This window comes from Camelus dromedarius, chromosome 2 (assembly GCF_036321535.1).
Source record: "Camelus dromedarius isolate mCamDro1 chromosome 2, mCamDro1.pat, whole genome shotgun sequence".
NCBI lineage: Eukaryota > Metazoa > Chordata > Mammalia > Artiodactyla > Camelidae > Camelus > Camelus dromedarius.
This window is the reverse complement of record NC_087437.1, coordinates 59,540,651-59,612,146: the sequence shown is the minus strand read 5'-3', so window position 1 is coordinate 59,612,146 and position 71,496 is coordinate 59,540,651. Positions and strand designations below refer to the sequence as shown.

The 71,496-nt window shown below is 46.8% G+C and overlaps 3 long non-coding RNA genes across 5 annotated transcripts in view; 1 reads left to right on the top strand and 2 right to left on the bottom strand.

Moving 5' to 3' along the window:
* The window catches only part of LOC135322901 (uncharacterized), a 19,162-nt gene extending 15,593 nt beyond the window's left edge, over positions 1 to 3,569 (bottom strand). The window contains exon 1 of one of the 2 annotated variants that reach the window (XR_010383937.1): positions 2,821 to 3,569. This is a non-coding gene — a long non-coding RNA (uncharacterized LOC135322901). The remainder of the gene's footprint in view (positions 1 to 2,820) is intronic. The other variant, XR_010383935.1, reaches the window with a different exon arrangement.
* Positions 3,570 to 42,053: 38,484 nt separating this feature from the next.
* LOC116153537 (uncharacterized) lies at positions 42,054 to 49,255 on the bottom strand. Its single transcript, XR_004137351.2, has 3 exons — positions 48,971 to 49,255; positions 47,942 to 48,039; positions 42,054 to 43,034 (listed from the first exon to the last, which is right to left on the bottom strand). It is a non-coding gene; the product is annotated as an uncharacterized LOC116153537 (long non-coding RNA).
* Positions 49,256 to 51,177: 1,922 nt separating this feature from the next.
* LOC116153536 (uncharacterized) lies at positions 51,178 to 58,182 on the top strand. Of its 2 annotated transcripts, XR_004137348.2 has the most exons (5): positions 51,178 to 51,454; positions 51,914 to 52,005; positions 54,055 to 54,472; positions 54,827 to 54,957; positions 57,500 to 58,182. It is a non-coding gene; the product is annotated as an uncharacterized LOC116153536 (long non-coding RNA). The 2 variants fall into 2 exon arrangements; XR_010377358.1 differs by lacking the exon at positions 57,500 to 58,182 and having other exon boundaries at positions 54,827 to 54,972.
* Positions 58,183 to 71,496: the final 13,314 nt, after the last annotated feature.

Sequence of the window (71,496 nt, the reverse complement as noted above, 5' to 3'; positions counted from 1 at the left end):
AGACTTGGGTCTTAATGAATTCGGGCCTCAGGGAGCCTAGCCTAGTTCTGTTTGCAAATTCCCGGGTCTGGGGCAGGCAGGATGGAGGTAGAGGGCTCAGTAATCCCCCAGAGGAAGCCACTGAGCAGGTCGTCTTGGGGAGGAGAGGGAGGCTGGGTCCCTCTCACAGGCACTTTTATCAATCACCTTCAGTGTTTCTCTGGAAAGTTCTTGTGTTTCTCTTACCAACTGTCCATCTTCAGCTCAAGTCGCTTACGAATATTGAAACACATGCACACCCCCAAAGCAGAGGGAAGCAATTCGTTCACTGATTTTTTTCCAAGAGTTTTAACATGGGAACTTGGGACTGTAGGAAAATATTACTTAGGAGACAAGGAGACACAGAAGGGAACAGGTAGTAAATAGGCAAAAGCAAGGAAATCAAATCCAATCTCCTCAAAGACAGGGGTTAACTTTCTGCATTTTAGATTTTTCTGCTCCTCTCCGACTCAGGGGTGATGGAGGCAGAGAGGGGAAGATTGGCTCTATCGCTGGTTACTTGGATGTTTCTTGGATGGATTTTGGCCATCTGGGTTCTGTCAAGGTGAGAAATGTTTTCAGCAGCTGTAAAAGCCTTTGCATTCTCTGAATCAATAAGTGAGCAGAAGGGAGAAACCAGAGCTAGCTCTTTCCTTGCCGGCACCCCTGACCCTCCCACACTCACAACCCAGCCAGAAGGAGCTGGAAGTCGGAAGCTGGAGAAACAGCTGGTCCTGCTCAGCTGCAGTGGCCCCAGACCAGCTGATCCTTGCTCTCTGAGCTGCTGAACCTGTCTGGGCTGCGGGGTTGGGGACCGTGAGGTGGAGAAAGCTTTACACTGGGACAGGGTTTACTGGGTGCAGGAGAGAGTCAGGGTCCTGGCAATGCCAGCTCCCTCGTCCTGGCCTCTAGCATCTGTGGCTGCAATCAGAGCCCTGGAGGTGACTCCCTCGATCCTGGCTGTCCTGGGGGATGTGGTGTGGGAGGGGACAACGGAAGGGCATCAGGATGTTGCCTCTCATGGGACTGGCCAGTGAGGGTAAGAGGTCAAGGGCCAGGACAGGCCCACAGGCCTCAGGTTACTGCTGAGTTTTCCTCTAAAATCAGCTCTATTCCTAGAATGTTTAGAAAGAGATTCAGAGAGAAGGAAGAAAAGAGGTCCTGACTGGCGTGACCAGATGCCCTCCATGTCCCAGGCCCTGGGAATGCAAAGATGAATAGGATCTGGCTACCCCAAACTCTGTGCACTTTGTCAGCATTTTATCCACTCCCCTCACCGGGGCCCGTGGAAGCTGAGGGGAGCACCTCTCTCACCCAGCACGAGTGGCCGAGGCTGCCCAAATCCCAGCATCCTGACGTTCGGCATATCTCCCTGTGCTCCTCCCTGGACAACAGAACCTGAAGGTTTCCCATTTCACTAGAGCCCAGGAGTAGGACCGAAGTGGGAGAACACGTCTCCTGGGTGTGTCCTCATTTATCCACACCTGATGAACCAAAGGGCACATCTTAAATTACAGCTCTGCGGACACAAGTGTTTTACAACATGGGATTCGGTTCTCACGAAGTAATAACATAGATGCAGGGTTGTTAAAGTCTTACGTTTGCTCCTTAAACCTGTGATTTTCATTTACCTTGGTCACTGTCCCCACAATAAACTTTCTGATTCTCCTCTACTCTTCATGCTCCTCTCTCCCTCCCCTCTAGCAAATTACACCACTTCAAGTTCCCCTCCTCTTGTGCACTCCCCTCCCCCTGCCTGCAAAGATCTAGTTTTTGCCATAGTTTAGTCTCATGCATAGGCAAGGAAATATCATTAAAAGTATCCTGAGGCCACCACTTATTGTCGGGTGACCTTGGACAAGGCAATTAATGTCATTAGTTTCATGATCTGTAAACTAGAGATAATAATAGTACCTGCCTCTTCGGTGAGTAAAGAGTAAATGTGACAACATAAGTAAAGAGATGGTGCCTGGCACATAGTAAATGCTCAATAAAATGCTGGCTGAGCTGAGGCTGCTGAGATTTCTCTGACCTCAAATATTTCCCCACCAAAAATCAGCATCGGCAGCTCCCATTAGAAAGTCCATCCTTAGTTACTCAGAAATCAGTCCTTATTAAATTAAATTCTCCAGAAGTCCTTCTTAGTTTGGTTTATCAACAGAAACTAAACACTATGTGAGAGGAGATGAGAAGGTCTCAGTTTCCTCATCTGTGGAATGGGGGCCTCACAGGGACCCAATGAGCTATTGGATGTCAATGTGAGAGGTCACAGGCTGAGCAGTTTTGCAGGTTGCGGCTGTTTCTCTTCACCTGGGAGGGTGATGTCTACCCTCTCGTCCCTCCCAACTTCCCCTTCACTCCACCCACGGGACTCCAGCAGAAAAAGCAGGGAGATCTGACACTCAGAGTCCGAGTCCAGAGTGTGCAGGGCCTGGATTTTTTGGGGAAAGCATTCTTGGTTACCTTTCCTTCCACTGCCTGAGTCACCACCAACAGTGGCCCGTCCCATAGTGGGCCAGCACCTTGACTTGGGAAAGTGGACCCCACTCTGGAGTCCTCATCCTTTCCCCCTCTTCCTGAAACATCTGCTCGCACCCTAGTGCCTTGCTCTTGCCCTCCTGGTACCTCATATACCCTCTATTCCTGCACTCTCCCTGCTTCTCTTTGTCCAGCTCAGGACAGTGACACAGATCCCTGAGCGCCGGCCTGGATAATGAGAGGCCTGTGCTCTCGCCTGATGCTCACCCCTCCCTCCCCCTCTCCCTCCTTCCCTGCCATCCTTCCTTCATGCATCCTACTCACCTCATGGGCACCACACTCCTCCAGGCACCTTGGTGGGTGCTGGGGACAAACAGGGTCATGGAAGGACTCGGTTCCCGCTCCCACACTGTTCAGTCACCTGGTACGAGCTGTAACCTTGGGCAAATCCGTGGCTCTGCATGGGTTTCCTTCTTTCCACACCTTTCTTTGACACCCAGGCATTTTCCATTCTATGATTTCTTGTGGTTGAGCTGCTGGCCGAGGCCTGAACGCAACAGAGGCGAGACTGTGCAGTTTTAGTTGCTGCCCAAGGACAATCAGACTCAATGCTCGTTCCTCTTGTAACTATAAAATTCCACTCCCCCAAGACGAACTGATTTATTTTCTCAGTTTAAAGCACAACCAAAAGCAAGCCCCAAACATTTGCCTAATGGCCATGCAGTTGGCTGAAAACCCAAAGCTCCTCCCTCTATGGAAACCAGCCCTGCAGCGGAGTCTGACCCCATCCCTGCCGTGCCCAGGCAGGGGCTCTCCTGGGGCTGTGTCCTCAGTAGGACCCCTCACATAAGCTTGTCACTCATGGAGGAGTGAGGCTGAAGTCCGGGCTCTCCCACAGGCAGCCTCCCTCAGCAGAAAGAATTAGCAATCCCCTTCCACGCTGTGTCCCCGGTGGCTCAGTTTGGCCCATCATTCCAGGAGGTCCATCAGGAGTGGCTTAGCTGCTGGGAGGGGCTCTTCCAAGCTTATCTTGAACCTGTGTTTGCAGAGTAAACACTCTGCCTTTATTTATATTGTATATTGTGAATCATTAAAAATAGCAAAATCCTATACAGAGGTAGGTACTCACACTTCACATGAGAAGGAAACAAGTTGTCCATGTGAAAAATGACCACCTTAACATTTTGATGGTTGACCTGATGGGTTGGAGATTTGGCTGGTGACTCCCAAGACCACCATCCTGGATGGGCCTCCCTGGAAGCAACCCGGGGTGGGGGGCCTGGATGTGGGGGGCCCAAACAGACAGCTCAAAGAGCCTGAAGAAGGAGTGCCATCTCTGGCAAGTCCATCACCATTCTGGGCTTCAGTGTCCTCTGCAGAGCTGAGATCAAAGTTCCCTCCCAATCATGACTCTGGAGAATCAAATCAAATCAAATAACAGCCACAAATACCTTTTGTGAGGAGCCAAGTTCTGTGTAAATGGAGGATAGCGTCACTGTGGTTTTAATTGCCACCCGGTTACTCACAGGGAATGTGGCTGGACCCCTGGAAACATTGTGGGGCAGGTTCCCCCAAGTTCCCACCTGAAGCTCCTCCCCCTGGGCTCCTGTCCCTGCCCAGCAGGTAGCTCCTGGGTTTGGACTCAGCACACATTGGCTTAGTTCATGACTCAGATGTCCCTTGGAATCGGCCGTGCCAAATCCAGTTTGTTCTGACCTCTCTTTCAACAAGAATGTGAGTTTGCATGTGTCCCATGAATTAGGTGGCAAAGGGGGCTGGGCAGGACCTGGTTTGCTTATTAAAATTCCTAGCTGTGACTCACCCAGAGTTCAACCTCATTAAAGCCTAAGTCTGAACCCTCCTGGCAGCCTGGGGACTTCAGAAATCTTCACCAATGCCTTGATGTCCCAAGGGCATCTGCAGGGATAGCCTCAGACACCCCCTCACTGGAGGCAACATGAACCTTGAGGGTCTTGGCCCTCAGTCCTGTTCCTGCTGCCCCAGGTACTTACTCAAGAAGGTGCCAGGGCTGGAGGGGATTTCAGAATGCTACCACGTCCCCTTTCATTTGACAGCCCGGGGAGAGAAGTGACTGGACTTGGGCCAGAGATGAGTTTGTTGTGAGGATCAGAACTGCCAGGCTATGCTGGGTTGAATAATGTCCCCCACCCCCAATTTGTGCCCACCCAGTACCTGTGAATGTGACCTTGTATGAAAATTAGGTCCTTGCAGATGGCATTAGTCAAGTTGAGGTCATTTTGAATTAGAATGGGACCTAAATCCCCCCTGTAAGAAGGCTAAGTGAAGACAGACACAAAGAGGAGATGGCCGGGGATGGTGGAGCAGAGCAGGGGGAATGCAACTGCAAGCCAGGGATTTGGATGGGTGCTGGAAAAGGCAGGAAGGAGTCCCCCCTGGAGCCTTTAGGGGAGCGGAGCCCTGCTGATAGCTTGACTTTAGACTTCCGGCCCCTGGATCTAGGGGAGAATACATTTCTGTTGTTTTAAGCCACCCAGCTCGTGGTGCTTTGTTACGGTAGCCCTGGGACCACGCACCCAGGCTGAGGCTCTGTTTGTCGTTTCCTGTAGAAGCACAGCCAACCCTCCCTGTGCACAGGGCCGGGGGCTGAGCTGAGCAGTTTTCCTGCATCATCTCATTTGATCCTCATCCCAAATGCGTCAAGGAAAATTACTGTTCTCACAGACACTCTGCGAGGTAGGGCACTTTTCTTTCTTTTGAATTGCAATTTTGAGTAGTAATATTGTCACATAACACAAAAATGTAAAAGCAACTAAAGTGTGCGATCCCCGGTGAGAAATCTCCTTCCAGCCCACCCCACCCCATCCCATCTCTCGCCCTATTCTCCACTCTGGGAGCAGCCATGGTTACCAGGTCCTTCCAGAGCTATTTTATAGATAAACCTTCAGACCAGCTAAAACAGTCTCCCTGCTGCCCTCCACACCTTTCTAAAACACAAATTGTAATATACTGTATAGATGGTTCTGTGTCTGGCTTTTCACTGATCGCTACATCTTGTTTCCTCCATCCTCATCTCAGCAACATTGGACCCAGCTGAGCATCCTACCTTCTTGAAACACCCCTTTCTTTCCTGGTCTTCCTTTTGCCTAATGGCCGTCCTTAGCAGGGTCCTTTGCTGACCCCTCTTTGTCTTCCCTACTCTAAATGTTGGTGACCTCGCCATCTCCGAGTCCTCTCCTCACCCCTCCCCTTGCTCTCTCCTAAGCCACCTCTCTCCTAAAGCACTATCAGCATAAATGTTATAGACTGAATGTTGTGTCCCCCAAATTCATATATTCAAATCCTAACCCCATGTGATGGTATCAGGTGGTGAGGCCTTTGGGAGGTACTTAGATCACAAGACCAGAGCTCTCATGAATGGAATTAGTGCCTTTGTTAAAGGGACCCCAGAAAGCCCTCTCACCCCTCCCGCCATGTAAGGACACAGCGAGAAGACAGCCGTCTCTGACCAGGAAGTGGGTCCTCACTGATTATATTGACATAAATTTGATTTTTCACACTACCTCCCAAAAAGGTAAATGCCACAAGGACAGAGACCATGTCTATCTCATTTGTCATTGTACCCCGAGAGCCTGGCACCCTGCCTGACACATAGTAGGTCTATCAATGAAGGTCCATTAAACAAATAAACAACCCCCCCTTTCTTTTAACAGATGGAGAGAAACTGAGGGTTACAGTGGCTGAATTACTTGCCCAAGGCCATAGAACATTTGTGTAATAGGGCCAGGATTTGACACCAAAGCTGTCTGAGTCTAGAGATGGAGTTTATCTGCAAGAAGCTGTGATAGTGGTGATAAGGGGGGGGGGGTGAATTGTCACTGTGAACATTCAGATGTTATCCACCTACAGAGAAGTACAGAATCCCACACACTTTTTCTTCTCTTGCGGGCAACATGAAACAAGCTCTAGTTTTTAGTACAGGGAGGTACAGGTGAGGGGATGAGGTGGGGGAGATGGTAAAGCTTAAGGGCCTTAGGTCTCATCAGCCCTGCAGACGGGGCAGGGAGACACCAGTCCTCAAACTTCCCACACTCATTGCTGTGGGAACCAGACCTCTCCAACAGCTGTCTTCTCATCAGTGTGTCAGTTACACACACCAGGAGGATCAGGGGACTGGCAATGGCACCCTGATGGTAATTTACTGCCTGCTTTTAGAACCTGCTCTCTCGGCTATGGATAAGAGAGACAATTTCAGAACTGTGGGTTAACAGAGAAAAAGGTTTCATCACTCTTGCCGAAACCTTGAGCCTTTTAAACATTCAGCTCCTTCCTTCTGGTTGAAAAGAGTTCCACATTTGTTAAGCAATCTGACTGTAAGAGGGAGCCGCTGAAGGTGAGGAGCAGGGACTGGGCAAGCGTGTCTGTCCCCACAGCTGCACCTGCAGGATGTGCTTAGCTGCTGCTCCATTTCTTTGGTCGGGGTGGCTGAGCAGGAGGCTTTTTCTCTGGGCCCAGCAGACCGGAAGTGCATTGTGTACTAGGGAAGCGCCTGCTCTTCCTTCCTTTCCTCCCTGGGCTTGTATAGGAAATCTTCATAAGCACATCCCTCCTCCGTTAAGGGCCTGGAGGAGTGAGGAGTAAGGACGGGGCAATAGAGCTGTTCTGTTCCCACCCTTTTTTTTGGTTTCCTTTTAAAACTTTTTTTGAAACATGAAATTCACACAGAAAGCTGAACCCATCATAAATATCCTGAACTTGATTATTGTTCATTAAATACTCGCTCCTCACAATAACTTCATGAGATGAGCATATTTCCCTAGTGAACGGCTTGGCCACGTGACTCACTTTGCCCAGGGGAATGCGGGCAGAAGTCAAAGGCCACTAGTTCCCACTTCCCTCTTCCCTCTTAGGATCCTGCCTTTCACCTTAAAAGAACATTCCTCGGAGAGCTGCCAGTTAAAGGAGGAAGAGAGAGTGTGGAGCAGCCCTGCCCTCATGCCGCAGCTTAGCACCAAGGCCAGCCCAGCCCAAGCCAGAGCTCTACCCATAACCAGTCAGCAGGAAATAAATACTTCTTGTCTGCTGCTGGGTACGAGGGTGGTTTGTTATGGCAAGAGCCAGCCGATGGAATAAGTGCATAGCTCGATAAATTTTCACCACCTGAATACACCTTTGCAGCACACAGCTCAATAGAAAGAGCAGCACCACACCTGAGAAGTCCAGCCTCCCTTGTACCCACGTCCCGTACCTGGGGAAGGGGTCACCCCTAACCTGGCTTCTAATAGCAGAGAAGAGTTTAGTCTGTTTTCTTACTTTAAATAAAGGAAACCTGCAGAATGTACTCATTTGTGTCTGGCTGTCTTCATTCAATACCACGTTTGTAGGACTGATCCCTGTCTTGTTCCATGTGGTAGTAGTTCATATATCACCATGGTTAGGTTGTGAATATACTGTAATTTATTTTCCCATTTTATTGTTATGGGCATGTGGGTTGTTTTTTGTTCTCAGCTGTTACGAATACCATTGCTATGAATATTCTCGTACATGTATTTTGGTAAACATGTAAACATATTTCTGTTGGATCTATACTAGGAGTGAAGTTATATATAAATATATATATGTGTGTGTCTGTGTCTGTGTCTGTTTGTGTATTCAACAATACTAGATCCTACCAAACTGTTTTCCAAAGTTAATGTACCACTTTAACTACTGGCAGCTGATGAGAATTCCGGTTGCTCCACATCCTTGCCAATACGAGGTATTTCCCATCTTTTAAAATTTAGTCATTCTGATGGGTGTGTTGTCAGATTGCATATTGGTTTGAATTTACATCTTCCTGATGACTAATAACACTGTGTCATTTTTTCATAAGTTTCCTGGCCATTTGGGTGTTTTATCTTGTGAAGTGTCTGCTCAAGTCTTTTGTCTATTTTCTTCCGGGTTTTCTGTCTTTTTCTTATTGATGTACAAAACTTCTTTTTATTCTGGATATTAGTTCTATATGTAGCACAAATATCTTCTTCCACTCTGTGAGTTGCCTTTTTACTTTCTCAGTAGTGTCTTTTCATGAGCAGAAGTTCTTAATTTTAGTATGCAATTGGCCTTAGAACAACACAGGTTTGAACTACATGATCTACTTATATACAGATTTTTTTCAATACACGTACAAGTAGGACTAGGTTTACAATCTATGGCTGATTGAACTCTTGGAAGCAGAGTCCATGGAGGTGAATGGCGGACTGTGGGACCTCAGCATATGCAGATTTTGGTATCTATGTCAGATTCTGGAACCAATCCAGTGTGGGTACTGAGGGACAACTCTAATCCAATTTATCAATTTGATTATTTATGTTTAGTGACATTTTTGCCCTGTGTAAGGGATTGTTACCTACTCCAAGGGAATGAAGATGCTCTCCTGTGTTTTGTTCTAAAAGCATTATTCATCTATAAGTTCAACTAGGATTAATATATGTGTGTGGTGAGAGGTAGGGTTGGAAATACTTGAATATGCAGTTGACCCAGAACCATTTAATTGAAAAGGTCATCCTTTCCCCACTGCACTACAGAATCACTCTTTATTTTTCATTTGGGAATTGAAAAAAGTCATGGTTTTGAGAACATGCTTTCGAACTCCATGAATTAGATTCATGTGCTAACTTTCATACCCTAGCTGCAGATCTGGAGTGAGTTACTTCCCATCTCTGAGTCTCAGTTTCCTCACCTGTACTTGAGAGGAATGAAGCTTTTCATCTCAGAGTCTCACAGACATCAAACGGGAAAATGCATTAAAAAGCACTTAGTACAGCGCCTGGGAGTGAGGGCGCAGTCAGTATCTGCTGTTACTATGACCACAACAACTGCCTTATTCTTGGCAGCACAGCTAAATCAGGTGGGATTTTTCAGATCTGGGAAACAAATTTGTCATTTGTGCTCCATTGTTTCCAAGCCTCTGTGGGACCTGATTCGGACCGGTCACCGCTGCAGGTCAACTCTATATTCCTCCTTGCTCCCTAACCAGCATCAGGCACTCTCCACTCCGGGACCCTTACTGTTTCCTGTCTTCGCTTTCCTGGGCCTGCTATGAAATCAACAAACTCCCCACGATATTTACTACCATTTTTTTTTCCAGTTCACTGCTGCTCTGCCTTTGAAGCTGTAGACCCAGCTTCCCTAGTGAGCTGGCATCCTTGAACATACTTTTCTGGCTTGTTTGTGACACCCAGCCAGCTGCTGGCCTGTCCAGAAAAGAACCCAAAGATGCTTTTTTAGGACAACATCCTGTCTTTGTGAAATTGCTTTGTAGAGAAACAGCTGTGAAAGAAGGCTGCTTGGCCCAGGTCTCTAGCAGCAAAGTTTTAACTCAATGCAAAACACAGATAAAATAAACATCAGATATTTCACCCATCAACCTGGTTAGAGCTGCTGATTAAAATTTTTTCTTGGCACTTCCTGTCGGCAAGTAGAGTTAACACTCTTGCTGAAGCTGGAGAGACTAGATTGGAAATAAGTTCCCTGGGGTTTGGACTCTGTCTATGGAAATGTCAATGATTTTTTCACACTTTAGGAAGCTTCAAATGTTACCATTTTTTATTTTTGAGATGGGATTCAGTATTTTTTCAGGGGAGATGTAACTAAAATGGTCTGATCCTTCACAACCTGCACGGAAGACATTCCTTGAGCCGGGATGTGCATCTCCCTGGTGCACTGTATTTGGTCCACCCACAGGTTTGAAGCCCATATTGCACCAGGTCCTCTTCTGGGGCAGAGGGTAAAAGATACATTTGCCTTGGCCTGTCGACTTCGTGGCAACTCTCCCTGGGTGAAGCTTGCATAGCACATCCCTGCTGAGTAGGACTCCTCAATTTGGCTTGATTGCGGCTGTTTTCTACTTTGCATCCCAGCAGAGGGCATCTATTTAATCCTACGGTTATTTTTATTTTTAAGTTAAATCAAGTATATGTAAGTTGAGGTCCAAAATCTGCTTGGTCTAGTTACCTGAAATCTGAAGCAAGATGTGAACACCTTTTAGATTAACCCTGGAGATATTTAGATAGTACATCTCTTTCAGTGGAATGAACTTTTTATCAGATGTCAAAGCCAGTTCCTTCTGCTCTCTTCATTTCAGAATATATATATATATGTTTTTTTTTCCCACATTGTGAAAATTCTCATGCCATGTACTGGTTACATGTCTGTGATGTTAAATCATCTGTTAACTCATGAAACAGAATCTTATATTTTCAAAAATATTTTTGCCAAATCTGGTTCTTCATGTCACAAATTATCTTTTTGCTGTCCATCAACAGATGACTAGATGAACAAGATGTGGCATATTTATACAATGGAATACTATTTAGCTATAAAAACTGACAACATAACACCATTTGCAGCAACATGGATGTTCCTGAAGAATGTCACTCTAAGTGAAGTAAGCCAGAAAGAGAAAGAAAAGTACCATATGAGATCGTTCATATGTGGAGTCTAAAAAAAAAAAAAACCATAAATACAAAACAGAAACAGACTCATAGACATAGAATACAAACTTGTGGTTGCCAAGGGGGCAGGGGGTGGGAAGGGACAGACTGGGATTTCAAAATGTAGAATAGATAAACAAGATTATACTGTATAGCACAGGGAAAAATATACAATATCTTATGGTAGCTCACAGAGGAAAAAAATGTGACAATGAATATATATATGTTCATGTGTAACTAAAAAATTGTGCTCTACACTGGAATTTGACACAACATTGTAAAATGATTATAACTATAAAAAATGTTTAAAAAATTATCTTTTGCAACTTCTCTTGAGATCAGCAGTTTCTAAGCTTTTTTGAAAGGGCACCTATCATTTGAAAAAAAAAATACAGTATCCCTTCCCAACACATTTTGTTTGTTTACCAGTGATACACACAAAGAGACTGTGGAATAAAGACTCCCCCTCCCCCATTCTAAAGACAGCTGCTAACTAGCTCCAGGTGGGACTTGACAGTAAGACTCATCTAGCGTTCATTACCCCCGGCCCAGGTGAGTCAGGGCTAGGCATTTCAGAGAAGTTTATGGATGCCAGGAAAGTCACAAAAGCAGAGAGGTCTTCTGTTTTCTCCTCTGCTCGCTATGATGGGGGAGGGAAGCACTTACCTTACTCCAAGCCAAGTGAGGGGACTTTAAGAGAACTGCTGAAGAAAGATCAGGGGTGTCTGCAAGAAAGGGAATTAAGAAGCCCACTCTCTGGCCTGAGCCTTGCTGAGCTCCTGAGGGTCACCTTATCACAGGAAGGCATTGTGAGAGAAGTTTCTTGAAAGAAACTAAAGAGTGCATCTTGTGATGCACATAACACCAGAGCCTACGCCTACCCAGAGAAGCATGAAGACGGGAAGCTGGCTGAAACCACCCATGGTGCCGGACCAGGAAGAAGAGGCTGAGGTGGGAGCAGCCTGCACTGACGCTGACTGGCTGGGCAGTGGCACGTGGGTCCCCATGGGCCAGGGGGACGGGCCAAAGCACTGTCAGACGTGAAGTCTGTGGGGGGACCTCTTCCAAGAGAGTGGCCTGTGGAGCCGATGAGAGTCCAGTGCTTAAAAGCTGGAGATTTACGGAAGCTAAGAAGGGAGTGCTGCCAAAAATAATCAATAAACAATCAATGAGAAGAATAGAAAGGAGTTTTATTTGAGCTAAACTGAGGACTAGCCCAGTAGCCTGCTTCTCTGATTACTCTGAGAAACTGCTCTGGAGAAGCAAGATTTTCAGCACAGTTTTATATCTCATGAAAACAAAGAACATGAAACAAGTCAAGGATCTGTTTATTCAAGATTTCAAAAAAAAAAAAAAAAGCAGACCAGCACGTACACATACAGCATGTACAGTATGGTCTTGGCACCTGGGAAGGGAGTCTCGCCATCAAAGGAGGACCAGCATTGGTGCTCCAGGAAGAGGGGCGTTTCATTTTTATTTTTAACCATGGACATTCTTCACTTCTGGTCAATGTTCCCTTTTCTTTAATAACTAAAGCAGATGTACAATGTACGTTTGATAGGACACAAACAGGCCGTTTTAGCATGAAATCCAAATTAGCTCACATATAGAATGCCTTCCCTGTATCTCAATATGTGAACATTTCTTTTATCAGGAGTTTCATAAAAGGTCATTCGGAGAGCACATTGCCGGTGACAGGGACAGTGAGTGCGTGTGTGGGTCTCCACGGTCGGGGCGGGGGGCTGGACATCTCCAAATAACACGCAAACACACAAATATGTCCCACGAAACAGACAGGAGTTGGTGGACGGCTACCTCAACAGAAGGCCCCAGTAGCCAGATTAAAACAGCATAAACAATCATGCAGGACCGTGCCCCCTTCCCTCTGGTGTCCCCTGCCCAGTCCCCAGCCTGGAGGCGCCGCCGGTAGGGCGGGAGCAAGTGGAGAAGGAGTGCAAGAGCAGCCCCCTTCCCCCTGCGTTTCCTGTTGCAGGGCCTCAAGCCGTGAGTTTGCCTGAGATGAGGAGAGAAAGATTATTCAATTGGATGTGAATTTGAAGTTTTGATTTAGACGGGCCTGAACTTTTTAAGACATGAGCACGAGACCATTCACAGAGCTGAAAGTGACAGAAAGCTGGGGTTTCTGTCTGAGATGTCCTCAAGGATGCGAAAGGAGGTGGAAGAAGGCATGTCTGAGGGCAGCTGTGAGAGGAAAACAAATCTGTTTCCTGCTTTTCCCTACCGAGATTAGTCCACTCAGTAAACTGGCTACAGTTTATTGGAAAACCTGGAATTTCTTTCTTCATTTATTTTTATTCAGGTAAAAATATATGCAGAAAGAAGAGCTAATATTTTTTACTTGTGCCCTAATACATCTTCCCCTGAAGCCCCTGAGCTGAGCAGCTACACTGGAGGCCAGTGCCCCACACCTGGTCCACAGTCAGCCGGAACCCAGCCTGGCCCTCTGGAGGCCCCAGGCCACCTGCACAGCTCAGAGCAAAGCTCAGGTAATGCACCGTCCATTTCTAAGCCTACTGAGGTGGATCACCCACTCATGCAGTCATCTACCCATTCCACCCACCCATTCACCCATCTTCTCCCTGCTCCGAGGGTCTGGCTCTGTGTGCGGCTTGGAAATTCACTGGTGAATAAAACAGACAAGACCTCTACCCTTGAGAAGTTTATAATCTAATAATAGACAACACACCATATACACATAAATACGTATTTACAAGTTGTGCTTAATGTTATAACAGTGGCAGTAAAAAAAAAAAACAACCAAATAACAACAACAACAAAACCCCAGAGTACAGTAATAAAGAATTGTGTGAGTGTGTGTGTGTGTGAGTGTGTGTGTGTGTGTGTGTGTGTGTAGGGGGCAATCCACTGGCAAATCCCCACTTAACCACTCTAGGAGATGAAAATTACCCAAAGCAAACCCAGCAATTATTATGCAATAAATTGGGCGTTTTCATTTTAGAGGAGTGTGTTCCTGGAAGGGAAATGAGGGTGAAGAGAGTGTGTGTTTGTATGTATTTACCTAAAAGATAATTTTGTCTAATAAATATTTGCTGAGAATCTACTCTGAGTAAGGAAACATGAGAGGCAACGCCATGGAGAGAGATTTACCAGCTAAGTCTGGCCCAAGAGTCTCTGGGTATTTAGGAATACCTGAGCATCTCTGAGCCATTTATAACAGCAGGGCAGCGAGCCTGCCTTTGACTGCTTAGCCTTGACATATCTGGTCTAAGAGTAGATTTGGTGAAGAAGAAGAAATACCAAAGGATGTCATCAGGAATGATTTAGATTCCTCCTTGAGAGGAGCAACCTCCTGACCCCAAGCTTTAGCCCTAGACTCCTGTCTTCTTGGCTCTTTTGCTTTCCAACTCTTGGTCTAAGGCATGAATAATAATATTGCATCCCTACTACGTGCTGAGAGACCTCTTTGGTGACCTTATACATGATGTCATTAAATCCCAGCATCACTGCGTGAAGAGGGTGTTAATACCTTCCTGACAAGTGACAAAGCTGGGCTTGTGCTAGTCAAACCCTTCACCCACATTCCACACAGATCCAGGTTTCTAATGCATGTTTGTCCCTGTGCAGTCCCACACTTTTCCTCCACCCCCAATGCCTCCACCTAGACCTGCGATTTTGACCAGCCTCTTGAGGCTGAGACCATATCTTATTCATTCCTGTAGCCCCCAGGGCCCAGAATATGAGGAGTGCAGCCGTTCATTCATTTATCCATCCAAAACAAGTATTCATGGAGCACTAATTCAGTGCCAGGACCTGTGCGCTGTTGTCATTAAATATTTGAGAAATGAAAGAGGAAAGGGAGAGAAAAAGGAGGGAAAGGAGAATGTACAGCAGGGTCAGGAGGAACGGCCTCAGGACACGGGGTTGTGGCGGTGGAGCGGGGGGGGGGGGGGTGCTGGGCGGAGCCTTTGCCAGGAATCACCCCTTGGCTCTGGCACTAAAAATCTGCTTTGTGTCATTGCCTCTCTGGACTTCATGTTTCACAAAACTTTCCACTGATCCCCAGGTAACTTTTTGACAAGTAATTCTGAAAGTTTTGTAAATTAAGCAAACCACATGGCCTGACTGTTCCTTTTATTGATGTGGCCTTTCCATGATTTGAATGTGCAGTCAGGGTTAAGAACCACCTGCTTACATGGTTTTTCTTCCCATTAACGGTAGAGGCTGGAAGCCAGGTAGCCAAAGCTGCAAGGCTCCTAGCCAAGTGTCTGACCCATAGGAAATATGAGAAATGAGTTTTGTTGTTGTTGTCATTTCTAATGAAATAATTATGGATGAAAATAGAAAGTAAAGGGGAGATTTAGAAGAAGAAGGCGGAGAAGCAGCAGCAGCCCACAGTGAACATTTCAGTCTTGACGGATTATCCTATTATCTTCATCTAATCCCTCTGGACCTCAAGTTCCCAGCTGTAAAAATTGAAAATATGTATGTCCTGCTATACTAGCTCAATGAATAAATACTTGAACAAAAAGCCCTGATGCGTAATATTTCCCAATTTCTCTGGTGTAAATACTCCCACTGGGGTTGGTTTTAACTTATGAATGGTTTAACAACGGCTCAGAAAACTCCTGAATGTTTAACAATCGCCCTCCCAAGCCTGCTCCAGCGGTGCAGGGGAATGCACACAGGGGAATATACGCATTAAACAGCTACGAAGTGCTTGGGACCATGCCTGATTCATAGAAGGCACTCGATAAATATCAGCTGCTATCATAACCATGATGGTTATTAATATTGTTATTTTCTTGGGGGGAAGGTATAGCTCAGTGGTTGAGTGTGTGCTTAACATGCACGAGGTCTTGGGTTCGATCCCCAGTATCTCCATTAAAACAAATAAATAAACCTAATTACCTCCCCACTCCTCCCCCCAAAATTATTTTCTTTACCCTTCTTTTGCTCATAGAATTTTTTTTTTCTCTTCCAGGACTCAGAGTTGCTGAGGGATAGGATTTTTTTTTTCAGTCTTTAAAGCAGCAACCTGGTAGCACCCACCACCTACGCAGTGTTCTCAGGCAGTCTGCTTACAATCCAGAGGTCGTTGAACAGAAATGAATAACAATTTATGAGAGTTCACAGTTTTTGAAGGCCTTTCATGGATTCTTCTCATCTTTTGATACCCATTCCAACCCGATGAGGTAGATAGGGCTTCCCATTTTGCAGATGAAGAATTGAGGTTCAAGGAGAGTGTAACTCAGCAGAGTCACACAGCACTCAGTGGCGGAGTTGGCCCTCAGAAAAGGCCAGGGCTCTTTTCCTCTGTCCTAGCTGCCTCTTCATTTCCAGGAAGCACTTGTGTGGGACACATGGGTTCCCTGACCAGGGACCCAACTTGAACTGGGAGAGAGGGAGGGAGGGAAGCAGGAAGGTAGATGAGCTCATCGACTCAAAACAGAAGCCACGGCACTCCTGGGAGGCAGGAGCCTGAGATGAACGCAGTTCATTCAGCGTAGATACCTTCAGTGAGCATGTTCGAGGATGGCATCTCCAGAGGGAAAGATTACTAATTCATGATATGGATAAAATGGACCCATCTCTCACTTTTAATGTGAGCTTGAGTTACTGAGATAATTAAGTTTGGCAGTAAGAGTATTAGCCATGTAGTGCAAGAAGCCCTGGTATCTGGAAGACATCAAACACAGTTTAATGGGATGGATATGCGTGAGTGCGTATTAAGGACAGGCTGGGGGGATCTCCTGTGACATTATGGAGATTGGTGTCTGCTAAGTTGGGCAGCTAACCGTGCTCCCCAAATGCAGTTCTTGGGCTGAAAGCCCCTCCTTACTGAAGAGGCAATGGCTGTGCCTCTAGAGAATGGAAGGTACTCCATTCACTATTCTGGGGATTAGCAAAAAGTGGTGGCGTTTTGCATACCTCATTTGTCCTGCAGTGTGGCTTATGCTCAGAGTGGGTTCACCAAGTTGGAGGAGGGGTTGGAGGATGACTTGCCTGCATTTTCTCCCCCAGTTCTCTGGTGACTTGGGCACTTGCAAGAGGACTTGGCAAGAAGTGAGGCTCCCTGTGGCTGCGAATAGAGCAAAGGGGCCACATGGGGGCCTCTCAGTCCTCCCAGGGTGACCCATGGAGAGCTAGCCCTAGATGGTTATATTTCAAGGGAAAACCCCCCAAAAGTATGAACATACAGGAAGTATGTATTTGTTAAACAACAGTAGGAGAGTGCCTGCCAGGTTGGATGCAGAAAAATTTTTTTAAAGTATGGTTAATTTTCAAGGTTGTCTTAGTTTCAGGTGTATAGCAAACTGATCCAGATATACATATACATGTATATATATTCTTTTTCATTATAGGTTATTATAAGATATTGAATATAGTTCCCTGTGCTATACAATAAGACCTTGTTGTTTACTTATTTTATATATAGTCGTGTGTATGTTAATCCCAAACTCCTAATTTATCCAAATTTTTTTACTTTATAGAGTTTTATTAATATTATTAAATCAATAATCACAAATAACTTACTTCTAGACCTTTGTTATCCTGCCTCGAATTGCCAAGAAAAAGCCATGACAGTGCTCGGGAGGAAAGTGGGTTCCAGGAAGACTTTGGGTCACAGATGGCTTTGGAAATTGCTGCTGGACTCTGGGGATGTGGGGGAGTCTGTTTCCCAGCTCTGGTGCTGTGAGCTCCAAACACTTTCCAGGCCCAACATGTCTGGGTGACATTCTTTGGGTACCAGTGTTTGAGATGCTCCCCTCTTGGCACAAACATGTTCCACTTTGGTAAGTCCCTGCATGTCTGGAGCCCAGAGGCAAGGAAACCAGCCTTTGCTGAGCAGATCCCAAGTGCCAGACTCTGTGCTGATTGCTTCCCCTACATTATTTCATTCTATCGCTGGACCCACTGATATGAGAGATACACCATTACCCACCCTTCCTGGAGAAGCAAGGTGCCCAGGGTGGTTGACCTAGGAGGCAGCAGAAGGCAATGGCTGAGACTCTCACTCTGCTTGCCTGGCTCCTCTGAGCCCAGCGTTCCAGGCATGGGAGGCTCGGTTTGGACCAGCACAGGACTGGTCCTTCCTCAATCCAGGAAGAACGCTTCCACTAATGCGGTCCATGGGTAAATTAATCTTGGCATATCACAAGATTGACCCAGAATGAAGGGGACTAAAATTAAATACTTACTATGGGCCAAGCCCTCCGCTGGGCTCATGTGAAAGGCAGCATGACACAATGGAAGGAGAACCAGCTTTGGAAAGAGAAGGTCCTGGGTTCAAATCTTACTTGTTAGTTGTATAATTTGGGAGCAACTTAACCTTTCAGTTTGCTCATCTACAAAATGAATGCAATAATAACGCAAGCTCTTCTTCACAAAATTGTGAAAATTAAATGAGGTAAGTGATGTGAGAGCAGAAATGTTAGCCTCTTCATAAACTTCTGCTAAATGCCCTCACCCAGCCATTTAACAAGACAGCCTACAACTTTGTCCAAACGGACTTCAGACTTTCATATCAACAGGTTTCAGAGTACCTCTTCACCCTCTTTTGGAAAACAGGACTGCATTTGCCATTTCTGTATGCCAGCTCCTTTCATACTTCCTCTGAAATCAGCTCCAGCGCTTTAGTGAGCTTATTGAGTCATTGAGCAACCTAGGAATGCAGCCCATCCTCCCTGGTGGGAAGTAATAAAGCCTCCAACAACGGCAGAGAGGGGAAACTCTCACTTATCCTCTTGTCCTCTATCACTTAGCACCTGCCATGTATTATTTCATGGATCATGTAGCACCCACGTGAGGCACTGTGGAAGACACAGATGTGAAAGGCACTGTCTCTGTCCCCTTGGGGCACATATTCTAAGAAACAACTGGACAGTGAGGCAGAGAGCATTACACAGCTGAGAAGCACCGGAGCGGGGAGGAGAGACATCTTTAGGCTTCGGCATCACAGAGGAAGATGAATTTGGACAACTTACTTAAGCTTTCTGGGATGTGGACAATTGTGTTAACCTTTGGACCAGGCTTTGAAGAGAGGATATGGTTTTAGAAGATCTGGGAAGAGGAGAGGCAATTAGAGGTTCTTGGAGAAATACACAGGACATGACAAGTAGTCCTGTCTGATTGGAACTTGTAAGTTTTGTCAGAGAAAAACAAGAGATAATTTGGATGAGTGCCAGAGGTGTAGAAATCTTCAGCACCAGGCTATGTTAACTTCAGTGAGGAGCCACTGAGCCAGGGATTTCCAAAGAACAGTGACATGATCCCCACCGAGAGATGTTCTGTCAATTGGACAGACTACATGGAGACTGGGAAGAGAATGCTGATGCAAAAGTCATTGGCCAGGTCAGATGCTAGATAAAAAGGTGAGCATTAGAGTGGGGGCAGTGGTCCAGGAAGGGCAGGAAAGCTACGGGAGATGTTCAGGACAAACAGTTTGCAGTCAGAGCCCTCTGCCTCCCCATCCAAGATCTATCAGTCCCTACATGTGGAGCCTTGCTTAACCTCTCTGGGCCTTAGTTCCCATGGCTGGGAAGTAAACTCCTTGGATCAGAAGGTGATTTCTAAGTGTGCTGCCAGCCCTGGCCTCCTCTGACTCTCTGTCTTGACATTTTTGTCATTGCTCTTTGAGCTTGCTGGGTGACTATCACTGGACGGGGGAGGACTCACCACATTGTCAACAGCTGGTGACTTTTCTTTTGTCAAGCCTTGCAAAGACTCCCAATGAATTAAGTTAGTTCTGTTGGCTTTGACTTCACAAATCTTCCCAAACCAGATGATCCTAAAGCAAAAATCACATCCATGGAGCAAAATCGTAATGTCGAGAATACATAAGAATGTTCTTATATTACAAAGGTGACATTTCACATGAGTGAAGAAAGGCTGTATTCACCCAATGGCTGTTTAGAAAAAAAATAACATTTCAGCCCTACCTCACTCTTTGGGCCAATTTGACTTCCAAATGGTTTCAAGAGCAAAATAAAATGCTACCGAAAGATAAAGTTGAGTGTTACATAATCTTGAGACAGAGGAAGCCTCTCATAGCATGACACCAAGGCAGTTACAACAAAAGAGGAGACGAATAGATTTGACTGTAAACATAATTTAAATTCTGCATCCCCGAGGTACCAAAGCCATTCCGCCGTGTTGTCATCAGCCCTTCCGGGAAGGGTAGGAGAGCTGTTTCTGATCATCTCAACATGACATGGCAGAACCCGGTCCTGAAGGCAGTGAGGAAAAGCAGCTTCAGGAGACACTTGAGAAGGGAAGGAACAGGGGCTCTCAGGGACGGGACACCAGGAGCGGAGGCCAAGAGGATCTTGGGCTCCCACACCTGAGCCAGGGCCTCCCCTTACTCGTCTGCCCCAGGGAGGAGTCTGAGGGCCCTGCTGGTCTCCCCTGCACCCCTCACCTCCCACAGGATGTAAACAAAGCCCCTGCTGGGTTTGCTTTGCTCTTTGTAGGCCTTAGATGTCATGGCTGTCTGTGTGACAGAAATAAAGAGATTCGTCTCCCTCTAGTTGGTATCCTTGAGGGCCACAGGAGCTGGTCTTTCCTGTTCTGTCATTACTACCTGGGTATCACCAGGGAGGTGTTTGGTGTCACACTGCCTCCCCGGCCCATGGCTGTGTGCCAGGCCTCAGCGCCTCCAAGAAACATGATTCCGCCTGCTCTAAGGAGCAGCAGGACCATGTGTCTCATAGGCTCACCGATAAGTGGTTGGAAGACTCCAAGGATTGATCACTGCTCGTCAGAGCCAGCAGATTCCCTCTTCCCTGACTCTCCTCGGGGAGGTGGAGAAGGACCCCAGCACTCCCTGCAGAGAGCAAGCTCCCCTTCCAGTCTCCTCTCCCTCCCCAGACGGCTGGCCTCTGGTGAGCAGCGGCCTGGGATGGATTGCCTGTAACAGCCCTGCCCTCCGCAGTGAATTCATCTGTCATCGTGGTTCCCAGCCCAAGATTTTAGAAATGACAGGAGGCTAACATGGCTTCTGGGAAAAAAATTCAAGTTGTATCGACAGGTGCAATTCACACATGCCTGGGTTCATCTGGCAAACGGGGGAAGTGGGGCGCGAGGAGAGGCTAAGGACAGAGGGAGGTAAGGAGCCTCTGAGGAGAGCACTCATCCTAAGGGAAGAAGGAGCCCAGACTCCGGTCTCGAATGAGTGGCTAAATCTTATTGTTAGGAGGAGATGAGGCATTCTGCTCGGGAGCCGAGATTCTAATTTGGCTCCCTGCACAGGTCCTGATAGATTCCTGTTTGAGCTATATGGTGGGCTGAGCCCTAAGTGAAAACAAACTCTGGACCAGCTCAAGGTCATACACAGAGTGGATCAGTCAGGATCCCTCCTTGTAGGCAAGGAAAATTGATTCTGGTTGATTGAAGCCAAGAAGGAATATTGGAAAGGATACCACATAGCAAACAGCATGGCCAGAACAACTGGACAACGAATGGAAACACAAGGTTACTGTGCAGCCAGATCCATCGATGCAACCACAGACACAAAACCAGCCTGGAGAGAAGGCTGCTGTCCTCTTCATTCCCCAACCCAGACAGACTAGCAGACACCCATAATATTGCCGGGCTTGGAGGCTGGATGCTGCCGTCACCACCACCACCACCACCACCACCACTACCACCACCACCATCACCACCACCACCATGACACTCATCACTATCACCATTACCACCACCATCAGCAGTACCACCACCCCCATCACCACCACTTCCATCTCCACCACTGCAAGAAAGCAAGAAAGAATTTGTGCCTGCCTCTGCTTTAATGTGGTCACTGACTCCTAATTCAAAGATGGGTGAGACTGACTGGCCCACACCTTATTCTCAAGAAAGACTGGGAATGCTAGTATCTGTTGTCTTCAGCTTCGGGATTTATATATTAGGAATTCTCTCATCATAGGCTGTCAGGGGCAGGAGGCAGTCAGACACTGGCATCCCAGAAGGAGGAGGGAAAGAAGAAACAAGAAGCAAACACTAAGGCTTAAAATAGATATTGAAGAAGTCACTTCTATTCTCTGGGCTGCAGTTTTCTCTTCCACAGTGAGGGCTTAAATCACCAGAAGTTTGTGGAGGAAATGAATGTGATACTCCGCGGTCAGCTACAATGCGGACAAATGAAATCACCATTGTCATTGTCATTTTCATTACCATCACCATCATGATCCAAAAGATAGTAATCCTCTGGGTGGAACCCAGGTCCTCTGACTCCCAGCACAGTGCAGACAGAAGGGATTGGCAGAGATTCTCATCTCCACTGTAGAGTCTTTTCTTTTCCCCTAATTCGGAGTTCTCCCTCAATCTCTGTACTGCCAATGTTTCGGACCAGGTAACACTTTGTTCTCTAGACTGTCCTGCGCATTCTAGGAGGTTGTTTAGCAGCATCCTTGGCCTCTACCAACTAGATTCCCATATTGCCTCCTCCCCAGTTGTGATAACCAAAAGTGTCTCCATGTGGTGCCAAACATCCCCTTGGGGGGGTGGGGGGTGCACAGAATTGACCCTAGTTGGTGTAGGGGAGAAAAACTTGCCACCCCAAAATGTCTTTTTGGCATGCAGATTATTTCAGCTGCAAAAGTCAAGACCCAAGACTCAGGAAAAAACTTTGACCTTCCTCCTAACTGCCTAAAGAATGTTCCAGGAAGGGGGCTATCACCATAGATCACTGTAATATGAACTAGGCGTGTAGACAGGGAGGAGCCTCGCAAAGCCTGTCTGTTAAAATCCCTCTCTGTGTCCCATTGTCTCTGCATGGTCCAGCAAGCGTTTATTTACCAGACATTTGCTTTTCCATCTCCATGTCACTTGCATTCTCTCCCCACCCCCACTCCCCGCCTTTGAAGTCTCAAACCACTACTCCCAACATCGTCTTCTGTCTTTAAGGTGAGGGTTTCAGGCATTTTGGTGAGTTACTCAGGTCTCCTGAGTCTCTCCCATGTGTACATGTCATTAAACTTTGGCTTGATTGTTTCCTGGTGATCTGTCTCATGTCAGTTTAATTCTCAGACCAGCCAGAAGCATTTAGAAGGAAGAGGAAAGTTCCTTCCTCCTGGACACTGGCGATGAGGGTGGGATGCACTACTCTTGCCAAGGCTGCTGCAGTTAAGAGATCCTGGGATCCCTGATAAAAGCTGGCAGAAGGTGAGAATTCTTATCACGTCTCCCAGATCTCTGCCTGCAGGGTCTGTTGCAAATGAAAGAGGTTAAGAGTTTTTCTCTTTTCTAAAATTAGATTAAAAGAAGAGAGTATTTGTGGGGCTAGCTTCTTGGACTCAGCTATTCTTGGGAAATTTGGAAGAGTGCTCTTGTTTTGTTGATCCTTTTCCTCCCAGAGATGGTCACTGTTTGTTTGTTTTTTTGTTTATTTGTTTGTTTTCATCTCTGTCTTTTGTGTCATTTGCCATAAGGAGGAAAACCATCAGTCTGATTCAGTTTTCCATTCATCTTGTTCTATGTCTTGAGAGCTTGGTTTGGCGGCCAGAGAGAAAAGCTTGTCTGGTCTCTGTCTTCAGGAAGGTGCATGTACCAGTGCGCATTTGGCAGTTCGTCTAGTGCTTCCTTTTGTTAACAGACATTTACATTTATAAAGGGATTCTATTCATACGAGTGTCTCCCTCTCTGTACCAGAGGAGGAGGATGCCTATATCACAAGAAGCTCTAATCCATAGAGAAGGCATTGACTTAAATCTGCAGATTATACCTTACCCTTGTTTACCCTGCTTTTTCTGGTAACCACCCATAACTGGCCTTCTCCCCCACCACCTTTCTTTTGTCTTTAGCTGAAGATGGTATATGAACAAGTGGCTTAGGATCCCTCAGTTACTCAGTTTTCCTGGGTATCCCCCATGTGTAAAGGAAGTATACATATTAATAAACCTCTTTCATTATGGGGAGTCTCAACCAAGAACTAAGTAGGGTAAAGGGAAAATTATTTTTCCTCCTCTACACGTAGAGGAAGAGATTTTTGATTCCCTCACAGAATCTCCCTTTTCTTCTGACATTAGAGAGACTGCGTGGAAAACGTTCAGAAGCTCCAGGCTCGCTGAGTAAGAGTGAGCGGGCCGTGGTGGTGAGGGCTGCAGGGTGCCCTGGCATTGCCTCCAGATTAGGGTAGATGGGAACCTACCAGAGACAGGTTGTTTATCAGCATATTGGCAGGTTTGGGGTGGAGAAATGAACTGTGGGACCCTTCAAATCTCTTCTCACCTTGTCTTCAGGTAACTCTGTTTAAGTCTCTATCCGCTTGTACCTTAAGAAAATTTTCATAAAGTAACACTTTCAAGTAGTCAGAGAACTAAGATGCACCTTTCCTGGCCTCAGTGAACCTTGCCCAAGAGGTGTGGGAAGTGGACTCCACGTGGTTACTGGGCCATTTAGCACATTTCCTCTCCTCCAGTGGTTCTCAACCTTGGCTGCACCCCGGAATCATCTGAGGAGTTTCAACAAATGCCGATGCCTGGTCTCCACCCGCAAAGGCCTTGATGTACTGGGTTGGGGGCGTGGCCCGGCCACTGAACGTGTTAAAAGCCCCCGAGGTGATCAGATCCAGTGCGCAGCAGGGGTGAAAACCACTGTGTCTAGTTTAGGTAGACGGCCAGGAGCCCCGGCACTTTGAAGGATCAATTTGGACTTGAGCTGTAGAGCTGCTGTCACCTTAGCCCTGCTGATTAAGAAAATTCAGAGAAAAAGCTCCCTGCTGAAAGCTTGAGGTGAAAGGGTCCACTTTTGATGGATGAACATAAAACGGAAAGAGTTTGATTTGCTTACAAAGTGTTCTTCTTGCCAATAGGAGAAACTTCCAAAACCATCTGAAATGAATTGGATTCTAGCAGCAGAGGCTGATGAAATGCAGGGACTAGGGAAGAGCAGTTTACATGAAAGCCAGAGGGCCCACTGCTGGCTTCTTTCTCGAGCAGTTTCTATTTGTCACAGATATGACTTCAACAGACTCCATCTGTCCTGACTATTCTGTCTTTGCCTTGATCCAGACCTCATATCTCCCCGCTGCAAAATCACAGCCTCCTCACTGACCTCCCTGCCACCAGCCTTTTCCATCCCCAAGCACGCTGCCTCAAACAGATCTTTCTAGAGTGATCTTGCTTGCTGGAAAAGCCTGAAGTGTCTGCTTCCTTATTGGATTGAAATAAAACTTGAACTCCTTAGTACACCTAACTCATCAAGTCCTTCATGATCTAGCATGTGCGTACCTCTCTGGTTTCACCTCGAAATTTCTCCATAGTTCCCCACCCTCCATACCTTTCATGCCCCAGCAAAACAGAACGACTCAGTTTCCCAAATACATTGTGCCCTTTTATGTCCATGGGTCATTGTTCAGAGGAGTCTGTCTTTCTGGAACATCCTCTTCACCTCCTTATTCTCTTGGCCAAGTCCCACTGGTTTTTTGAGAAGCTTCCTTGAAGCCCCTGGCCCAGGGTAAGCGGCCCTCCTCTTTGTTTCCAAAGCACCCCAGGCACGGACCTCAGTCACTACTCATTACACTGTATTAGATCCCCTGTTTACTGGTCTTCGCTATGCTGTCCTCTCTTCAACATCCTCCCAGTACCCAGCCCACAGCCTAACAGATGTACTGGTGCTTAGTATGGTTTACAATAAAAGAGTCAAAGGAATTCCTAAAATGAGTTCATTTTTGCCCACTACCTTCCAGCAAAATGGGCAACTGAAGTAGTCAATTTGCATGGACACTAAGAAAAGAAATCCTTGTCCTAAGTGACACATAATTTCCCTCCGTGTAACAAAATCTCTTTGAAGAGTATCGAGCAATTACCGAATGACCAGCACCATGTGGGATAAACAGAGTATAAGTTGTGACTGGTTCTGCTCAGGCAAACGCCCTTCCTTCCCCTTTGCTTCCACCACACTCGTTGTGTCCCTTGGGTGAATCCCTTCGTTCTCCCAGAACTGTTGTCACCTGGGCTTGTGCCTTTCACGCCACCACACTCAAAGCAAGAATCCTGCTTCATGATCCCTCTACGACCCACCTTGCCTGGTGCAGGTGTTCAGAAAAAATGTTGTCCAATTCTGAACTACGATGAACTAAGGATATGAGGCCACATTCTGAAATGTTTGCTTTGGGGCACCCGATTAATATTTTCACCTCTGATGAAGATGCTTTAAATCCCTTCTGGAATAAAGCAAGCTATAAATAAATGAATACAGGAAAGTGAAAATATACATAAAATGCATAAATAAGGAAATGAAAAAAACATTTGGTGAAACCCACTCTCTATCACCTGATCATTTGTTCGTTCATTTATTCACCAACCCATCGTTCCATCCAACCAACCATCCTCTGGTTAACAAAAATAGCTGCGCCCGGGGCTCTGCCAAGGGCTTGGCTCAGAGTGATAAATAAGGCAGAAACAATCTTTGCACTCATGCATGGGTTTACAGTCTAACAGGGAGACATTTAACAGTTGCAGTGTCACCAGGAGAGTGAGAAAGGTGATGTGGCTATGTCCCCTCAACAGAGGGCGGTACACATTCATTCACCTGTCTGCTCACTCACTCCCTTGCTCATCTCAGATCCTAGCCCGGGGCCTGGACCTCTGGGAGCACCACTAAATGTTCGCTGAATGTAAGTATGAGGGCTGCTGCCCCCACTTCCTCCTACTCCCCCCCCCCCCCACAGTAAACAAGCCCATCTGCCCCTAAGATCAGGGGACAAGAGCAGAGACTTACCTGTGTGCTCAGAAAAAGTTGAAGAATGTGGTGATTTGGGATTCTGACCTTTGCTTGCCCAGAGAATCTCCCAAAAACCACTGGCAATTCACTTTTAGCATTGCCTCAGTTTCCTTTTCTACAAAATAATGTTCAGTTCTATCTAGCCTAGAGAAAACATTTAACTATTGAATATGGTTCAGGGAGACGCAGGTAGTGAAACCAGAATTACTACACATGGAAGGGGACCCACCGCACGTGTGCACTTTACACGCACATAGTCATCATCTCCTACGAGGTATGTTCCTGATTCCCTTAGCCCTCTCTTTGTGTCCTTTTTTTTTTGTCTTCAACAAGAGTAGGCATTTGGGGTATCAGGAGATGAGTTGCTAGGTTTAGAGCCTGAGACCTTTGAAAGCCTTCAAACATCATCGACCTCCCCCTCCTCCCAGGTGACACCAGAGAGCTCTGCCCAGTGTGGGTACTGATGCTCTGATTCCCTGATGCTCAAGGGGGGGACATGTAAGAGGGGCCCTGGACTTGGCGGACAGAGAAGGATGCTCTGATACGTGCCATCCAAACTCCCTCTCACGAAGCTAAAAATGACCCTTCAGAGCCAGAGTGAGAACCCAGGGACAAATGAGTAGATAAAGTTAGGCCATTACAATCAGGAATTCATCTCTTGGTGTGATATTTATAGGAGTTGCGCATAAAAAGTAGCTCAGCCACCATCACCATCATTGCCGTCATCACCATTACACTGAGAGAGGAGCACCTGCTCCAGGCCTTGGAATGTACAAAAACAGCCTTCACATCCATTATCTTCTTTGAGCTCATAATCACCCTGTAAAGCAGGCACAGCGGGGATTATTTCCTGCTCCTCATCCCTTTTAAGGATGAGAAAATTGAAATTCTTGAACGAAGAGTGACGTCCTGGGCCACCTGGCAGTTAGTAGCAGAGACAGAACTTGAACCCAGGCCTCCTGACTCTGGTCCAGAGTTCTTTCCCCTGCAAGATTTTGCCTTTCCCAAAGCACCTTAGGAAATGGAGGGGGGTTAGGAAGGTGCCCTCCTGGGTGGGCCAGGCCCTTGTTCATGCTGAGGACAAGGGAGCAGAGCCCTTGTGTCCTGCTGGAGGCCTGCAAACTTTCTGTCTCCTTTAGGGTCGCTGGTGGTCCTCATTCATCCAAGGCAAGCAAGTGATTTTCTGGTTGGCTTCCTTTTTTGATTGCAATTGAGTTGAATCTTCAAATGGAGTTTGTCAGGAAAATTGGTGCAAATTAGAGATGAGCCTTCTGCTCTCCACGGCTGGTTGAAATTGAGAGGCCTCAGGGAGGTGGTCAAGAGGGGTCTCTCCCTGTGCGGTCCTCTGGTTCCCGAGGCTCCTTCTCTGTAATCAGAGGGGCCTGTCTCACTGTGAGCATCCTTTGTCTTCCTCAGCAAAACCTCTGCGTACTTCCTCCTATTGTCTCTCTTTCTCTCCTTCCTCTCTCCTTTAAATCAGCCCAGCCTAGTCTCAGAAATGTGCTAAAAGCCCTGGAGGTCCAACTGTAAGCATGGAGGCTCCAGCTCCAGAAGGCCAGGCCTCCAGTTGCCCTCTCAGACACGGCGCTCCTGCATCCGCTCCTTGCTTCCCCAGGCCTCCCCCTGTAGCCTGGAGAGGCTCCTGTTCTGCAGACGCTGCGGCCCATGCCTCTCTCCCCCTCCCCCACCTCACAGGGCAGATTCCCACCCCTCTAGCTTGTACCCAGAAGCAGTTCCCTCTCGTAGCTATACCTCTCACCCTGGGAAAACATTCCCTCCCCTTGACTTTGAACCCTGTCAGCCACGTGCATCATGTACATCACGTACCCTTGACTGCAAGCGATCTCTTCATTTGCTAATCAAAGTTTTGAACAAGGCTGCCCCAGCTAATCCATGTTGGCTTTTCAGCCAAGGGGAATCATTCAGTGAATGACAGGTTCAGACTTTCCAGGGACTGCCTTCTAAGCAGGGATCTCTTTAGACAGGGGGCTGGGGGCAACTCCACCAGTGTGGGGCCACTCAGGAAATTTGAACTTGAAACTAAGGCTCACCATCAGCATTTTCAGAGGCCTCTTGGGATACCACTCATGACAGATATTTCATATTGGACTTTACAGGGTTCGGAAAAGAGGAGGAGTGAGGGAGTGTCCCAGGCCCCGCTACCCCTCCAAGTACGGGCCCAAGGCTGCTGCCCCACCTGAGGGAGAGACCTGTCTCTCAGTCCCGCTAAGGGGGAGCGGAGGCTCCTCCAGGATGGGTGGTCAGGCCAGAGCACCCTGGCTTCTCAGGAAAGAACTTGGGAGAGAGTGGACATGTTGCCGTAAGTCTTCCTTGACTCCCCTCCCCCATTTTTTCCTCAGACTCCCAGAGTCAGGAATTTGTACTTTTGACATGTAGTGAGTTGTTGAGATGAGCCATGCTTACCTCAAATCTTAAGCAGGTAACAAAACTGACTTCCTCCTTCAGATGATGTAAAACAGTGTAGGATGAGGCTGGGAAAGGGTTTGGTGCTACAATGTTTTAGGCAGGAAAGAGGATGTCCCCTTTTCAGTACTAGAAAGTCTTGTAGGTTGGTATGATGTAAGTACATGTTCCCGTCCCCTGCATGTCCCTAGGCTTAGAAGCAAGCAAAAATGAAGATGTGATCATCTGACAGTCATTGCCCTTTCAAAAGTTGTCACTGATTGGATTTAAGATAATGTAATGAAGCTTCTTAGACTTTAAAATTTTTTTCTTGCTTAGTGTTTTCATTAAAAAGATGATTGAGGGTCTTTAGATGGACATATCTACATGATACCTACATAAAATTCACTTTAAGGAAGGATTTTTGTACCAATTTAAAAAATCAGTAAAATAGAATAGTGGTTCATGTATGGGGTGGAATTAATCTCATGCTGTGATATTTAACTTGATTATAAATCAAAGTACCTCATTACTACAGGTTCAACTTTGGCCCAAACCCTTTATCACAGGAAGATGTTGAACTCCAGATACTAGCTAATTCATGTGAAGCAACAAGTGACTCAGCACTATTAAAAAACACAAAACACAAAAGTATTGAGGTGTTTGTTACATCTGTAACAACATCTGTCTATGACACAGGAAGAGGGACCTCACCAGACACAAAATCTGCTGGCGCCTTAATCTTGGATTTCCAGCCCCCAGAAGGGTGAGAAATAAATTTGTATTGTTTATAAACCACCCAGTCTACTAGATTCCATGAGAGCAGCCCGAATGGACTGAGACAGCTCCTGGTTCCTCTTTCTCTCTGTGAGATTCTAGATGGGTCAGCTCTTTTCCGGAGTTCACTGCAACACTCTGTAATGTTGTTTTTAGGAAACAGAATAAGATTGCCCTATACCAGTCTGTCCTTCCAATCTGGGGGTCACTCAGGGTTCATAGAAACTGCTTCACCACTCACATGCTGCCATTTTTAACCCTCCGTGGGTTTGGGGTTTCCTCTTTCCTTCCTTGTTTTCTTTAATTTGCACTCTCTCCTCTTTCTTCAGAGAAAGAGCAGATGCTCTCAGTGTATGCATATGTCACAGTTCCGGGGAACACAGAGAGAACAATTTGGATTTAGGTATTTATTCCTATTTTTATATGACCATTAAAATCTCTCCATGCAAATAAAACTGTTAATGTTATATAGTAACACAGCAATTACCACACACTGCTTTGAATAACGTCGTTCAAACTTCCATTTTTGCAATAAGAACAGATTCAGGCAATAGTATCAAATGACACTCTAAAGAGGGATTTTCTGACTTCTAATGTTCACAGGATTAAAGACATGCTATGAGTGAACAATCCAGACACCACTGCATGTAAAGCAGAAAGGATAGAAATCAAGGCAGGAGAACCAGTGTCACCACACTGCCCAGTTGTCAATTCTGCCTTTAACTGGCAAGCTAGGTGAAAGGCGTTTAAGCCTGGAACGTGAGGATTTCGTAACAGCTGTACTACGATTGTCTGGATTCCAGAGGGAAGAGTCATTTGTTCTGACTGAAGATCAGAAAAAGCTTTTTGGCAGAGGTGTCATCATACTTTGATGAGCAGGTCATTTGAAGAAACTGAAAAATGGTGATAGGGGAGGGAAGAGAAGTAAGAAGGGGAGGACAGCGCTCTCGGGGTGCTGCCCACCCATCTTGGCACTCACCATTCCCATGAAGCAGACTTGTGTGCTGCAGAGTCAGGCCCCCCTCCCTCCGCTGGACGCCACCACCAGTGACTGATGGGGGTTAGTGAAAAACACACCAGTTCCATCTACTCGCAGGTGGGGACAGCTCTGAAGTGGGTTCTACATGGTTTCCCAGAGTTCCCCAGTAGAAACAAACCTTGGTTACCCACCATGGGAATGCTCAATAATGTTCCCTTGATTAATTTCCTTCCCTCCCCACTATCCTACTGGTGTTTTCTTCCATTCTTTTTTTTTTTTAATTGACGCATAGCTGATCTACAATTTTGTGTTAATTTTTGGTGTACAGCATAGTGATTCAGTTAGAGATATACATTCCTTTTCTTATTCTTCTTCAATATAGGTTATTATAGATATTGAATATAGTTCCCTGGGCTCGACAGTAAGACCTTGTTGTTTATCTGTTTTATATATTGTAGTTAGTACTTGCAAATCCTGAACTCCCAGTTTATCCCTCCCCCTGTTGGTGTTTTCTTGATCATCTCTCCCACCTCCTACTCCCCAAAATAACTGCACTTGAATCCATGTCTCAGGGTCTGAGAATCCACCCTAAGACAAAGGATGCCTCAGTAGGTGGGACAAAGACCTGTAGGGGGGATGAGCTGGGCATTCTTGGGGCACACAATCGCTCCAAGGTGGCAGGCGGTTTGGAAGTCTAGCAGAAAATGAGACTAGTATGACTGGGGTCATGAAGCAAACTTTCTTCCTCGGTCTTCAAGCACGTGCTCCTCTGGCACAGAGTCTAGCGGCCATGGGCTTTTCTTCCAGCCCATCCATTCTGAATCGCCTGCTTACTTACACTTGAGACCCACTAAGCTGATGTCTCCTTTTGAGGAGAACGTTGGCTTTCCTTTTGAGCTTCCTGAACTTCTGTGTAGGAAGGGCTGGGATTTGGGGTAACGGCCAAGTTCTTAGAAGAGTCTAGGCTATTCTGACATGAACCGGATGCTTCCTGATAATCAGAAGAGTGTGAGTGGTTTCAGCTAGTAACTCTAGCTCTTATAACCTCCGAGGAAATGTTTGATGTGGAAGAGATGCCCCTAGCCTCAGACAGCACCATGAGAAGCCCAGCTCACAGCGTTTGGCACACCCACTAGCAAACAGGAAGAAACTATTTTTCTGGCAGTCCCTGGGGACATTGTGATGTCAGAGCTGTTCACAGGGCTTTGCAGGTGGAAGGGTGTCCATCAAATACCATCCTGTCTACTGAGGGCCTCTTGGGCTTCAGAAAATAGCCCCTACCCTGGGGAGTCTCTGAGACAGTGGTGAGTGGCCAGGAAGTTTCCCAACAAGGAGGCCCAGGGGTGGTTCCTGCTCACCCAAAAGCAGGGGGAAGTATAAAGGGAAAGACACGTCTGCTTTATTGGGAAGGCACAGGTGTTGGCCAACGAGGAAGCAGGATGGTCTTGTCATGCTGGTGAGGAAAGGAAAACTGTATCATTCATCCAACCCATGTTGGTCAAATGCTGCCTTTGAGTCAGGTCCGGGGCTGGGTGCCAAGGGGAGGAGGTGGGGAGAAGGAAACATATGAGCCTAAGGGTTTCCCGGTCCAGGGGCATCAAGAAGGCATATACACATCTAACCAAATTACAGCAGCTGTCTGGCCAGGGCCATGAAGTGGTGCAATGTTCCTGAGTGGACATGAGTTCACATCTGGGTTAGGGTGGGGATGATGGACGGGACGACGGGAGGAGGAGATGGCATCTGAGGTGGCCATGTAGGATGTACAGGTGTGACATATTGATATGGTCAATATGTCACTGGGGGTGGTTTTTTTCCCAAGGATGTTATTGGAAAGGGTCAGAAGAGCCACTTTCGGCATGACTCCTGCTCAGGCTCACTGCTGGCTGGAAGGCAGTGGTGCCACCTGGGAGCCACCTTCCAGCAATGTGAGCATTGCTTCCCTTTTGTCACTTCTGGCACTCAGCCCTTGAACAGGAGACCTGGGTCTAGTCCTGGACCATTCTGGCATCGAGGGAGGCCACGTTCCCTCTCGGGATGCGGTTTGCCGCTTAGACCCCAGGGGAGCTGGGATGGTCAAAGACATCAGTGTTAGGGAAGGGTGGGCCCACAGGGCTGTCTCCATCCACCCACCCCAAGCGAGAAGCCCTGCGGGGCTGAGCTAGTGGATTCTGCCAGGAGGAAGGATACTCCATCCCTCAGGTGTTTTCATTTGTGTTCAGGTGTGTGTGTGTGTGTGTGTGTGTGTGTGTGTGTGTTAGGAAATTCACTGGAATGGCCCTCCCTACCATTTGAGAATTCCTTCAACTGACATTTACCCCAGTCATGTCCCTCCCCCTCAACACCTTCCACCCCCAATCTAACCACACACACCAGTTTGCCCACAGTACACAATGTGCTAGTGCCCAGCCGACTCTCAGGGAACTGGCTGGTCTCCAGGTTCAGCTGGGTTGGCCGCACGAGGAGGGCTACTGGCCCTCCTCCTTTACTTGTGAGCTTGTGAATGCATGCTCCTGCGTGCCAAGGTGCAGCGGGAGTCTCATGGTGGAATTAAAAAGGTGCAAAGCTGAAATGCAAACAGACTAAGGCCCCTGCAAAACTCTCTCTCAGAAACCAACCAGAAGACTGATGTACTGCCATTTGAGGGGGGAGCTCATCCCTTTTCTCACTGGCTTATTCTAAGTCTGACTGTTCTCTTAGAGGAAGTTCTTCCTTGGATGGAGTTCGGGACATTCTTGTCATGACCTTGACTTCTAGTCCCAGGTGTGTCTTCTGACAAGACCAAAACCCTGTCCCTTGTTCAGTGTCCTAACTCCTGCTCTTCTGGGCTCTTTTCTAATGATTCCCATAAGCTGCTTCTTGGTGGCACAGACTTTCTGACTTGGTGCTCTCTAAAGGGTGTTTCATGGCTCTGTTGCAGTGTCTGCTTCTGCAGGCTTTGAATTGTTCAGCATTGACCTCCCCAGGTCAAGAGGACATCTAGTCTATGCTGGGCATTGTAGGGGGAGACACACAAGGACCCCATGTTCTGATGTCTCACAGTCCAAGAAAGGAGCTATCATCCACCTGCAAGTAAGTGCCTAAAAAGAGGCACAGAGAAGGCTCAGAGATTATAGGAAGGAATCCAGAGTCACATCCAGCTTGGTGAGGATAGTGGTAGTGGGGTGCGGGGGAGATGGGGATGAGAATCAGGAAAGACATCTGGGAGAAGGTGGCTCTGAATTGGGTTAAGAAGGATGTAGAGGATTTGGTCAGGTAAAGATGGGGGGATGATCCAGAGAATAATGAGCCGGAAATCGAAAAGGCCAAGGCAGGTACACGAAACTGTGAAGACCTCATTTTGGCAGTTGTGTGGGGTGTGGTTGGGGAATAAACAGAGTTGATGTTGTGAGGTAAGTGGGACCTACTCCCCAGGAACCTTAACAGTGTGTTGTAGAATTTGGACCTGGGAGCTGCGTATTCTCAATCTGTCTCTCCAGATCTGGTGTCCACTCCATGTGGTAGATTAATTACAAAGACTATCATCAATTATTCACTTCCCTGTATCCATGCCCCCTTGCCATGTACCTTTCACTGCTTCTGCTGCTCTGATTCTGAGCTCAGCCTTGTGACTTGCTTGCCCAATGGGATGTTAGCAGTTGTGCATAAACAGAGGCTTAAAAAATGATTATCCCTTGGGGTTTGTCCTCTCTTGCTGCTCTTGGACTCCTGCCACCATGTGGCTGAGCATGCAGGAGGACAAGAGGTCATGTGGGGGAGCACTGACCACAGATGCACAGGTGAGCCCTGATCTGCAGAACTCCCCAGCTGAGCCCAGGCCAAACTGCCGCTCTGCTGAATAGTGAGCTAAATAGTGGATATTGTCTTGAGGCACTAATTTTGTAGTGGTTTGTAGAAGTTCCTTGAAATGCCCCTCTTGCTCTGGGCCAGAAGCCTGACATATAAGGGTGGCATCAGAAGTCCTCAAGCTCCTTACCTTCTGCCAGCAAGAGGAGATCGAGGTGGAAGCATTTATCTCCCTAGTTCTCTCTCACCCTGCTGGGCTATATGATGTATCCACAGCCTTATCAATGGCCCTGCCCTACAGCATAGCTCATTTTCAGGGCTCTGGCAATCATTCCTTTGATGCTGCCAGCCCTGGGGTTCTTTAACCTTCCTTAGCCCTGCCCACACCTTTGTCTCTGCCCCATTACCCCATCTAAGTGGCCATCTGTTTCCCGGAAGGACACTTACTGGCATACCTGTCCTATGAACAGGTAAGATCTATTGACTGTTTTAGTAAATGGAAACTTCTAGATTGGGAAGAGTGGGATGGAACTCTTGCTGTAAGGAGTCCTGCTCTGAACCTCCCACAAATGCTACTTTGGGCTTGGACGTTTGGAAAGTCATGCTGGCGAAGGAAACTGCCAAGGAGCAACTTTCCCAGACTGGCTCTCGGGAGCTATCTGGAGCACTGCTCTCTACAGAGAATAGTCATCGCCCCTGTTCCTGCCAATTCCCCAAGTTAGAGGATGACAAATGAGCCCTTCCAGTGCCCCCTGGCACCCTTCCTCCTCTCAAGAGAATTTTTCTCAAGTATTTTAATCAAGCATTAAGCCACTCGTTAAGCAAATCAGAAAATCGGCTTCCTGAGGACCTTGGTTAGTGAGAGCATAGCCATCCCCCATTTTTGCTAACAATCATCCACGCAGTCAAGGCCCTCCAGTAGCATCACTCCCACCAGTCTGAGGCTCTATGCAATGCCTTGTACCACTAATAGTAATAATTGTTTTTTTTTCAATTCTTACTTTTATTTACTGAAGTATAGTCGGTTTATACTATTGTGTTAATTTCTGGTGCACAGCATAGTGATTCAGTTATATATAAAGTTATTCATATACTTTTTCATGATAGGCCATTACATTGTATTGAATACAGTTCCCTGTGCTATACAGTAGGACCTTGTTGTTTATCTATTTTATATAAAGTAGTTAATACCTGCAAATCCCGAACTATTGATGAAGATGATGATGATAAATGGCAGAGCGAACTGAGGATCTAAGCCAGGTGTCACCATTGCCTCCAATGGGGCAGCATTCGGACCTCTGTTGTCAGGTTCATATAAGAAGCTTGGTGATGTAGTCAGGCGTGATAAGGCTGGTGTTAGTAGAGGTGATAGCATTTCTCATCCAGAAGGGTGAAGTTTGGAAGGACATTTATCCTCTCAGCGGTGAGAAGCGTTTTATTTTGGAAACTCCAGAAAAAAACTAACCCCAACACAAGCCAGCCTGCAAGTCTGGCTGCCATTTTTCTCCGCTGGCCCAGGCACAGGATCAGAGCTGCCCCCTCCCCCTGGGGGAGCTGCCCTTCCTCTCTCAGGGCAGCAGCTGTGACTGCAGGCAGACAGAAAGCACTGGCATTCTACATGTGAGGCCATCACGTTTGTGAGACACACAGTGGGGGCTTTGGGAGACTGAGGTTTATTTCTGAAGAGACGATGACAGAATCCAGATAAGGAAGAAAGAGATTTGGTGACAGTTGAAGGGATATTGAGGGATTCATGTTTGCATTCACCTTTTAGTTCTTTATTGTGTGGGGTTCTTTATTCTGTGCATAATAGGATGATTAGCATCCCTGACCCCAGCCCACTAAATGCCAAAAGCACCTCCCAGTCATTGCAACCATCAAAATTGTCCCCCTCCCATTCTGACCACTTGTGAGGTTGGGGTGGAGAAGCAATGTGGCCCCCGGTCAAGAAACACTGAAAGGGAGAGAAAGGGAGAGAGTTAGGGAAGAAGGGAGATGTCTGTGGGCAATTTCCAAACTTCCAAACATCCAAGGTATATCCACATGGGACAGCCCCCTACCCCTACCCTCCAGAACTCTCACTCCTCTCTTTGACTCTGTGTGCACATGGCATGGTAACAATGACCCTTAAGTAAAGAAACACACCCTCCCTGCAGACCAGAGAAGGTGAGGCATTGAGGCAGGTGAGGCAGGATTTGGAACAGGTAGGGAAGTCTTCAGTTTTCCCTGATCAGTATTGCCCAATAGCCTCCACGGTTACGGATGGTGAGGACCGTCTCTCTGAAGGTGAAGGCCTGGTGGAGTGAAAGTCAGGTCCATCTCAAGTCCTCCTCTCTCAGAAGGCATGGTCTGCAGGGCAGAGGAAAGGAAGGAACTGGCCGCGGGGTTACAAGCGTCATTAGCTCAGACTTCTTCCTACTGGTCTCTGCCGGGGATGAGCTTCCCCTAGGGTCTCCCATGGCTGACTCCTCTTAATTCAGGTCTTTGCTAAACTACATCTCTCCTCCCTAGCCCAGCACTCTCTATCCCTCATCCTAGTTATTTTTTCTTTAAAAGTACTTGTCAGCATCTTAGGTTATTTATTCACTTACATGAGCTTTCATGGATGTAGGTTCACTGGAGCAGTAACTTAGTCTGTCTTATTCACTGTTGTACCCCCAGTACTTGGCATGCAAGAGGTTCTCAATAAATATTGACTAATCTAACAGGATTAGTGTTTAGGTTCCATGCTAAGTAACTTGCATGCATTGTCTCATATAAACCTCGAGGATTCTTTAAGATGAATACTATATTACCCCCATGATTTGTAGAAACCAAGATTTGGTGAGGTTAAATAACCTTGGAGAAAAATAATAGTAAAGTCTTGCAAGCTGGGCTATGTTGTGGTTAATTCTCCCCTGGAGTACCTGAAATCAAACACTTCTCACTGCTGAGAGGGTAAATGTCCTTCCAAGCTCCTCCCTTCTAGATAAGAAATATATGGTAACCCTACTACAAAGTCACATAGCTATTAGTTAAGTGGTGCAATCAGGGTTTGATTGACTCCAGTGCCCACAGTCTTGTAGGAAAATAAACCGAGATTCAAATTACCTACTTTAAGGGAGGAAATGCTCAGTGCCCCAAGAGAGCTGCGGCTGCAGGCAGGATTATGGGGCTGTAGTAGAGGGGCAATCCTTCCCAGCTGGAAGCGGGAATGGACCAGAGGAGAGGGCTGCACTAGCTGAGGCTGCAGGATGGGTAGTCTTTAGGTGTGTGGAGATGGAGCAGCGAATGGCGGTGTGAGCCAGAACGGAAGAGGCGTGTTTGGTTCTCCAGGGATTTGGTGGCTCTGGAGTGAAATCCACATGGGAGGGTGGTGAGAGATGGCCCTGGACAGGAAGTTGAGGGCCAGGCCGTGGAGAGTGGTGGAGACACCAGAGTGAGGGTTTTAGACTTTGTCTTGGGCAGTGGGAGGTCCTCGAGTGACAGTGACAATAAGTAAGACAACAGGACCACTCCCCACCAAAGGCCACCAAGGCTTCATTTTCAGCAGGAAGTCTCCGAAGTGAGACCCAGTGAGAAAGACGCACTGCCAGGACTTGCTGGAGGGAGTCCCTGAAAAGAAGGAGTGCCTGGGAATGTCAGGGGCTGTTTCTTGGACATTTGTGTCCCTGTTCCAAACCGCTTCCGTCAGTGTAGACAGCAGCGGCAGGCAGGGGCCGGAGAGCTTTCTGGGCTGATTGATTCAAAAATACAAACTGGGATTCAGTCTGACCCTGAACCATGCTTCCAGCCTCACCTCTGTGTTGCCCTTCCCACAGCAGGCCGGTGCACACCCACCATGGCCTCCCACCCTTGTCCACTCGATGATCTAGTGACCGCCTGCCGCTCTAGGGCGCCTCCCCCAGTAGCCCCACCCCACCTCCTCTGGGCTCCTGGCTGCAGGCAGATCCCTGTAAGAGCCCAGCACTGTTTCCTTGCTGCCTCCCGCACCCACCCCCCCTGCAATGGCCCTGGTACTTCTGGAGGGCACCTTACCCTCCACAATGTGACCCGTGCCCAGTTCAGCGTCTGGTGCTAAGGGGGTCTGGAAGTGCTGGTTGGATGAATGAAATTCTTCTCTCAAGGATGCCTTTAAAGTTGCTTTTCTTTCTGTAACCGGGGCAGTGGCTGGAACGGTTGGAATACGGCCTTAGTTTTCCTTCGATTTTACTCCTCTGCGTGTTGGCGACTCTCTTGCCATTTCTGGTCCTGGGGGACTCCACGTTGTAAATTCCCTCTGAGGTGTGATGCTTTCGGGGCTGCTGCGCTGTCTCCCATCTGTTCTCCCCATCCTGACCTGATCTCCTCTCCCTTCCTCTCCAGAACATTCCAGGACCACCAAGCACTGGTGAGTCAGACTTCTGACCATTCTCCCAATGGTCACTTGGCCGAATATGAGAGACACGGCAGCTCCCCTGAACCCCAATTAAACAAGAAAGATTTTCATCTCAGCAACTCCTCCTTAACGGGAGCCAAACCTCACAACATCACAACACCAGTGGGTCTCCTTGACCTTCAGCCTCCCATGCCCGTCACTTAAGATGAGGGCTTCTGAATCGTTCAACTAATTTATTACACAGGAAGGGAGTTGGCATTAAGGGGTCTTCACTGAGTAGCCTTTTCAAATGATGAGATCACTTTTTGTTTTTGTCTTAATCCAACTACAAACTCTTGGGCTTAAAGCCCTATATTTAGCATGCTCTTGCAAGCTCCCTAGTCAATTTCAAAACAACATGGCAGTTACTCTGTTGGCTGTGAGCAAGCTCACTTAGACTGAGGCTGGGCCACCTTAGCTGTGGCCCTGAGGGTTCTGGGAGTCCCTTTGGGCCCTAACTGAGGGTTTGGTCTTGGGCTGGGTGCTGGGAGCATGGCGGAGGCTGAAGAAGCCAGCATAACTCAGATGTCTCCTTGTCTCCTGAGGGCCCCCTGACATCCACTCTGTCACAATTTGACTTGGGTCCCCCACAGAGTGAGACTTAGGTTACCTGCCTCAGGATCTCAGCCAGAGCCCCATTTGGAAGCCCAGGAGATATGAACAAGTCGTACCGTAGACATTCACCAACATACCATGATTTGAACCTACTCACTCCACACAGAGATGAGCCCTAAAAACTCCTTTCCTACAGAACAGCCCAGACAACCCATTCTGGCCTCAAAAGCCCCAACCCACCTTTCCACCTCCCATCTCCTGGGACTCACCTCATAGATTTGTTTCTGTCACACAGAACAAGCAAAAATTTCCTAGTGTTCTCTAAGCCTTTCCATCTCCACGCCTTCACTTCTGCTCTTTTCTCTGCCAACAATGCCATACCAGTTATCTTCCTTTTTTTTTTTAATGAAGGTACTAGGGATTGAACCCAGGACCTCATGCATGCTAAGCATGTGCTCTACCATTGAGCTCTACCCATCCCCCTCCAGTTATCTACTAACATAACAATTTTACCACAAACTTAGGGGCTTAAAATAATACACATTTAATATCTCATCACTTCTTGGTCTCATCTCAAGATTCAATGGGAGAAGGATCCACTTCCCAGTTTACATGGTTGTTAGTAGGATTCAGGCCTTTGCAGGTGGTTGGACCAAGCCCCTCAGCTTCTTGCTGGCTGTCAGTCAAAGGTTGCCCTCATTCCTAGCTGGCTATTGGCCAGAACCTGCACTTGGTTCCTTGCCATATGGGCTTCCCCAAAAGAGCTGCTTGCTTCTTCCAAGCCAGCAAGGGAGAGGGTCTTCTAGCAAGACGAGCATTCCAATCTCATGTCATGTAATTGTGGAAGTGACCTCAGTTGTCTTTGTGTATTCTAGTGGTTAAGAAGCAAGTCACAAGTCCTGCCCACACTCAAGGGAGGGGTTTGCACGGAGCATGAACGTCAGGAGGAGGGCATCACGGGGCCACCTCAGCATCCATCTGCCACACATGCCCTTCTCCCAATCTCCCTATCACTCTGAGTCTGAAGAGAATTTCATGAAACTTCCTTTAACCATCCCAACCAGAATTTTCTCTCTTTTCTGAGTGCCCACACAGCTTTGCTTGAATTGTACTTTGGTATTTCATTCAGGCATTTAACAAATACATTTTGGGTATCGACTATATGCCTAGTGCTAGAGGTAGTGTGGTTAAGGCTGCAAGTTCTGGAATCAGAGGCTCTCAGTCCAAAGCCTGTATCCACTGCTTCATGCTGGGCCTCAGTTTACTCACCTGTGAATAATCTTAGCAGACGCATAGAGTTAGGAGTCAGGTTGAAATCACCATGTCAGAAGCTTACGTGGAACTGGACTCATAGTAAGAAATCAGTAATAATTAAACCTTCTTTTAGGTGCTATAAGTGATTCCATAGGATGTTGTCCTGCCTTATCTGAGCCCACGTAGCCTGACTTTTTCATGAGCGTGTATGTGTGTGCCTTACCTCCAGCAGGCTGTCTATGACTTCCCTGAGGACAGACCCCAGTATCAGTCCCACCTGTCACCTCAACTGCACTTAGCACAGGGTCTGGAACCCTCGAGGCTTCAGTGACTGGGGATGGGCGTCAGTGGTCTCTAACCAATGCCCATGGTTAGTGCATCATCGTCATCACAGCCAGTGTGACGCCAGTCCTCACTTTCCACAGTGTACCTGCATCTCCGGTCTGCCAGTCTCCCCGTCTGCAACGTGTAGCGTATCCAGATTCAGAATTATGAGACTGATGAGAAGTTACCACAGGCTGAGTGTTCCGCCTCCCTCCGCCCCTGCTAGCTGTGTGGCAAATGCAGGTGGCCAGAGCGTCTTGTGGCTGAATTTCTCAGCAGAACAGGGAGCTGGGGCTGGGAGCAGGTGGGCAGATGTGAAGGGTGGTGGCTGAGAGGCAAGAAGAGCCACGCCTCTGAAAACACACGGTGGACGTTGGCCTTTCATTTTTTTTTTTTTTTTTTTTTTTTTTTGCAGGCCCAGAATCTAACCTCTCCTTTCCTGTTTTGCAAGAACCCTCATTATGTGGGTCTTCCTGGGAGGCAGGGCCCTGGCTCACACAGAGAAAGCTCAAGGCCCAGCCTTCCCGTTCCACATCCTGGCCTTCAGGGCCTGGACACTGGGGCAGACTTTGCCTTTGGGCTGCCAGCTCAGATTAGTTCAGAACAACCCTGGTTACATCAGGTTATCTCAGGAGTCCTAGACGGATAAAGAGACCAACCCAGCAAGCATATCTCCACCCCATTTCAAGCCTCTGAAATGTCTGTCCGTCCTGGGGCCATGAAGGATGCGGTTCAGAGCAGAATCAAAGCAGGTGTGTCCTTTGCAGCGAGCTGGCCGGCCTTTCCTCAGCTCATGCTTTGATTCTCAGTCTCCTCTATTTTTTTTTCTTTTTTCTTTCTTTCTTTTTCTTTTTTCTTTTCTTTTCTTTTCTTTTTTCTTTCTCTTTTTCTTTCTTTCTTTCTTTTTTTTTTTTTTGCAGGGCAGTTGAGGGAGAGAAGAAAACAATTAACTGCTGCATTTACTGTCTGGGCCCACACCCAGCTCGTCAGGGCTGTGTTCACAGCCTTCCCGTGCCAAGTGTGTCACCAGGGCCTAACTGCAACCTCCAAGACAGGGAGTGGGGCAGGGAAACTGGGCCATAAGAAAGTCAGAAAAGCAATTAAAAAAAAAGAAGTGGCAACTTATAAAAACTAAGATTCTCAAACTGGAAAGAACTCTGGAAATAGAATCAAAGAGCTGGCATCCAGCTCAAGAGTTGTCTGGTCAAAAACCCCTGCTACGGCAGACTGTGTCCATGGCCTGCCCAGCGACACCCCCTTCTTCCTTGCTGACAGCACCCCAATTTTGTTCAGGTACTGAGTGCCCAGGTGTTTCATGGGTATTCCCCACACTCATTGACCAATTTAAGCTAATGAAGCTAATTCCTCTCTCTTTGCTGGTGACTGGAGGAGGCACACCAATGCGACTCCACTCTGGCCAGTGAGGTATAAAAGGAAGCCTGTGAGGGCTTCTGGGAATATTTCCTTCATTTGTAAAAAGAAACTCAGTACCTGCTCCTTCCTGTATTTGGGGGGGTGTGTATGAGGAGATGGTACTCCCAACTGTGGCTGGACCATGAGGGGAAACTCAAGAGTACCCCAGAGACGCTGTCCTAGAGCCCTGACATCCTTGATGTGCTACGTCATCTACCCAATTTTATTAGGTAACAGGACTTCTTATTACGATAGATAACAAATTCATTACTGTTAAAGCAACGTTTAGTCTGTGGTTCTGTCAGTTGCAGCCTTAAGCCTCCTAACTGACAAGCTTGCCCACACTCCCTTCACAGGTCTCTGCCAGAACACCTCCAGGAACCGAGCGCTCACTCCCTTCCTCCCTCAAGCAGAGACTGGTTATTAGGATGTCCTCGCTGATACCAGTCAGATCCTGGGAACTAAGCCCATGATGGAGGCCGATTTCTTCCCCCTGGAATCAGAAAGAACAAGTCATCATCCTCTTTCCCAAGACTTCTCTGTAGGCCTTAGAGGACAGCTTCCATGTGTATCTGTGTCTTGGTTTTTGCCATCTTTTCAGCTCACTGAGAGCCACTTTGCCCAAGGCTGGCTCGAATTCCTAAATCCGCCATCTTACTGATGAGAAAACCAAGGCTGAGAGAGGGGACAGGCCCTGCTAAAAGTCACCAGGCAGGCAGAGCCTCTCAGTAATGGTAGGTAGATGGTGATAATGCCGTGGGAATGGTACCGCAATAAGAGTTATCCATCATTTGTAACTGGGGAGGGATCAAGCAGCCTCATGGAAGGAGGGAGTATTTGAGCTTGACCTTAAACTCTAAGCAGTACTTTTAAAAAAAGAAGAGAAAGAGAGAGAAGAATCCAAAAGTAAATCCAAGAATGACTTCCACAACAATGTCAACATTACCTCCTTGAGTAATTTTCCTGGCAGAGAGCTAAGCACCTTGTTAGACAGCCCATCCCTTCTAACTCTTAAAAATTTCTTTCTTAAGCCAAACTGAGCCTGCTTCTGTGTGTCTCGACCATTGGTCCTAATTCTGCCTTCCAGGCCTTTAGAGAACAGGGCAACTGCCTCACCCCCACAGCATACCTTTGTCGTGGGGCAGGTCCCAGACTTTCCACTTCCCCAGGCTGAATACCCCAGTTCTTCCGGTCATTTGCCACAGGACGTTGCTTCAGAGTGCTCATCATTAACCTTGAGACAGGCCCTAATTTGTTGATGTTCCTTAAAAGTGGTTGCCCAGAACCGAGCATAACACTCCGGGGTGGTCTGCCAGTGAGAACCGAAGCCATGGCACCCAATCAGCTTACGGTCTCTATTAATCATTCTGCTATCTTCATCAACATAACTTTATGAGCCATTTCAGAAAACTCGTCATTAACCATTCTAGAAACCTCTTTCCCAGCAAGATAAAAGTTGCAGATAATTTATTGTTCATGGCAAGAGCTTCCTGAAACACTTACCAACTCATTAATAGAAAGCAACAAATGACAATTTCCACGTTTCTGAACCCATTGCCTCAAAGTCTTTGCCTTGCTGTGACCATCAGTCCTAAACGAGTATGTCACAAGCCTTACCCAGTCCTAATCAGGCGCTGCCTTTCCCCTGCAGTTGTAAGACTCATCTTAAACAAGATTTAGAAATCCCAGTAAGTATCTTGACTTTGTCCGACTTCCTCCAGGACACTCCTAAGACCCTGTTGAAGTAGAACCCTCCCTCACTGCAGTAGGAATAAACTCAGTGTTTTCTCATCAGCAGGTTGCTTCGGTGGTATCTTGGGGAGCCAGCATTCTACACCAGCAACCAATGGGAAAAGAAGGACCCTCGCCTCCCTGACCGATCCTAGCTCACTGGGGACCATCCCCTTCCAGTCCTCTGGCCTCCCAAGTCCCCTCAGCACGGACTGTGAGGAAGCTCCTCCCCTCAGGATTTCCAAAGGGCTCTGGGCCGTCTCTTCCCAGGCTCTCCCCTTGCAGCTTGGGGGTTTTTCTGGAGCTTGAGAAAGGAGAAGCCATTAAATTGCCTGATATGCCCCTCTAGTCACCCATCCCCCACTCCCCACCCTCATTTCACTCAATTGCCTTCTCTCTCTCTCCCAAGACACAGAAAAAAGGATATAGAAATATCAGTAGACATATAGACAGGGAGAGAGTGCTTTTTAGTCCCGGGGGCCTCCTTTATCATGTTCTCTTAGCATTTTCTCACTCCGTTCTGAGCTTTCACAAGCCTACCCCAGAATGGTCACACTCGGGTTTTTAGCACACTCCTAACTGCCTTTTATTTTTCTTGGGGAACTTTCAGGCCACACTTTTTGTAGCAGCCCACATTCCTTTGGATTAGCTATGGAACAATTGCTATATAAATAAATGAATCTGGGAAATGAACTCCAAAGGCATCCTGCCTGATGTATGACCTTGAGCTGGGTGACCTTGGGCAAGTGCCTCACCTTCTGGCCACCCCCCACCTCCCAACAAGGAGGGGGCTGGGCTAGATGATCTTCAAGGGTCCTCTGGCCCCTTGAGATCCTGCAGTTCTGATTCCATGCCTAAGGGAGAAGGCATTGGAAGGAAAATGTGCCTTTTGTTCTTAATTATAAAAACAAAACATACTTGCAGAACAAAAGCATGCAAAACCTAAAAGGTCGGTGATTCCTTCCTTCTCCCCTCAGTCCTCCTGGAGTGAGTCTTTTGGGGGCAGTTTTTTATTTGCCAGGCACACTCAATGCATGCTTTTTGATGTTGACCTCAGTGCCCCCAATTTGCTAGGATAACGAAGGACTGTTCTGAGAGGAAACAGTGTCTATTCTTATAGTTTCTCTTTTTCCTGGAGGAAAATTGCAGAATTTTTTGTGTTAAGAGTTGCGCAGCGCTGCTACCTGGGACCTCACCAATGTCTTTGTCAGAAAATAGGACACAGAATCCTGGCCTTAACCCAAGACTTGGATTCGCAGGGACTGAGACTTCAGGAGAATCAGTGACCAGGGTGCTGACTGTCCCTCAGTAGCCGTGGCTGGACAGTCAAGCCCAGAGCCTAAGACAGTAATACTGACCTCAACACCTTGCTCTTCCCACAAAACATGAACATGACCTTCTTGTGTGTTTAAATTTTTAATCACTGGCGTTGCACTCTGTAGCAGAGAACTTGGATAACGCAAATTGCTGGAGCATAACGCAGAGATATGCTTTGTTATCCTCCATTCTGGGGAAGCAGCCCATCAGAGAGAGAAGGACCAAGGGCACAGGCTACTGAAGTTCTCAGTCACAAGCTTAACTCCTTAGCTCACTGCTGGCCTCAAGGAAGGTCAGATCCGAGGCAGGAGGAGTAAACGGGACCCAGCATGGCCACAGGAGGGAAATTGCGACCAGGCCATGCAGATGTGGGTGTGAGGTGTGGCTTGGTGATGAGGAAGGGGCAGGTGCTGGGAGAGGCATGCAAGGGAGTGGGAGTAACTGGACTAACTGGAGGAGGGCTGGGCCACAGGACACTGCGGGCTGAATTTGGCCCATGACAGAGCCACATCACACCACCAGGCCTGGGCCTTGGTCCCTGAAGGACCTGGGGAAGCTCACTGGAGGTTTCAGAAGAGGAGGGCAAAAAAGCACAGGATGTTAAGACACTTGTGATAATATTGCTCACCCATTCATTCATCCATTCACTCTACAAATGTTTACTGAGCCTTTTCTATATACAAGGCACTATACTAGGCTCTGGGAGTATCATGGTAACTGAGAGATATGTGGTTCTTGTTCTTATAAAGTCTTCGGTTTAGTGAAGGAAGCAGACATTGAGTTAATTTCAAGGTGTGGTCAGGCAGAGGGGTAGGACTAGAGGGGGTGGGTATGGACAGGGTCAGAGAGTGACCCGCATTGCAAGCGAGAGGGTAGAGGGAGCAGGTGCCTGCAAAGAACTAACTCACGTGGGATGGGGTTGAGAAATGTTAGCCTGATCCTGGGGAGAGATGATGGCCGCAGGGTAGGAGTGGTAGCTTCTAGGAGAGTCTGGCCACTACATCTAGCTGGGTTGGTGCTGGATTGGACGTGTAGGGAGTGGAGAGTGGGGAGTCGTGGATGACCTCTGGGTTTATGGCTTGGGGGACTGGGTGAGGTTGGGGTAGGATTGGGGAGCAGGGGCCAGGGAGATGCCTCACACAGTCTCTTCAGCTCCAGATCACACAATCATGTGACCTCTGATTCCAAGATGGAGATCAGAGGCTTTTTGGAATGAGAGTGCTTCCTCTCTACAAAGCTACTAGGAAGGAGTTAGTAAATTTCCTGTGCTTCCAGAGCATTAATTCATTCTCCATGTTCTCTTCTCAACAATGATTTGAGATTAATTAGGAACTGGAATTTGGAAGGGGAGACTCAGGAGCACTTCCTTAAAAGGGAGTTGGGTGAAGTCCATGGGAAGCCAGGTCTCCAGGAGCGACAGGGAGTGGGCCAGTGCAAAGCATCTCAACAACCCTGTGGGAAAATCCATTCTTCCCATGACCTCACCTGGCAATGGCTGTTCTATACACTCAGTTTCCTCATCTGCCAAATGGAGGCAGTCATCTCACAGGATTGCGGAGAGAAATAAATCAGACAAGTCCTGTCATAGCCCCAAGCACCACCCTAAAGGGCAGCTGGTACTTGGTCAATATTAGCTTCCATCCTTCACCCTCGGCCTCAACCAGCCCCTGTGGGACAGGGGATATTATCGACTGCCCTGGCTCACCATGCGGAGTGAAGCAAGTATGTTAAAGCCCTTGACGATCTGCACAGTATTATGCAAACACAGGTGTAATTACCATCAAGATGATGGTGACTCATGGTAATAATTATAGTGAAATGTGACCAGGGGGTCAGTAGGCTGGTAAACAGTGGGGATAGATGGGAGTCCCTATGCAGCAAATGTGGGTGGGAACAGTATGGCTGGATAGAGAGAGCTTGGGACAAGGTCAGAAGGACTTGAGTTTGAATCTTGACGCTGCCACTACTAGCTGTGTGACCCTATGAAACTACTTGACCACTCTGGGTCTTAGCTTCTCACTTGAACAATATGGGTGTACCATCTAGCTCATAGGGTTGTCCCCAGCAAGCAACCCAACATGTAGAGCTCCTGGTACCCACCAGGCGGAAGAACACAGTGTCCACTCCAGGTAAAGGAGTAATTTAACCTCATGCTGCCTCAGGTTCCTCATCGTTGGAAAGTGGATATTAACAGTACCTGCTTCCTAGGTTTTGATGACTAAATCATATACTATGAAGAAACTATATACAATACCTGAGCTAGTCAATGTTAATTATTACCAAAATAGATGCTCTAGGGAGTTGACCCTGCCCCGACTCCAGGCCTCCTCTGACTTTACCTGTGGTACTTACCTACAGGAAAAATGCTCCTTTAGAGCAGGAAGGTCTTGGATTCCAGAGAGAGTTCTGTACCATCTCATAGTCCCTGTAGGGAGCAGCCTGGAAGTCATCTGGAAAGTATAGCTGGACTCAGGATCTTTTGGTAACCTTGGCAGAGCTTGTAATGCTTTTACAATTTAAGGCCTATTCATCTGCTCTAGGTAGTAGAGCTAGCTCCTGTGTAAGTCAGGGTTCCCCTGAGAAGCAGAAACAAGATATGTATACGTATTTATTTATTTTAAGGAATTGACCTCCCCTACCTCTGATTTTGGAAGCTTAGTAAATCCAAAATCTGCAGTGTAGTCCAGCAGGCGAGAGACCCTGGGAAGAGTCGCAGTTTGAGTTTAAAGAATTCCTATTGCTCAGAGGAGGTCAGTCTTTGTTCTAGTCAGGCCTTCAACTGATTGGATGAGGCCCACCCACATTATGTAGGGTAATTTGCTTTACTTAAAATCTACCAGTGTAAACTTTAATCTCATCCAGAAAAAAGAAAGATAAAGAGAAAGAAAGAAAGAGAGAAAGAAAGAGAGAAAGAAAGAGAGAAAGAGAGAAAGAGAGAAAGAGAGAAGGAAAGAAAGAAAGAAAGAAAGAAAGAAAGAAAGAAAGAAAGAAAGAAAGAAAGAAAGAAAGAAAGAAAGAAAGAAAGAAAGAAAGAAAGAAAGAAAGAAAAAGAAAAGAAACAAACAAATGAAAAAACACCTTCACAGGAAGCAGTCACAATAATGTTTGAAGATTTGGGCACCATGGCCTAGCCAAGTTTACAGACACATAAAATCAACCATCGCAGCTCCTTTCTTCCACTTTTCTTCTTTGTTAAAACTTCTGGATTCTAACTAAGACTTTGGGAGAAACAGGAACCTCCTTAACTTCCCATGGACCCAGGACAGATCCTAAGATCCTGTAAGGCTCACCCACTTCCTTTGAGATGACTTAGTATCAGCCTAGAGATCATCAGTTGCAACTAGAGTTGGAGAAGCAGACCAGACAAGTGGAGTAACTTACCACAGGTCATACAGCAGAGGCAACCCCACAGCCTGGGGCTCCTGACCAGCTCCACATTCTCAGAGTGGGTGTTGACTCCACTCGCCTAACCCCGAAAAGAAGAGCTCTTTGATGTCTACAGAGGCCTCTGGGTGTTCACTGCCATGTCTCTGAAAGATCAGCTGTTCCCAAAGGGAATCTTTCCAACCTTTTATTTCCAGCACACTCTTTTTCTTCCCAGAGGTATTTCTTCCTGCTGAACTGGACTGGATTCAGTTCAATGACTTTAATTTGCACTGAGGAGACGTTAGTGATTTTCCTCCTTCAGATGGCAGGAGGCTTCCTGAAGCTTATGGTCAGATATGCTTTTCCTCTGCAGAAGTTTCCTCAGAAGAATCACAGAATCTTAGAATAGGCAAGAGTTTCTAGAAGAGTTTAGTTTATCCAATGCCTTTACTTTGTAGATGAAGGCTCAAAAGACCCAGGGTAGGGAAATAATGTGCCCCAGACACCAGGAAACACAGCTAATCAGTAGCTCTCACCGTGTTTTTCTCCCTTATCTGGACTTGGTCTCAAGAAGGAGGAGCCTGGGTCTGTCTGCGGTAAGGGAGTGGAGAGGGTGGGTCCACTGGAAGCCGTCTCATAGTCTAGGTAAGATGCAGTGTGGGCTGGACTCTGCAGCTGCAGGATGAGTGGGAAGGATGAAGGCTGAGCATTGTATTCAGAGACAATTCTGAGAGAGAACTGAAGGGCATAGTGACTGGTTAGATGTGATAAGGGATGGATGGAGCTCAGGGTTCCTGTCTTGGTTGTTGGATGGATAGAGATCACTACCCAGGACCAGGGAAATGGGTTGGAGGTGGGAGTTACAGAGGATGGGCAATGAACTTTGGATGCTTTAGGGGAGGTATTCATGGGATGTCCAGAGGAGACTGTCTGGTAGGCTGTGGGATGTGTGGGCCTGAAGCTTAGAGCACAGGACTGAGCATAAGATGTGGGATTCCACCAGCATGTTCTGGAACTGAACCCATGAGACAAAGTCTCCACCTGGAGAGCTCATGTCCAGGTAAAAGCAGAACCAGAGCAACTCCCAGGTCAGAGCTCATTCCACGAAGCCATATTTCCAAAGAGATACCTCCTTAAAAAGGGTTTCTGGGTTTATGGCCCACGTTCTCAGGCATCTCCTCCTTTAACCAACATCCTATATGTCTGTAGATGGGACATTTCCCTCCCTATGCAAGAGGCAAATGTCCCTGGGTTTTTAGGAGCAGCAAGTCTGTTTGCTGCTTTCTGACTTGGTAAAGAGTTTCCTTGGAGTGTTGAGAGCTTGGATGTGGAGGGTACAGGTGCGACTGACACCTCAGTCTCCCTATCACCCATGGTGCTCCAGGCTGGGCAGAGCGTCCACTGAGGCCTTTGATCCCTCCCCACCCCAGGAGGCCCAGAGCCTCACCTAAGGTATAGAGCAGCCACTGAGAGGCTAAGTGGCTTTCTCCGGGGCCCTGAGTGCAGCCTAAAGAGACAATGTCAGTAATTTGTCACCTTGAGTTCTTTCCAGCTGCTTGGCAATTCATGTAAGATCCCCAGTGAGTATGTGTCCTGCTTTCTGGTAGGTTTCAAAAAAAAATGGAGGTCAAGAGAAAATGAAGGCATTGGTGAGATTTCTTAGATCAGTTGGCTTAACCATTTAAAAGAATTTTTTAAAAATAACTCACCCTGAGTTAGCAGAAATTCCATTCAGAAGGACTTTGGCATAGTAGCACGAGGTAACAACTCTTCTTCTGAATTGTACAGTTTATTCAGTGCCAACAATGAACCGGACAGGTGATGAGCTAAAGTAAACTTCCTGGAGCCCACACACATACAAACACACACACACACACACACACACACACACACACACAGCTCAGACATTAGGGAGTGACAGCAGCCTCATTTCAGAGTGGCCCCTTCAACAAGGAAGACTAAGAATGTTGGATCTAAGTCTCCAATTTGAAACCCAGAGCTCCTTTCAACATTGCATTAGAAGAAGCTGATGGCTACTGTGGTAGCTGGTCTCGAGGATGGCCCCAGTGACCCCTCTCTGTGGTTGACACCCTTGAGTAGGTACCTCCTGTGTTGAATCAGGGCTGACCCTGTGGAACCAAATGAGTGTGGCAGAGAAGTGATGCTGCCGCATGATTTCTGAAGTTAGGTCATAAGACTTCCAGCTTCTTGGTCTCCTAGGATGTTTGCTCTGGAAGAAACCAGCTGCCATGTAAGAAGTCTGACTTCTCTGAGCCTGCCATGCTGTGAGGAAGCCCAATCTGCCCACTTGAAGAGGCTACATGGAGAAAGAGATGCCCAGCCAGCCCCCAGATGTTCAAGCCATCTCAGCTGAGGACAAAACATGCAAGTAAAGAAGCCACTTGGAACAGTCCCATGCAGTCAAGTCTTCAGATGACTTCAGGACTATTTTATCTATTACTGTCATTACGACCAACTTTTATGAACCACCATATTACGGTATGTCAGGCAATATACTAACCATTCTACATTTATTATTCCAATTGATTTTCACAAGAATCCTATGAGACAGTGCTTATTCTTATTCACTTTACCTATTTTACATATTAGAAAGGTTCAGGGACATTAAGTAATAAGCCCAACATCACACAGCTTGTAAGTAAAAAGATTAGGATTCAAACCTCAACAATCCAACTCCAAACCTCATGCCATCACACATTGCTCTGCTCTGTGACTAGATACAGGTGACTCAGGGGACTGACTGCTAACGGATGGGCTCAGATGGGGGGATTTGCCTTGGAAAGTCTCACTTTGCCCAAAGAGCTTGTTCTGGAAGGTTTGAAGCAGCCATCTGGGTTCGTGCTGAGTCTTCCAAGGATGAGAAACCAGGGCTTTCTGAATTCATTCACATGCAGAAACAAATGGTTCTGACCTTTTCTTTTTAAAATGTTTTTCAAGGGAAGTCGGTGCTGCCAGCCGGGTCTAGATTGATGGCATCGGATGCTGAGAAGTGGAGCCTCCACTCAGCATTACTTCATTTGGCACCTTGGGTAAGATCAGCCAGAGACTCAGTGGAGCTTGCAAATGCCAGGTCGATTGCTTATTCAGAACACAGCCTCCACCCCTTTTCTCCCCACTTTTATTGCTTTTCTCATCTGTGGGACATTGAGGGCTGCTTTAGATTTCCTGTCCTCAGAGCAGAAGAGAGGGAAAGAGCAGGAATACAGTCCTATGAAATCAGAGGGCAGAAATGAGGACAGGAAATAAAGGGTAGGGGTGGAGGACCAGGTCTCTGAGTGAAGATGCGTGAACCAACTCTGCTGGACACTCCAGGCTGGGCCCAGGGCAGATACCAGGTGGGAGCGACACAGTCCCATGTCCCCAATGACATGGCCCTTGGTGGGTAACTGGGAGACACAACGCTGGGCACCAGGGGCTGCGGCTCTGATTTGTGGTGGCAGGTCTTGTTCTGGGCTGAGTACTGAAAAGTGTTGCTTTTCTGTGAGTGCTGCTGGTTCTCCTCTCTCTTTCCTCCGGCTGGGCCTTTCCGTGGTGCCTGCTCCCCATGTACGCATGCTGTCCTCAGCGCACCCTGACACAGGCACGGGGTGAGAGACATGGACCAGGAATGACACTGGGACACAATGAGAGGCACAATATCTCCTCTACTGATGGGAGGAGATGTTAGCCTGGTGGGAAAGTTCTCCCCATTCCAGCCTGTGCCCTGCCCCCCAGCTCTCCATCCCCCTCCGGGTTCTCCCCTGCTTCCCCCAGCCCTCTGCCTGCCCAGCTTTCATCACAATAGGGAAAGCCTCTCTTCTCCACTCCCACTGTCATTGTATTCCCCAAACTTCAGTCCTTTAAGTACATTTTCCCCATTTTTCCCTCATAGCCACATACCATCTGTACTATTATTTACTTATTAGTTTTCTTTAAATTGACTCTTCCTTTATACTTTATTTATTTTATTTTATTTTATTTTATTTTTAATTGATTTTTAGAGGGGGAGGTATTTGGTTTATTTATTTGTTTTTAGAAGAGGTACAGGGGATTGAACCAAGGACCTCGTGCATACTAAGCATGCACTCTACCACTTGAGCTATACCCTCCCCCCTTAATTGATTTTAAAAGTAAAAATATATGATGGAAAACCATCATCAGGTAACATAAATGAAAAATGCCTGTACAAATGAATACAATAAAAAGCAAAACAGTGCCATCAAATTTTAGCTAAATATTGTCGTCTACCAGGATCAAGGCTTGAGACTTATCCCATGTTTATTAAAAGGAATGTTACTATCTGTTAAAAATGTGCCAATGAAAATTCTCCTTAAGGTAAACTTAAAAAGCCGAAGGGAATGAAACAGGAGAACTTCTTGCTATGCAATTTAATGCTATTCAGTCTCGGGCCTGTGTCTCCCTAAAATCATTTCTCCTCCCACCCGTGGCCTGTATTTCATGCTTTGATTGTCACTATTTTGCTCAGTCCTGCTGTGCTTTTAAAGACCAGTTCAGAGGCTCTTCTTGCCACTCCTGCTTATATCTTTCCCTCCTTTCTCTAAATATTTATAGTAATGGATATCATTTGATAGTGAACAGGTACCATTTATTATGACACATTATAACCTAATTGTCACCTAACTGTTCTAGGGCTCCATGTTCTATTTTTACAGGGTCTCACCATCCTAGAATACAGTAACTGTGAAGTTTATTTGGTGAGGGGTGTTGTCTGTCAGGGAGAAGGGGTGGGTGTGAAGGAAGAATGATGGGGATTTCACACAGTGTATTTCACGGTGCTGAGCACAAAGGTGATGTTTGATCTAACCCTGATGAATAAAATGTAATTCCTTGTTACTGCTAATTATAATTGTGTTGCTTTTAAGTTGATTTTTTTTACCACTGTGTCAAATAATATTTCAGCTTGGCATGTCTATTTCATACAATGCACCATACCACACAGTTTGGGCGTAACAAAAGGAACTTGTAAGTTCACCTCCATCTTATACGAAGGCTGAGTTTTCTGGAGTTAGATATGCTAGAGAGGGATAGCTTTGGAGATTTATTAACTAACTTGATCCTTTACTCTTTTATCGATTCAGCAAAACTTGACAGAGCACAGACCACCTGACAAACACTAGAGGAATAAAAATAAAGAGTAAGTTGTGTTTCTGAGTCAGAGAAGCTCATATTTTAAAAAGAGAGAAGACGTGAAAAGCAATCATTACAATCCAATGCAAACGCAGTAATGTGGGGTATCCACTAAGGTCTACCGGAACCAAGAGACAGATTTCGATTCAGAGGAGGAGAGCTGGGAAAGTTGACACAAGAGAGATGACCTTTGAATTAAGCTTTGAAAATGAGCCAGACCTGTCAGAGAAAGGGCATGCCAGGCCAAAGAGTGAGCAGGAGCAAGGGCATGACAGCCTGCATCTGGGCATCGTAGAGGTGGCGGTGACTAGAGGTGGTGAGAGTATGGAGTGTCTGGAGAGGGGACAGGAGATAGAACTGGAGCGAGAGGTAGGGGCCAAACTGTGAGGGTCTTTATGTGCCTGGCAGTGGGGAGTTGTTCAAGGTCCTTAAGTAGGAACTTAAAACAGAGATGGTTAGTTACCTACTGCGATATTTATTCTCCCCTTTCTTCTTTCTTTTTTACAGAACATGCTGTTTAGCTTGGCCTATTAATTTCCAAACCAAAAGACAATATTCCTCAGCTTCCTATGCAGTGGGGGGCAGCCACATGAATAAATTTTGACAGGAAGGAAATAAGCAGAGTATTGTGTAGAACTTCTAGGAAGGCTGCCAAAAAGGTGATGAGTTAGCCAGGTGAGATCCCATCTCCCCTTACTCATTTTGTCTTCTTTTGATCTGCAGCTTGGACTTGATGGTTGGAGTTCCAGCAACCCTTTTGGACTTACAAAGTCACCTTGATGATGAAAACCAAAACTGAAAATGACAGAGGAGACAGAAGAGCCACCAAACCTGTGTATCACCTTTTCTTTTAGGTGAGAAATAAAGAAGGTCTCATGTTTAAATTATTGTTATTTGGGGGTTTTATAATATTCAGCCAAACCTAGTCTTAATAAATACAGGGAGTCATGACCTCTGATTGAAAGACTGTGTCTGATGACTCCAGTATCTGGATATGTTTTGAATCTGTTTATGTATATTTTTTTCCTCTTGGTTTTCATCGTTTGATTTTGCCTCATGGTATCCCTTGAAATTTTTGATCAAAAACCAAACATTGTATAGAACTTTACCACTGTTTTAAAAAGCAGTTACTAATCACATGTAGCTATTTGAATTAATGTTAAAAATTCAGTTCTTCAGCTGCACTAATCACATTGCAAGTGCCCACAGCCACATATGGCCAGTGGTTGCTCTTTTGGTCACTGCATATTCTAGAGCACTTCCATCACTGCAGGAAACAGACAGTGTGGGTACAGAGATTATCTGATGCCCCAGCAGATATTATTTTCCTCCAGAGAGGAAACTCTTGCTTCTGACCAACAGTTAGGCTACCCCTTTGCTTTGATAGACCATCCACTCCAGCTTTGGTTTCTTTGGCCCCATGAGATTGTTGAATGCTCTGCTCAGCTTCTCAAATTCTAGCCTGCCACTCACAAAAGGGCAAATGCCTCAAGGAGGCCTCTGTCAGCTTACCTCCAAGTACTTCCCTCCTTTCCAGGATCTTGGCCCTTCACATTTTTGGTCTTGATAGCTCTTCAATGACTTCAAATGGATTTTTTAAAACAATATGTTTTGTCTAATTTTCTAGTTATTATTGGCAGGAAGTCTGGTCTGATACAAGCTAGTCCACTGTCACTAGAAGCAGAAGTCACACCTCTGTTTCAGGCATATGGCTCTGGGGCCAGTGCAGGGAAAGTCCAGCAGGATATTCTAGATGAGAGGCAGTGAGGGCTTGAACTAAGGACAAGCAGGGAAGGAGGGGACAGATTTGAGAAATCTGGCCAATTTAGGAAAGTAGAGTTAGCTGAAATCAGTCTCAGATTAGATGTGGGATATGAGAGAGAGGAAAAGGAAAAGGAATTCAAGGATGGCTTTTGGGACATGGCCCACAAATGTCTTGAGCAACAGGGTGGGTGCACCCTTCTAAGGGTAACCTCAAGATGTAGGGCCTGGGGAGAATTTGTTCTGGTGCCTTGGAGTGGCCAGATCAAGTGTGCTGTGTACAGTGCCCTGTGCCAGTGATGCTGGAGATGCCACCTGTTACGTCTGGTGGTCAGTGTCAGGGCAGAGCCTGCCCAAGCTGGTTCTGTAGCATGAGTTTAGTGTGATTCTGGCTGCTTAACCTTCTTCCTCTTCCTCACCCCCCTTTTTTTCTCCTCCTCCTTCTCCTCCTCTTCCTCTTCTTCCTTCTTCTTATTCTTTCTCCATACTCCTCCTTCTTTCTAGCTTTTCCAGCCTTTAGGGCTAGTCTCATACCCTTTGAATGACTCTGTTTTCTGTTTTTGGAGCCCATTTCTGTGGCTTGCAACCCAGAACTCATAAAGATGTGTACACTCATAACATCCAATTTGTACGTGACAGACGGCTTTCTCCCCATGGATTAAATTTCTCAATATAACTTATAAGCACATTTGTCCTATTTTTCATATATTCTCAGAAGTAATGGGAAAGGCCAGAACAGAGAGATGAAGAGTGGGGCAGAACAGCTATTTCAAGCCGTGGTAGTATAATGAATACCTATCGCTCAGTTGAAACTATGAGAATGTCTAATATTTCCCAGACATTATGTAGCCTGAGAAAGAAAGACAGCTTATGAGTTTTTATTAATCTAACCCCTTCATCAATCAAGGTGAGATGCTCCCCGCTGGAGATGCTGAGCTAATTCTAGGGACTCGGAATGTATGACTTCCTCCCAGCCTGCTGCCGTGCTGATCAAGCAGAGGCCAGCCCAGCATCTGCCCTTCAGCTGGGGGCAGCAGGCCCTCCACTGGGCCTACACAGGGCAGGTCTGACCTGAGTGCCAGCACTCTGCTCCCTGCAGGTCCTGGAGGCTGCCCGGGGAGCCAACCATTCAATCTCGCTGAGACAGGTGGTCTAAAGTCGAAGCCCAGGGGCTAGATTTAGAGGCCAGATTTAGGGTGTTTTTTTGCCAGTTGCAGCCTATCCATAGTCGAGCTATTGGCTAGAAATCCCTGGGAGGCACTCAGCCGGGCCTGGGTTCCCCTTTCGGAACCAATGCTGTGGCTGGGCTGGCCCTTGTGGTTCTTGTTATGACTGCAAGTTGTCATCAGCAATAACTGTCTGTGGGGCAGACCATGAGCCTAAGGATTAAGGGCAAGTTCTAGGGAAGAGATTTGGATTTTGGAGTCCTTGGTCAGAGCTGACATCCATCTGATCACCCGTACCCCAGACTCCCTGGTGATGGCCTGGCGTCGGCATGTGGGCTGCACCTGACCACCTCAGATCGGATTCCTGTTCATACTTACTCACCATCTTCTGCCAGGACCCCACCCCCCAGATGACCTACCCTGCCCTGTGGGCCCCTGTCCTCACAATCTGTCTCCCCCTGCCTCCTAGGAGCTGGAGTGCTGCCAGGGGCAATCCCGGCCATCTCAGTCCTCTAGCCGGGAGAAGACAAGGGCTCACAGTCTAAGGGGACTTCTATCTTCTCAGAGATGACTGTGTGGGCGAACTCACAGCCTTGTGAGGGCCACCCAAGAAGGCTACCAAAGCACATGTAAGGAAGGAGCGATTGTCAGAGGAAGTCCGTGTGTGCTGGAAGAACCCTGAAGAAGGTTGCATTAACTTAGGCCATGGCCCAGAACCTGGCTCCCACCAGTGCTTAATTCACAACTTACCCACCTCCTCCCCTGCCCTGATCATGCTTTACTCATGCAGCCTTTTCCCCCTGGGATGGGAATCCCCCACGTCTCCTTCCCAGTGAACCAGGACACAGCCTTCAGCCAGTTCCACCATCACCTCCTCTGAAGTTTTCCCCAAGCCAGGATTGGTCCCCCTTCACTGGGCTCCCATGACCTCCTGGGCAGCCTTAAATCTGGGACCACTTAAGACATCCCCTGGAATCACGTGTTTGCTGGTCTGTCTCACCTGTCAGGCTGTAAACTTTGAAGGCCTTTTTCATATTTCTATGTCTGGTACCTAGTCCAGGGCTTGGCAAATAGGAACTTAATAACTATTTGTTAAATATGTACATGAATAAAAGAATTACAATAAAAGAATTAGGAAAATGCCTTGGTCACATCAACAGCAGACCTGAGTCCAGTCTCTCACTCCCTGAATCACCTTGGGCACCTCGCTCTCTCCTCTTCAGCATCCTCATCTATGAAATGAAGAAGGTGGAGCCAGTTCTTGGGGGTTGTGCCCTATGAACTGACCTCACCCTACTGCTTGCAGTCTGCAAATAGAGGGATCCCAAAGACACGAAGCTTTAATAAGAACTCAAAGGCTTGAAGACTTTAAAATCTTGCTAAACCAATACACACAGGGAAGAGAGGTTGGGAGTAGCAGAGGGGAGAGGGAGGCATTGCAGGTGCGGGAAGCAAATGTACTCTCATGGTATGTATTGAGGTGCGGTGGGGGACTGGCTTTGTCCCCTTTGACCTCCCATCATGCACTAGGGTTACTTGTCGCATGTTCTGTGGAGACTTTCAGAAATTGGAAAATCTGTAGGGATGAATGACCAAGTCCCTTTGTGTCTCAGCTGGAGGAATGGAGGACAACAGGGCTGGCCCAGGACCTTGTGAAGGGTCTCCTGACTCTGAGTCCGGGACTTGTTCTGTGTCCCTGGTTTATTTGTGAGGCTTTAGAGGATGGACACGCCTGTCTTCCATATCTTCCAGGTGCTTCCTGCAGGGTTCTGTACCCAGAAGGTATTTCACAAACACTCAGCAGGAAAACACCATCAGCCAAAGAACCTTGAAGGATTCTGTTCAGCGTACCGAGCAGTAGCAGCCACTTTGGGGAGACTTGGGGAATTTTGCAAAGCTTTGGAGGCCTGGTACGGTTCATGGTGAACCCATAGGAGTAAATTGCTTGCCTCTGTGAAATGAATTAACTCTCCCAGGGCACTAAGCGGTTAGAGAAAGGAGTCATTCACTAAATGGCCCCTTCCTGCCACCCAGGAACAAATGTGCTTCACGTGGGCACAGAAATCACATCTCACAGGAACATTTCTAAAGAGAATCGTTTCAGCAGGGCTGTTAGAGTCGTGACTAGAGCCAGCACTGTGCCACCACAGCCAGCCAGCTCTTGAAAGAAGCGGCACCCCTTTATTTTCATTACAGGGACCTTAGGCCAGGGTGGAGAGAGACTGTGCCTGTGACAATTCAATGTTGTCTTTTCCCACCCAGTCATTCTCAGGACTGGGAAACTGAGGCCCAGAGAAGAGAGGGGACCCCTATAGCCATTCAGGGGTGGAGATGGGACAAAAGGACCCCTGCCTTCCAGGGCAGGCTCTGTCCTCAGCTAACCTCTGAGAGTCCTGGTGTGTCCTCCCTCTGGGTCACTAGGCTGTGATTGGATGCTCTTTGATTGCCCCTCATTATTTTTCTCTTAACGCTTAAAAAAACTTTGGCTTGTTTGTTTTACTGAAGTATAGTTGATTTACAATGTTGTGTTAGTTTCAGGTGTACAGCAAAGTGATTGAGATATATATATAGTCTTTTTCAGATTCTTTTCCGTTGCAGGTTATTACAAGCTATTGAATATAGTTCCCTGTGCTCTACAGTAGGTACTTGTTGTTTATCTATTTTGTATACAGTAGTCATATCTGTTAATTCCAAGTTCCTAATTTATCCCTCCCTTCCCCACCTCTTCCTCTTTGGTGACCATAAATTTGTTTTCTATGTCTGCGAGTCTGTTTCTGTTTTGTAAATACGTTCCTTTGTATCATTTTTTTAGATTTCACATGTAAGTGATATCATATAATATTTGTCTTCATTTCCCCTCACTTTTCATCACAGACGCTTTCCCTTCGCCAGCAGGGCCCGGGCAGGGAGCCCGGGAGCGCGAGGAACCCTCCCTGCCCCTCACGGGTGAAGTAAGCCTGCTTCTCTTTGTTTCTGAGCCACCAAAGCTCATCTTCTGTTGAAAAGACTTAGAACTTATTCTTTGGGAATGAGAATTTTGAACAAAGAACCAGGCAAGTGAGGCAGTAGAAAAGAGACTGGTGCGTGTCCTGAGCGGGAGCCCTTCTCTCAGGCCACCTCGCTGTGTATATGTATGTAATACGTATGTCTCAATAACCCTGCTGAGGTGGACATTGAAAATATCAATTTATAGATGAGGCATGTGAGACCTAGAAACATTTAAAAATTGCCCATGTTTACTATCTACCAAGTAAGACCCCCATCAGGAAATCCTAGGACCTCATAGTTGAAACTCTCCTTAAAGTCCATCTGGTCCAGTTCCTCCCCATCCTCTCAGCGTTTAATTTGTGCTTCCACTTCATCTTTTGGCTGATTTTTTTCTATCAGCAACAATTGTGCTTTGCTCAGACTTCTTGGGCTACAAATCTCCACCTTAGAGAAGCTGGTTTCTAACTATCCCAAGACACCTGCTTCTTCCCCAGCAGAAGCCTCTTCATACTCAGCGCCCATAGGGGCATTTTCAGGGACCCCTAAGGAAAGAGGTTCTATCTGCTATGCTTCCTGTACAGTAGGTCACTGTAAAATGGGCTGAACTATGCTTCTTGCCACATCCTAGCTGAAGTGCCGACCTGCCAGTGTGTCGCTGAGCAGTCACTGTGTGCTGGCTGACGGCTGTGCAAAGCTGAACACCAGCCTGGGGATGTAGGGGTGGCTGCCAGGAGGGTCTGTGTCCAAGCACACGGCACCCGGGCCCCATCCTCTCACCTCCAGAGGAGTGACGATGAATCTCAAGTTTCCTATCTGTACCCACCACCCCACACCCCAACTCCCAGTCATCATTTTCATCCTGCCAGCACCTTCTGAGGAGTTGATGGAGGAGAAACCTGAAAACCATAATGCTGGCACTTTCATCATCTTGAGTCCCTGCTCATTTGCCCCGCAGGGTTGTGACAGCCACACTTCCCGGCGGTCATGATCGTGCTCTGCAGAGGTAAAGCGCTGTCCTGTGTGAAGGGCACAGCCTGATGAGGGTGGCCCCTGCCAAGGGGGTCTATGTTTTGCAAGGGTACCTGGAGGGCTTAGTAAAGCCCATCATTTCTAGAGGGCATGTTGGGGATGCAGGCTGACATCGTGGACACCTCTTGTCTTTATCTGCCCAGAATCTTTCCCCCTTCCTTTTGGGACTTGGCCTGCCTGACCTCTGTGGTCTAGTGAAGCTGCTGATGACAGGGGCCTGCCCTCTGACCAAGGCCATAAAGGGGGAGCATGACATGTCTTGCCACCTGGAGAAGGGCCATAGCCCTGGCCTCTCGTCCCCAGGGAAGGAGGGGTTGTTGGAAAGTACACACTCGTCAGGCACTGCCCATCTCCTCTCACTTCCTCTCAGCATGAGCTGTCTGCAGGAAGCCCATATTCTGCTGTGCAGGAGCGAGGGCTATCCCTGGTCCAGCCCTACTGGCTGTTTCTATTTCTGGGGTTCCATATGCGGAAGCATACTTGTTCACATCACATTCTCTAATAAAAGGCATCAATAATACAGATGATATTTTGATCTCCATTGGCCTTATGCCTTATTCTGTATTCATTCAGAACTCAGGTGGAGAAGATAGATGGCATTTTTCTAAATGATGAGGATGCTAAGTTAATAGGGTGCTCTTTCCTGGGATTTTGAGTCTTGAGACACTTAGGGACCAAACTTGATTGGAGCAGGATTATCTATGAAGAGAAAGATGGTGAACTTAGCCACCAAGGCACCCAGACCTGCTATGGTTTTGTCCTTCCAAACTTGGGAGCTCAGCTCTTTGTTTCTGAGAGGTATTACAATCGCTCCAGCCTTTTGGTTGGAACTTGAAGAACAGACAAGCTTTTTAGGCAGTGATGGAAAGAAAGCAGGGCTGGGGTGGGAATTCCAGGTAGACAGGATGAGCAAAGTCAAAGAGTAGAAAAGCCCTAGGAACATTTCAAGAAGAGTCAAGTGTAATTTGGTTAAAACATATTGCATTCGTAGGTGAGTTGGAGACATGGTAGGCTAGGGCCAGCTCTTGATGGATATTGAGTGCAGGATGTGGAATTTTGATTTTAGAATGTGGGAATTCAAAGATATGAACAATGTGAAACACAGGGGTGACATGTGCAGGGTAGACTGAGGCCATCAAAGACCAGAATTACAGTCCCAGTTCTGCCACCCCCTCAGCCTGTCTCCCTACCCTCCACTCCAGTCCCACTCTCCCAAGGTAGTCAATATTGACAGCCAGTGTGTATTTTTCACACCTTTCTTTTTGCTCAGGCAAACACAAGCAATCATAGCACCCATCCCTCCTTTTTAGAAAAGCTAACATGTTCTCATGCACATTACTCTGTAACTTGCTCTGTTCACTTAAATTCAGCAAAAATTTTCCAAGTCATTGCATAGAGCTCTAACTCAGTTTTGTTTTAATTTTAATTTTAATCCATATGTAGATTTCCTATAATTTATTCAACCATTTACCTATTGATGTATATTGAGGTTGTTTCAAGTTTTTGCTTGTAAAAAAGATAATGTAAATTTACTCTTATATACTTATATTAATAACTTCTTTAGAAGACATGCTCAAATGTAGCACTCCTGTGTTAAAAAGCAAGTCCATTTAAAATGTCAGTAAGTATTTCCACATCGTTTCCTCCAAATGTTATAGTAATTAATTCCCACTATAGGTGCACCCATTTGATGGCAAAATTAAGAAATTGATGATACTGAGTGTGGGAAAATAGGTCCATTAACCAGATCTCTTACCACTTTCCTGGTAGACGTGCACGTTGGTACAATCATTTTGACAAGTTGCTTAGCATTATCTTATAAAGTTGCACTTCATATACCCTGTAACCCAACAATTTCACTACATATACATAAGAAAAACACCTTCACCTCTATACTAAGAAACTCATACAACAATACTGATATGACCTCCAGAAACAACAAATGCCCTTTGACAGGATATTGGATATATAAATTGTGGCCTTGCCATACAAGGGCAGTAACAATGAATGGACCATAACTACAGGCTATATTATAGTATATGCATATTACATACTATATATACATGTGTAAAATATTGAGTAAAAAATTAAGACCCAGAAGAATATTGTTTACTGTTGTTAGAAGCAACTACACATATAATAGAAATAAACAAAATTGTATACATAATAAAGCTTTTAAAAATCAAGATCATAATAGACAAGTGGTTGCCTTAGGTAGGGAGAGGAAAAGGGATCAGATGGAGAAGAAACACGTAGGCAGATATACGTTACTGTCGACACTTTGGTTCTTTGAAGTGGTTCATCATTGTTAACTATTGCATAAATAAATGATAATTAATTAATTAATCAACTGATTAATTTTAAAAGGGCCATTCATGAGAGTGTGCCGGGAACCAAGGCTATAATAAGAAAGAAAGAAGACAGAGAAAAATGAAACCAATGCCAAGGAATAAGAGATGAGACTTCAGTTCTGGGGACTAGGTTTCTGTCTGATGACAACTCGAGATTCTCAGCCTTCTTCCAGGGTTTGGATCAGGGCATTGTGGAGGACATTGACACATTCAGTACAGATTCCCTGCAAGAAACTTGAGTTGCTTCGTAATAGCAAATGCCGTGGATACCTAGTCACGGTAGTTCTCTCCGTGTACTGATGTCGTCAGGGTCTGTCATCCCAAAGGTCTCGGAATGATTGGTTTCTTCCTCTCTCATGTGCTTCATCCTTTGGGGAAAAATATTGCCTGGAAATTGTTATCTTGCCTTGGAGTGACACACCCACTGGTTGAGGTGGATCAGCCCCAAGCTGTCACACACTTTTGTTTGGGATACAGCATGAGGCTCCCCACTGCAAGGTAAACTGCATGAGGGAGGCCCTGTCCTCTAGCCATGCAAAAGTTATACTTACCTCCACATCATCTCTCTGCTGTCCCAGCCAGCTGGCAACCCCTTCAGGCCCAGGAAGGGCAGAGATGAAAGGGCAGACCAGACTGGAATAGAAAGACTACCATCGGGATGTGTAATCGGGGACCTCTACCAGATAGGGCCATCTTGGCCTCACTACTGGGTCACTGGTCCCTCCCTGGAGGGTTCCTGCGCTAAAACAATTGCCTTCCCTCCTGAGCTGACTTGGCCAATCCTCTTGGATAAGAAAAAGACTAAGTTGCTACTTGCGATGGGTCAGGATGGGCGCACAGATTTTCATCTTCCTCTGTATCCTGGGGCCTGGGATGGAGCTGTCTGGGGAGCAGCTATAATTGTGTAATGACAGATGAAATACTCGCTGTGTCCAGCAGGATGAGAAGACGGTGAGCTGTTATTGTTATTATTTTTGATTTACAAGAAGAGCAAAGTCATAAAGCCCCAGGGCCACTTAGCTAATAGACATATAATTCACCAGGAGCTCTCTAATGCATCATGTTACAGGCATAGCCAGCTCTCTGCTCTCCTCCTAGCCTTGATCTGGCTGAACAGTTGAGGCCAAAACCAACACAATCTGGACTGCCTCTAGATGGTCCAGGATGTTTGCACCAGGCATCAAGCCCCGCTCTAGGCCTGTGTTGCATCACCTGGGCCCTCAGAACTTCCTGCACCAGTGAATCTGACTCTGTCAACAATTGGAAAATTATGCATCCAAGCAGCTAGAGGTCTGCTGCTAGTCATTTTCCTGACCGGCAGTCATTGCAGGGACTGCACATAGAGGGGCCAATCCTTTCCACCCTGACTCTCCATCCTCTCAATAAATAAGACCCAGCTAAGTGGGTTTACTTGGTCTCTAAAATTCTTTAAACTTTGACAATACACTCTGTCCACAAAGGCCAGGTTCTCCTTCCCAACCTCCTGTCTTGAAATTCTGCTCCTTCCTCAAGCCCCAAGTCCAATGCTGCCTCCTCTTTGGAACCTGTCTTGTTTCTTTTGGTTGGAATTAAATTCTTCTCCTTCTGCACTTGTCCCCTCATGGCCGCAAATCAGATTGTGTCATCTGAGTTTCTTGGCTTTGAATATTTGAAATGGGTCCCACCTGTCATCCTCATCCAGCCTGGGTGATATCTGACCTCCATGTTCCCTCAGGGGACGAGAGAAGATGGCGCGTCTTTAATCAGGACACGTGTGTGTTTCCTACTTGGCTTAAAGTGAGTAAGGGAGTCATCATTTAGACTTGAAATGTTTTGTTATACAGCATTTTAATTGTCATATTTTTAATAATGGGGTGTGTCTTCCAAATCTAACTGAACCATTAGGAGATTTTACTGTAAAGGACAATCTATTGCAATTATTTTTGTTTAGTTCTTCAAATAGTCTCAACCTTATTGTTTTTCTTCAGATGGAACAGTGTAAGGGGAAGTGAGCTTGGACCAGCTTGGGGAGGATTTATAAAAGTTACTGCCACCACCACTACCCTCGCCCCATCAGCACCATTTAATGACCACAGACTTCATTGTCACTATCTCTACGCCACACAAGAACCCTGCAAAATAAGTAATGTTTCCTTGGTTTTAAAATAAGGAAATTGTAGCTTGAAAAGGACAAGTGATTTTAGCTCAAGGCTGAAGCTAAGTTTAAAAATCAAGCCCATTAGCTTTTGACGCTTTTCTCCTTCCCAATGCCTCCCAGCCCAGACCTCCCCCTTCCGTGAAGCCAGGCTGACTTCTATGCTGGGAGAACACGGCAGTGGGGAGTGGGCACCACTTGCATTAAATCCATGCAGAGATTTTGCTGGAGAGTTTACAGAGGGCTGGGGCTCCTCTTATTTGAAACTCTTCTGATCTTTTGATATCACAAAGAGTTCCCTCTCCCCAGTGCACCCCTCAACTCCAGGACTAAAAGGCGAATCAGCACCACAACATCTCCTACAGTTTGAGCTCCAGTTTCTTTCTGAGTTTAGGCGATTGCTCTGAGATGTGGTGGAAAGCTCACACAAGCTGTTTACCTTGAGCAAGTTACTTAGTGTCTCTGAGCTTCAGTTTCTTTTAAATGAGGCTAATGAATTCCTCTTTGGGGGGTGGAATATAATGATAAAATGATTTGCTGGATGGTAGTGCTTAGAATAATATGTAAACACACTAAGCATCCCTAAATAAGAATATTAATTAATTGAGTAAATGAACATAATGACACTTCCCTCCAAGGGCTGGTGTAAATACTGAGAGATACTATGGAGACCAAAGGGCTCTGTCCTTGCGGGACCCTGGACGCATATGTGGGATGATTGCAGGTGATCTCACGGACATGGACGCCAAGCCCCGGAGCAAGTTAAGCGATTTGTCCAGGATTCTTTCTGCTCAACGAGGAGTGGATGTGTTGCCCCTCTCCATACCACGCAGCCCGCTCCTCCATGCCCTGCACGGGGCAGGAGATGCTGATTGGCGGGGAGATGGGGAGGCTATCCTGAGCCCAGCATCTCCCAGGACAAAGGAGATGAGAAAAGGAAGGCCCACGTTCAGGAGGTGAAAATCTCCAACCTTTCACTTTGGTGGTAGATGCCAAGCACTTTTCTTACTTTAAAGGACTGAAAAGGCAAGAGATGCTAGCCTATTTAAATAACCCAAATCTTGTATCAAGACAGACAAAAAGGTACTTAAAACTCAGCTAACATTTGTCAGTCCCCAAACACCTCCAGTGTTCACTCTGGAGACGTGGAAGGAGGCTGCTCAGAGGTGGCGAGTGACGGATGGATGCAATATGCTCCAGCAGCTCCAGGCTGAGCCTTGATCGCATTAGCTCCCACGCCCTGAAGCGCTATGCATTGGTTCATTTCACTTCTCATGGTAGATGGGCCTGCCTGGACATGAGGGCGCCTCTCTCCAGGCACATTTGAGGGCCAGGGGGAGATCATGAGGAAGGATGTTGCTGGGCTGACGGGGGGGGGGGGGGGGGGGGCAAGGGATGTGCCGCCCATGCTGACATCCATGCTGACACAGCTCACCTGGGGCCGAAGGGCCACAAGGCAAATGGACTTTTCTGTGAAAAACAGAGCATCCTTCACCTGGTTGGACCCATTTGTTCCATTTAAGATGCAATGGCTTCTGGTTATCAGGGGGAAAGCGGGGGGAGGGATAAATCAGGAGTTCTGGATTTGCAGATACTAATTAATATATATAAAATAAACAGCAAGGTCCTTCTGTATATCACAGGGAACTATATTCAATACCTTGTGATAGCCTATAATGAAAAAGAATATGAAAAGGTATATATATATATATATAAAACTGAATCTCTATGCTGTACACCAGAAATTAACACAACACTGTAAACCGACTATACTTCAATTAAAAAAAAAAATGCAATGGGTGAGGCAGTCGGGGGACAAGTAGCATCATGGATTTCTGGATTTCTGGAACCTGCTCATTTTTATTCAAAACTTTTCTTTCATGATTCTGGCTTTTTTTCTTTGGAGTTTTGAAGTTACGAAAATCTGCTTACTTATTGTGTTCAAAACCTTGGGCTCACTCAAAGGGAAGCTGGGCTGGCAGAGAGAACATTTGATTAGGAACTCAGAAGCCAAACTAGTTCTGTGATCTCAGGCAATTTCAATCTTTCAACAAATATTTAGGGCCCTCATTATGTTAAGATGTCCACAACAGCCTCTGCCCCCAGATGCCTACAACCCCCTCCTGTGTCTTCCTCTCTTCATCTGAAAATTGAGAATCACGGAATGTGCCCACCTTCCCCCTTCAGGTTGTGGTCAGGATCAAGCATGAAAGGAGTGAGCACGGTGCCTGGCACCCAGAAGGCGCTCAGCTCACTGACAATGACATCGAAAGTGACTTCGCTTTTCTCCTGACCTTGTGTGTGGAGTGTCTCATTAACCAAAGTGTCATGAAAACACGAATGTTAACTTCCCATTTTTATTTCAAAACAACACATTAGTTATAATGCTGTTGGTTTGTCCAAGGATATGGACTTGAAGAGCCAATGTTTAAGTAAGTCTGAGGAAGCTGACAATGAGGGCAAAGGGGCAGGCTTCTCCCTCATTCTGCAGGCGCAGAGGTCTGCCAGCCAGGATCACTCTGATTTCATGCCATGAAAAATATATAGTGCCCAAAAGTGAAGAAGAAATATAGTCTTAAATTATTCTAAGGGGAAAATCTAGGTCAGAGAAAGACCCCTGAGAAAACTCACTACTGCCTCCCAACCTCTTTTCATCATCTGGGAAGGAGGAAAGAGGTCCGAGGAGGTCACTTGGTAACTGTAGTGGGTGGGCTGTGGCTCCCTGAGTTTCCTCCATGACTCATCAACATGGAAGAGCAGATGGCAAGTCCTCAGAGCCCAGGATCAAGGCACTGAGGATCTGAAGTGCAGCCAGAAAGCTGGGAGCAGGGGATCAGGGTGAAAATGGCTCACTGAGATGGTGCTCCCTTGATTCAGAAGTTTGGCTCAGTTGACATCAGATTAAAGAGCAAAGCCCAGGAAATGGCTGCTTCCCCTAATTACCCCTGTTCCTCTACCATGTGATGGGATGACTTTGGTTGACCTGTCCTGCTCAAACACCACAGATCAGTTCAGGGGGAGGCTGAGAGCCACCAAGACACAGCTACCAAGGAAGGAAGCATCAATCTGTTCTCAAAGGAAGGACAGCCCAGGTGGGAGGTAGGGCTCAGTGATGCAAGAAGCCAGGAGAAGAAGGCTGTGTTTGCTGATATCTGGACACTACTCTGCCTCTTTTGCCTCATAGGCAGAGTCCTGAAGGCTGTTGGACAGCAAGCAGAGGCTGGAGACTGAGCAGTGGGTTGTTGATGACGTAGGAGAAGGCCAAGGGTAAGGTGGGGCAGTGTCCCTATCAGACACAAACTTTTGCTTAGCTTACAGTCAGAATTGCAGGAGCAATGGTTTCAGAACCTTATGTCTTCTTTCCAAGCTTCTTCATCCACCATGGTGATGATGGATCCTGGGAATCAGCCTACCAGAGTCAGCAGCACCTATGACCATGAGGACCCTTTAAAGATGGCCCCATGAGAAAGTGGAGGAGCTAGTTCCAGTAAGGGGACAGAGTGGGAAGGAGGGTCTGCTTGTACAGGGTCCTTCATGCCCACAGCAGTGGAGACATGGCTGTGGCAGGAGTCGAATGGAAGCAAAATTTATCATCCAAAATGGTACACCTTTGAAAGGGAAAGGCATATCACTAATAATTATTCCACTTAATTATTTGGGGCTGCAGTGGATGCTGTAGTATGCCACCTAAATTCCTCCATCTGGACCAAGATGCTCATCTCCCCATGGATGATGACTCTAGTACTGCCCTCAGCCAAGAAGAGATTTTGCCACCTCCTCAAGAATAACACCCACTGAAGGTTGGTTGATGTGGGGACACAAAGGCCTGGACCCTTTGCCTCAATTTGGAACAAATCTGAATGGCCACTCTGGCCCCAGAGCTCACCACGGTATTGGCTTAGGCCTTTTTGTTCCGAATCTGTCGCCCTTCAGTTTCTCCTTCTGCCCAACCTGCTTCCTTCATCCCTCACAGTGTTCTTGCTGCAAGAACTCTCCATTAACCTACTCATGACTCTCCATCACAGAGTGTGTTTCCTGGGGAACCCAACCTAAGATAATTGGTACAAGTTGTCTGAGGAAGTTGACTCTAAAATGAGAATGTGGGGCTGGACCACCTGCCCGCTGCCTGGTGTGTGGAGTTGGGGGAGCTGCAGGAGTTCAGTTGCTAAGACCTTCACTGGTGGTGAAACGGACTGCAGGACTGGCGGGAGGGGTGCGCTAGTAGGTGTGATATCTCCGGTGTTTACAGGGCTGAGGAAGCCATAATGATGAGGACTAGGGAATCAGAGGGCTGTCCCAAAGGGCCATGCATGTGTTGGAGAAAGACAAGGAAAGATCAAGAACAACTAATCACAAATGTGAGGCAAAGTATGAGAGTTAGAGGGCCTCCCTGGCCGCATGTAAAGAATTTTCGTCTCCTGCATCTGGAGGGCAGGAAAAGCTCAGGATCAGGCTCGGGGCTTAATCTTGAGGATGGCTGAGTTCCAGAAAGGTGAAACTCTCAGCAATTCACAGCTGTCATGGTTGGGAAGGAATGAGACCTTGACACTTGAGACAGGGACGTCTGGACCAACACACCTGAGAATCAAGAAACCCCTTGAACTTTCTGGGCCTGCACTGGACCACTCCTGCCAACTGAAGGCTACTACCTCCCTTGCTTAAGATGGTGCAACAACCTCTGCTTTTCAAGATAATAAGTCCCCGCTCCTCCTCCCTCCCACCCCAGGATCTAGCCCCATCCAGGTCACCAGATTAATAATGAGGATCAACTCACCCAAACAAAACTTGGGGAAAAATGCAGGGCCTACTAAGGGGAGAATAGGATTATACGACAAAGGAAGCACACAGCCTCGCCAACATGTCCTAACAGAAGCCTAGGGAACATACCACGGGACTGGATTCCAAGGCTGCCTGATCCACAGGGACAGAATGTAAAGATGGTTAAGGAAGGAATGTATTGGTATGGGAGTGCTCCGCAGTGAGGCAGGACTTAACACCCTGGCAAGGGCCCCAGGAGCTGGTGCTAATATGTTGTGTACTCTGTCTTAGAAGCCTAGGAAAAAACTAAACTGGAAATTCCAAAGCTGCGTGGCATGCGGTGGAGGAAGGGGACCAAGGGCTCAGGGCATGTTAGAGAAGCCATATTTTATGAGGCCAGGAAGCCCACCAGTTGACCATGTTCTGTGAGAGGGTCTGGCAGACCCTCCATTTGCCAAGGCAGTAGGAATGCAGATAGGCGCCAGCATTGTTGAGAAGCTCGGTGGTCCTCTCAAGCCAGAGCTGATGGTAGGAGATGCTGGTACAGAACAGGGCTCCCTGGTAGCAATGGGAATAATAGAATACTGATGTATCGGAGACCAGCCGACGGCACTTAAAACCATCAACAACAGGGAAAGTGCACTTATCTTAATGAGGAACAAGGATGGAGAGGCAGTCACGAGGCTTAATCCACAGAGCATAGAGATACAGTTAATCGAACATGGCTATTTTGACCTAGAAAATAAACTTGTGGTTACCAAGTGGGAAAGGCGGGGGAGGAATAAATTAGGAATTTGGGATTAAGAGATACACGCTACTATATATAAAATAAACAACAAGGACTTACTGTGTAGCACAGGGAACTATATTCAATATTTTGTAATAACCTGTAATGGAAAAGAATCTGAAAGAAAAAAAATATATATGTATATGTATGTATAACTGAATCACTTTGCTGTACACCTGAAACTAACACAACATTGTAAATCAACTATACATCAATTTTAAAAAGAATATGGCTGTTTTAAGGGCAGGATATGGGTGGCAAACAAGTGTATTAATCAATCTGCACAATAAAAAGAAATCAAAGATGGATGATAAGGAGGCTGAGGACAGCTTCCCCAATAAAAAAAGCCAAGGTCCTAGCTTGGAGCCACGTTAGAAAGAATGTGGAAAAAGTATTCACGGTTATAGGCCAGAATGCTG